General features: G+C 49.6%; 1 protein-coding gene and 1 long non-coding RNA gene across 3 annotated transcripts; one reads left to right on the plus strand and one right to left on the minus strand.

The window, feature by feature from the left end:
• Window positions 1-21,741: 21,741 nt before the first annotated feature.
• Window positions 21,742-25,044, minus strand: LOC118605221. Its single transcript, XR_004952011.1, has 2 exons — window positions 24,927-25,044; window positions 21,742-22,554 (listed from the first exon to the last, which is right to left on the minus strand). It is a non-coding gene; the product is annotated as an uncharacterized LOC118605221 (long non-coding RNA).
• Window positions 25,045-25,358: 314 nt separating this feature from the next.
• On the plus strand, window positions 25,359-49,599 carry TRIB2 (tribbles pseudokinase 2). 2 transcript variants are annotated; one of them, XM_036224507.1, is made up of 4 exons: window positions 25,359-25,489; window positions 26,130-26,385; window positions 31,262-31,554; window positions 47,130-49,599. In XM_036224507.1, exons 1-4 carry the CDS (start codon window positions 25,386-25,388, stop codon window positions 47,596-47,598), a joined length of 1,122 nt encoding a protein of 373 aa, XP_036080400.1. In that variant the 5' UTR covers window positions 25,359-25,385; the 3' UTR covers window positions 47,599-49,599. The 2 variants fall into 2 exon arrangements, with proteins under 2 accessions (XP_036080400.1, XP_016000273.1); XM_016144787.2 differs by having other exon boundaries at window positions 25,370-26,385.
• Window positions 49,600-70,885: the final 21,286 nt, after the last annotated feature.

Consider the following 70,885-nt stretch of genomic DNA (forward strand, 5'->3'; position numbering starts at 1 on the left):
ATGGCGTCAAGCCCAAGGTCACTGCCTCGCTCCGGGTACACCTCCGGGGCGAATCGCAACCACGTGTATGAAACCAGACCACTCTCGTGTCTGCTAGAAAAGCTAATGACCGAGAAACCCGCAGGCAGATAAGCCCCACCCTCCGCCGCAGCGTTAAGCTCTCAGGTGTCTGGCTTACTAACTTCGCCCTGATTTTATTTTCTTTTGCCCTGCTGTTATTTTTTGTTTCTCTCAATCTTTAAATTCTCATATCCTCAGGAGGGAAGGATGAAAATTAGCAAATAAATAAGATTATTACATTCACTAAAGCATTGACTACCTGTGACGTGGCACATCTGTGTTCTCTGAGAGGTCTCCGACATGAGAATTGATCTGGGAGTTCGCCCGCTCTCAAAATTCCTCAGATAATCGAACACTGAAATGTATCTTAGAATCACAGATGGGCAGCGGTGGAAGGTGATTCAGAGACCTCCTGATCTAACATGTGCATTTTAAAGATGGGAATACGAAAACTAGGAAAGGGTGTTTCACCCGAAAGTCAGGAGGGAAATGCATGTTAAAGACGACATCCTTTGTTCAACAACCGTGAGTTTATCGAGCACCTACTACATACCCAAAGGGGCAGTTTAGAAAGGGGTCGGGGAGATGGACTTTGCATGGAGACAGCCCCAAATGTAAATACCCGACCCACCGTGCCCTGCTAAGTTGCCACGGCCAGCTACGTGGTCACAGACGTAGATCCTTCTCCCGGAGACGTGGATCGCAGCGGCTCCTTTGGAGCACTGCCCCGATGGCAAAACGAGGCCTTACACATGAAGCCTTCGGTCCAGTATCTGGCTTAGGCCTAAGCTGAGCCAGCGTCGGCTGCACTGGTGCAATTTCTGGGCTCCCAGCATGGCCCCCCCGCCCCCCGCCCACCCCATGATGAAGCAGTAGAATGTGACATAATGGCCATGGAGAGGCTTGAATTACAAATCCAGGCGGCTGTCCGGACTCCTTCAGACCCTACACGGAGGTCCTGGATGAATTGCTGGCTGAAAAACTCTTTCCATACTATGTAGTAACAATTAACACAGGACAAATCTATTTAAAATAAGCAAACAAGCCAACAGAAGGCTCAGACATAAAACTCGGCTCAGAGCTGAAGAATCAACGACTCTGTTACAGAGACAAGCCACATGACATGCTGGGCCCAGTGGGGACCCACCAGTGCCAGGGCAAAAGGCCAATAGAGGTGGTTAAGATGGTCCTGTTTGCCCCAGGATGAGCTACATATATTTCAGACATGGCCACCAAACTACAGAAATGCTGCACAGGGAGCCTCGAATTTAATATTCCATTTTTTGCGCTCTACCTGCAGAAAATCTACCGCAAACAGCGCAGAAGTGACGACTTTGTTCAGTCATCGTGAACGGGAAGCTCTGGTTCTGCGGGGAGCACGTCCTGAGCCCTGGGCCTGAGGGGCCCCGCCTCTTGCTGGCTGGCAGGCTGGAAACTCAGCCCTACCTTCGTGCGGTCATCTCCAGGCAGAGTGTCTTCCTTCCCAGGAAACCTCACTTTTTGCTTGTTAAGATCTTCAGCTGGTCAGATGAGGTCCACCCGTTTTAGGGAGGGTCATCTCCTCTACTGAAAGTCACTTCGGAACTTAAGGTCAGTTTTGTAGATGTCCACCACATCTACAGAACACCTTCAGAGCAATGCCTGGACGAGGCTTTGATCAAACGACAGGCAACGTGGCACCAAAACCTAATTAAGCTGACACATGAAATTAGCCATTACACAGGGCTAGCGACAGTGGTGAAGTTTGGCCATCACTGTTAACTTATGTGGCATCGTTACCAAGTCACGTGGTCTTTCATTGGCTCAACCGTAAAAAGAAAAGTTTGGAGCGGACTCTAAGATCCTGGCACGATTCAAATTCTGTAGTTCATAAATTGTAGGTTCTAGGTTGTCCTGACTCGCTTCCCTTCCTACGGGAATGTGTCTGTTCACCAACAATCAATTTCCCTGGGGGTCTCGCTCAGGTTCCCATCCTCGAACCCACTCCCTCCTCTAAGCTCACTCGCAAGCTAGCATCCTTGATCTCAGAGGCTGGGAGTGGGGGGGCTTTGATGTTCATTATAATAAACATGCTACTCTCAACAGAAAGAAACTATGTCTGGGGAAGGTATCTATTTGGTTAGCCAGAAGGAGAAATAGTGTCTGCTTGTATGATACAAAGTAAAATACTAAACAGCTTTGCTAGGCATAAGCCGGAAGCAAACAGAGGGCCTCGGCATGCCTTAGTTCCAACCCCATGAGCCTTCAGAGTTACCTGGTGAACAAATTGGACAGACACGGCGTGATGGGGTGTAATGAGCACACGCAGATGCCGCTTGAATCCTGGGCATATGGCTGCTTTTTGCCAGACATTTTGTTTTCCTTAGCCTCAGATTTTTCCTAATATTTCAGACTCATGCTGTGATTTTTTAGCAGGATAAAATTACAGCAGCTCAAAATGATATCAATAATTATATTCTGCTCTGGCGAGAACGATTTTGTGTTCCAGGTTGCTAGCGGGGACTCCGGCAACAGTCAGGAAAGCGATTTCTTTGTGCCAAATGATGAGAGGGAGCGTTTGAGCAAAAGAGGAGGAGAGGCTGTGAGGTCGCCGAGACCCGAGGAGTTTTGTCTCTGTCATCCATCCAGTAGCCAAGGGTTAAGTCCTCAGAGCCTTGTTTTCCTTATTCGCAAATTATAAATAATAATACAGCCTCCTCATAGAGTTATGACGATCGAAGGAGAAATATGTTTTTACATATATCACACAAAGATGGTGCGTAAGAAATAGCCACAAAATGAAAGACGAAAGCTCTTAATTTGGGGCTTTCTGAAAACTCTGTAGGTGGGAAATTAGTTAGTGTCCAAGAATGTTAACTTTGGTCTTCCCGTTTCGAGGAGAAGGCTGCCTCTCCGCGCCGTGACCCCAGAATCGGCCGCATGGCTGCCTTTGGCCACACGATATTGGTGGATGTGGCGTAAGTTTGGTGAGCAGTCTGCAAAGTTGCTCTTGCCTTCTTCTGCTTCTGTCACTGCCTTGAGCAACACCTCCCAGTCCGCCCCGCTGTGTGCGATGCCCAGCAGAATTCAGCCGGCCCAAGAGCCACGAGAACGAACGCTCGCTGCGTTAGGCCTCCGGGTTTCGGGGCGGTCCGGGAAGCGGTAATTTTGCGACATTCACTCATCCCCTCTTCATGCAGGGCGACCCCATATCTCCATTCGCCCAGCACGGGCTGTTTATATCTGTTGTTTCAGTGTCGTATCTGTTTTACCTTTTCCTAGATTTCCCTTACGTTGTTTTTAAACAAAACATTATAATTATTAGTTGCACTGAAGTGAGCTAGCATGGGTGTGGCGGGCCTTCGTATGGCCCTTGAAGCCATGATCTGTCTAATGGGGTTGAAATGAGTAAACTCAAGAGAGACCCGTGTTAACAGATGGTTAGATCTGAAAGATGGCTAAAAACAACACTTCTTTCCTCTTGCTTCTTTCTAGACAGAATGTAACTAACACCTCTCTTTCAGCGAAAACATGCTGGGGACTTGCAAATAAAACAAAATGTGCCCAGGCGCTAGCAACGAGGGACGGCCAACTCTTCCCATTTTCGAGTGGCCGTGGGGGAAATTTGTGAAGCTGCTTCTGACGGTCGCCTGGCATGTCATCCAGTTGTGCTAGGGACCCTGTAGAGCTCGTGAGGTGCACAATGCTCCTCGGCCACCAGTCTGAGGTCACCAGTACGATACAGGTTAGATGTATAGGACATACATGCAGGAAATAGTCTGAGAATCCTGTCTTAGAATGCTTAAAAAGAAGAAGATGCCATTTATCATTTAATATAAACCCACACCTATTGTTAATGATTCTACTTGATAAGTTTTTTCTTTTGCTATTAATTATATCGGCATCAAAGAACTAAAAAAAATCCTCATTAATGAAAAATAAAGTATAATTTTCTGTTTTTCAAGAAAGTTATTTATGACATGTCAAAATGCTTGTCAAAACTTATCTTTCACTGTGGAGGCTGTTGCATATCGCTAACCACCTGGAAACTAGAAGACCAGCTGTACCTAAGAAGCAACAGTATCTATTTTAAAGTTATTTTAAGAAGACGGTGCTGGACAACCATGATTTAACACAGGAAGTGAGAGAAGATATGTTATTATAATCACTCTACAGAGCACGTCTTTGAATTTAGATCGCCTCTGTTCGAATTCAGTTGACTCATTTTTGACTCTGAGTTTTCTCATGCATACACCAAATGTGAAATTATGATCGTTAATGCGCTGGTTCTATTAGAAGAAGTTCACGAAGAGTTAACTGATTTTGGTTTTGTAGAAAAAGATACTTCAGATAGAAAGTCTGGTAGACTGATTCAGTAAATAATCTTTTTTTTTCTTTAATTCATGAAATCAAAATAAACCTATTTGAATGTTACCATGAATTCCATTTAAGAGTTCAACATTAAAGATCAAATTATTTGCATTTATAATACAGTAGAAACATAAAATTTAGAAACCTATACCACAGAACCGGGCTGGGGACTGGTCATGAGGTGAATATAACAATAGCAATTCAGACAAGCTGCTGTACTCGACCAATCAAAATAAAAGCTGTAATCCTCAAAATGTATAGACACACACACACACACACGCACTCACACACACACAAATAAGCACTCCAGGTAACTAAACTACAAAATTGTTGACAGAACTAATGTTGAATTTTTTTTTTATTTAATCAGTGTCTACATTATTTGTTCCCTTTCTTTAATCAGATTTTAAAAATGTTCAGTTCTTGGAAAACTACTCTCTAAATCAACCTAATGCCCTATAATGCCATTAAATATTTTATAAACAGGCCTCTAGATTTTGGTTATGTTCTGTTCAAAACTAGATAGAAATCTTTAAAGTCTTTAATAAAAAAGTATTCAACAAATGGAATACACTCCCCTCCCCCTCCCTCCAAAAATAAAAATAAACAGCAAATAACCCCTGCAGTTTTTGAAGCTCTTTAAGAGAGGCGATTATTAAGACAAGGCTGGCAATCAAGACGGTAACCTTTATCCTTACAAAAGCAAGAGGACGATAATGAAAGTGTAAATGACGTGCAGGTCCGAATTCCGAAATCGCTTCATGTGTTCGACAAAGTATTCTCAGACTCGTGAATAGAAATAACGTCTTTGAAGAGTTTCATGATGAAGCATGAGAGGAAGAAGGATGCTGTGCGTGGAGGCAGCGGTGGCACCTGGGACGAGATTTGGCATGAAATCTTCCCGTTGTCTGCATGAAGGACATGCTTGATAATGTCCTCCACCCGCAAAACTTATTCTAGGCCTGCCCAATACCCCAGCATCTGCGAGCGTTTTCACAATTAAAGATCCGGCCTAGAGGAATGAGTCAGTTGAAGGCGTCATATTTCAAATTTACTGATTTTTAATTGAAAGTTTGGGAAAGATTGGGACATTGTATTAAAATTAAAGATAGGGAGACTACTAAAAAAACTTCTGGAAATGTCGTGACATGATTTTGGAGACATAAATAGCTAAACTACTGTTTAAGGTGTAGAAATCGCACTAAGACTACTTACTCAGCTTAAAATGTATTTTGCTTCAGATAATCGGTATGAACAAGTTTTGACATTTCTTTTCATGTACATGGATATATGTTGTTTTCATGGGTATGCTATTTTTTGAAAAAGAATTCTATTTTTAAATAGAGTTTCGAATAGAATTATATTATAGGTCATCGACATTATATACAAAATTAATTTTTCAGACAATAAAAAAAATTTTTAATATCTAATTTCAGTTCTTTCAGTTTCAAAATATCTCCCGGATTGAACGATGAATCAGAAGGTCGCTCTCTTTTAATGTCTCTCCCCATGCAGTATCGCCATTTATTTTTTCATTCTAAGCAGTTAAAGAGCGCGTCAACATTCCCATTGAAATCGTGCAAATCTAAGCATTACAGAGAAGTGTCTGGTGTCCAGCTGAACCGGGCCCAATCACTCCGAATCATGCATGTTCCTGGTTAATGAAGGGAATTCTGTGGGCCCCTGAGAGTCTCTCTCATTTCTCTTTTTTTGGGGGCCTTTTTATCTCCTTTTCTCCACCCCTCCCACCCCCCTGCGATTTGCCGTTATCTGAGACTCTTCAGTCTAATTTGGGTCAATAAAGTTCCAGGTGAATATTTTTAATGGCAACGTGTGATAGCGCAGGCTTTCAGTATTTTTACTAGGCGTCACTGACATTCTTTTAAACGCCCTTAAAAATCACTATTCATCTTTTACTTAGGAGGATCTCTCTATTAAGTAGCAAAAAATGTCAAAGTTCTGGTTGCAAATAAGATGCTCTCTTATCGTCACAAACTAAAACAGTTTTAAAACCTTAGTTTAAGGCTACAGAGTTACTTTGTGCTAGCTGTCAGCAGCTAACCGGAAGCCTTAAAATGACATCACCTGTGACGACTCTGTGTCATCCTTGTTCCTAGCGTAGTCCACTGCTCAAGGGCAACGGCGATATGTTTCAGTGTCTCAGCCACCCCCATGCAGCTGCAGAGTGTCACAGCGAACTGGTCACAAAGAATTTTCGAGAATGTCGTAATTAGCGTCTGGCACAAAGAACGTGAGATCTCAGTGTTTCCTCATTGTTCAAAGGGAACCTGAGTCCTCACAGCAAATAAACACGTTGCAAAGTGTTTTCTATAAGTCGCGAGCCAGTAGAGTACAAGAATGGACTTCTCTACTGCGCACTCTGGTAATCGTTTCTATCTTTATTAGGGGTTTAACCATGAAGGCTTCGGGGTCAATATCCTTTAAAAATAACTCAGACTAGAACACTGAGACCGATTCAATGTGACAATGCACGAGTCGTCACGGATGGCTCTTTGGATCCCAAGATCTGTGTCCTAGTTATACAACACGCACGTTCCGAAGGGCGCAGATGTTCCCAAACATGCTGCAGCTGAGATGAAGGCAATCCGAAGATCGAAAATCCATCATTCGTACAATCCTCAGGGTGCGATCTTCTAAATATAACCTCAGCCCATGCGAACAATGCAATCGCTGTTCTCACATGGCTGTGACCCTTTTCTCTTTAGAGGACACGTCTACATACGTCATCTCACTGGATTTCCAAAGTGACCTGTAGGAGGGATAGCCCCGGTTACAACTTTCCTTATAGTTATACAGAAAAATAAAAAAAAAGAGCCCTTTTCCCCTTTTCAAGTTTTAAATTGCTTCTTTTGATCCTGAACACAGTCTAATGGGAAAGTCAGCATGAAAATTAGGTCCCTTCTCTACCCACGGCTGTGGGACCTGCAAGGAACATGAAATCATGCAAACTTGGTCAATCGAAAGGGGAATTTATTGTAAGGATCACCTTTCCGACTTTGTGAGGGCAAGTCACATCACGGGCCCTGAGCTGGAGGGTAAGTCTGTCCTCTCTCTTTGCCAGGGGTCACCTTGAATGTCTTACTTCTGCTTGTCACCATCCCTTGTTCAGCTCAGTTTAATTCCTCAGGACCTGCCATGACGGGCAGTCCATACTCTCAATACACAACTACGTAGTTGTAGGTCCACCAGCATTGTCTAAGTAGTTCAGTGGTCTCATCAAAACACTAAAAATAGAAATGACTCAACCCTTCCTATGAACTGGTTTCCTCTGGTTAGACTGTCATCCCTCTTCTCATCAGTGAGGGGTGTGGTGTGGAAAGTTCTAAAACAATGTTGGGAAATTAAAAATCTAATTACCCCCCGTGAATACTTTCTATGTGCCCGATGCTGGGCTAAATATTTTATATAATTTTTTAATGTTATCTAGTTAACAACCTTGTGGATAAGTATTATTATTATTATTATTATTATTATTATTATGTTGCAAATGAAGAAACTGATTCATTCACTTGGCAAATTTAGAAAGTCGTACAGCCATTTTATTTAGTTCTGAGCACTTGATTCCAAAACGATTTTTATTCACCGTGCCATACTACGTCGTATAATCTCCAAATACTATGATCTCAACCTTAAGAAATCATTTCGAGATGCTTATGACACTCGATATTTGAGACCAAAGTTTGTATGGATTCTTAAGTGTCTAAAATTAGTAAAAAACAAGGGGAATAAAAGAGACAAATGCGTGACACACACACTAATTAAAACAGTATGGAATTATTACAAGATGCAAGGTAATAACACCAAGATAAAGAAAACGATCCATTTTACATGAGCACCTAGTATATGAATTGTTGCAATTCAAATCCTCAGGGAAAGAATAAACTACTGACAAAATGAGACAAAGACATTAATTATCAGGATAGAGTCGCATTAAGCAATGCACACGATTTTAAATTTTAAATTCTGGATACATTAAAGGTATACTTATTTATTTAATACATATTTATGAAATGTCACGATTACCTAATACTATACAAGACAGCATTGACTCATATCCAAAATGGTTCTTATGTCAATTTTGTCATTTCAACAAAATCAACTCTACTTGAGTTCGGTTTTCTCATTTTTACTAAGCATTTTCTCTGGGTCATGTGCTTGCATTGCAAGTTGAAAATCACAGTCTCTGCCCTTGTTACTAGCTGGTATTTTTCATAGCACTCGGTTCAATTCTGGTCCAAAAAGAGATTTGAATACTCATCGATGGCCAATAACTTTGTAATACTCTAAGCATATATAAGAAGTAAAAGAAAAGAAGATAGAGGAGAAGAAGAAAAAAAGGAGACAAGGGAGGGAAGAGAAAAGGAAGGAAGGAAGGAAGGAAGGAAGGAAGGAAGGAAGGAAGGAAGGAAGGAAGGAAAGAAGGAAGGAAGGAAGGAAGGAAGGAAAGGAAAAAATGGGAAGAGAGGGAGAGAAGGAGAAAGGAAGAGAAGGAGGAGGTTACTGATTAGTTCCAACATTTAGGAAAAGTATATTCTAGTTGGAAAGACAGACAGACAAACCAATTGCAGTATAATATAATAGATGCCAAAAAATGATGTATGACTGCTAAGGATGCAGAGGGAAAGGGCATTGGGCTGAGTGTAGAGACCCCAGGGCAACTTTTTCAAGATCTTGATACTGGAGCAGGATTCTGAAGGCCGGTAGAAGTCAATCACAGGAGCAAAGAATGTGTTCGTATTAAATAAGTACATATTGGATTGATTGAGTAAGTAACGAACGGATTGAATGGATCAGTAAATGGATGGAGGAATCCAAAATGCTAAATGTGATTTCTTACCTCTGGACTTCTAACTACCCATTGGGAGAAAGAAAAAAATAAAAAAAGAAACACAGGAAGTTCAATTATTCTTCCAGAACAAATCCAAGGAGAACTTTTCCGTGAGAATCCTTTTGGCTGCATGTAACAGAACACATGGCTAAAACACGGCATAAGTAACAAGTGTTTGCAAACGGATCTCTAGGCTCGTGAATGCTCAGTGTAGGAGTCTGCTTATTTCACAGCGCAATTCATTCCACCAGTCCTCTGGGAAACTTCTCCCCAGCTCTCTCGTGGAAAGGACAAAGCAACTCTCCTGGCGTGTGTGTGTGTGTGTGTGTGTGTGTGTTTATTCTCACACTGCCCTACCACAACGTGTCCTTACTTCTGGCACCAGATATGTGGATCATCTACACATGGAGCAATTCCGTGACTCAATCCCGACATTGCCTACCTGGAGACAGTCAGATCCCACAGGTCAAGGGCTCGGTCCCACAAGACCGGCCCCATTTCAGACTATAATCCAAGTCCAGGTCGTTTTCTGTGCTTCTGCCTGAAGGCTATAAATTGGAGGTTCCCATGACCTCTCTTAAGGTTCAATTATTGGTTAGAATGACTCACAGAACTCAGGAAATCAGTTTATTTTCTAGATTATTGGGTTATTACAAAGGACATTAGAGTGTACTAATAAACAGCCAGTTGAAGGAGTACATAGAGGCTTACCGAAGGTCGCCTCATTAGCATAAGCTCAGGTGTAATTGAAAGGGATTTGTCATGAATGACAAAAGACACTGGTTTCACTTGTTGCTTTGGAGCTATTTCAGGAACTGAGGAGAAGATGAAATATTCTAATAAAAGATGCCCTTGTGGCTCTTATATGTAGGAAATTACAAGAGTTTTAGAAGCTGTGGAGAAAGACCAAATATATATTTCTTATTCTAAAATACAATATTACACCTTGGCTTGCCCTTTATGCCCTCAAGATGCTGTTAAAACCTCAAGCATCGCATCTCACACAATGACTTTGAAGCAAGATGGGGCTTCTTCCCATGAAGTTTCCTTTTGTACCAGAGAGAAAGGAAGATCTTTCCCAAAGTCAGCCCAAGTATACTTTCTTCAGTCCCATTGGTCAGAATTGCGTCACATGGCCTTGCTTAGTTGCAAGAAAGCCTGGGGGGAAAGCATTTCTGCCTCTATAGAGGAAACCGGATTTGACTATTACTGCAGGAAGGAGGGAGAATGGCTGCTGGCTCTGTAAACAACGGTGTCTGCACAGGAGCTCAGTGAACACTTAGGGAATTGCCAACACACACCTGCGATGACCCTCTCCATACGAGGACGGCGCATGTCAACATCGGTCCCTAAATGTGGGCAGCACGTGACAGTAATTTAGATATCTTCTGTAACTTTCATTATTTCTTATGCTTCTCTCACACAAAGGGTCATCCCCATCTTAAAAAAAAAAAAGTGACTTTCTTTTAAATACCACATGAATAGCAATGCAGAACATTTATCTTTCCTCTTCCTTGGTCTTACACTTTACATCAAGTCTAATAAAATCAAGGATTCCGCTAGAAAAATGGCACTGAGAAGAAGTAAGCATCTATCACATGCCGGGCTCTTGACTAGGGACTCGACACACAACGTCTCACCCCGTTTTCGCACTGACCCCATGAGGCTCCCTGGGCTAAGCATTTGTCTCAAGTCTGAGAGCGGAGAGGTGGTATGGCTGGCTGGCTGGGTGTCCGTCCTTGGCCTGGCCACCTCTCAGGAGCATCCCTCCGTTAGAACATCCCCATGTCAGGTGGGGAGCCCACAAGTTTCGAATACGCCAAACATTCTGCCTTTGTAAGCACCCTTGCTGGTAAAACCCAGCCCCGATGAGAGGCTGAAGCCGTCTCTCTTAAGCCCTCTCTTGCACATTAATTCATTACATCATTGGGCCTTCCACCTTAGGGCCTGTTTCCACAGTCCAGGAAATTTGCACAGATTGTGCAATGACAACCATAAATCACACTTTAAACAACTACGAGAACAAAGATACCAAGGGTTTGCCTGAGGTTTGCAGAATGTGTCATCCAAAAGATTACGTAATTTATTTTGAACCTACACTTTCATTATTCATTCAACAGATATTACCAGAGCATCCAGCATGCATCATGCCCTCTAGTCTTGTAGATGTTTATAAATGCTGATTCGGGATCGTCTTTTGATTCGACAAATAGTTCCTGATTCTCTACTATGCGTCAAACATTGTGACAGATTCCGATGGGTTAAAAACTTACCCAAACCTGGCCACTGCCCTCAGGAACTGTAACTATGTTCCGCCCTTTCCCCTAACACAGCAGCATAACGGCATGTATGAAGTCGCAGAATGCGTGCTGGTGTTTCGGCGTTTTTGCCTTCGCCCACCCCAGATGCATTCTCTACCCTTCTTCGCACTGCTCTGTGCCGCCTGACGCCTGTGCCCGTGACCCGCTTGCTCTGAGCTCCCGCGCCGATGGTGTCCCGTTGGGTTAAGCAGGGAGAGGTACCAGTGGGAGGCTGAAGGGGAGGAAGGTAAGATACAGTCTAGGTTACTTCTTCTCTGCTCCAGTCTGTGTCCGCGCTGTGTGTCTGGGAGAGGCTGCAGCCCCCCTGAACTGTGGCGCCCACGGGGCGGCCTCCTCAGGGTTTTGTCCTCACAGGCTCTCGGTGAGGCTGTTTTCTTTTTGTCTTTTTGGCTGTGGGAGTGGTAATGGCTTCCTGCTTTAACGGGTCTCTGGGTGCCTTATTCTCTCTTACTCGTTCTCCTAACCTGGCACACACATGTACGAGGAGTCCCTTTATTAAAATTTCTTTATTTGAACTATTTGGGGCAAATTCTGTTTCTTACTGGCACTCTGGCTAATCAGAATATCAAAGCCGATGAAACTTAAGAAAGCATCTGATCTATCGTTTTCATTTCACAGCGACGGAGACCGGGTCCCGAGAGGGCTCCACTCGTCTGAGGTAACTCGGCCTGTGGGCAGAATGAGCGCAAGCTCACCTGTCCCCGTCACTCCTGAGATGCGCACCCCAGACCCCCTCCCAGGGTGAGACCAGTTCCCTGTGGGGTCTGATCTCCCAAACTTTGGGCCGTGGCCCCTCGTGCAAGCTCTCATGCCAGCAAGCCAGGGACATGAATGAACTGAATCAACCCCACTGAGCTTCATTAATTTTAAAGCAATTTAAGATTTCTGAGTCATAGGTTTCAGTCATTTAGACTTTCCCAGCTGGTACTGTACTTGCCCACACACATTTTTCTTTAAAGATTGCATCTGTCTGGATGTGTGGCTCTGCCCACTCTCCATCAGCTTCTGAGAGAAACCAGCCCCGCGGAGCGAGACGCAAAGGGCTGTGTGCCTTTTCCGCTTGCCATGTGCATTTCAGTCTTTGCATGAAGGCTTAATGGAATTAGCAGTCTGCAGCTTGATCCAGACTCCATCCGCCAGAGACGTGCACAATTCCGCACTCTGCATCCAACACAATATTTTACCCAGCCTCCTAAGGAAACCGAGTTAGACCATATGGCGACTCCACGGACTGAATAATATTTGGCAGCTGGATGAACAAGGACTGAATCATATCTTAACCGGCTTGGCCAAATATTGTTTTATATAGCAACGGTATTAGTAATATATATGTTTTATTCTTCACACTACTGCTTCCTGCTACACCCACTGAAAATTAAGAGCTAGACCTCACTGGAAGTCGACTGCACAATAAAAGAGTTCTCGCTCATTAGCGATCTTCAATTCAATATTGCATTGTATGTACGATACATTCAGAGCGTCTGCTTTTTCTTTTTCCTCCAAAACAGCTGCTGGAGTTGAGCAATAGTCTCCCAGGGTAACACAGCAGGGAGTCCTGGGGCATTCGCCAGACGCTGAAAACAAAGGATGTGTCTCCACGGGGAGGACAGGGCTTGCACTCTCTGCCCCTGCCCCTGAGAGGTCCCACGGTCTCAGGATGTGGGGAAGGATATTAACGAACCCTGTGTGAGGCACCCTGAGGCTGGGCGATCGTAAGAAAGTCACTCTCCAATCTGAACCACACAGTTCAATTATTCGACAGGGATGACAACGAACAACCTTTAAAAACTGTAACGCAGTAGCACTTGAGTGCTCGTTCAGTCATTTATAACGAGCAGACGCTGTTTCAGCCTTATCTATGCCACCACGGGTAAGATGCAATCTGTACTTTCGATGAGCGAGCAAGTTGAAAATGGGAGCGTGCAGAGATCCTTTCGATAAAGTACGGCTCGGCTCAGGTAGAGCTATGCATGGTGGAGAGACTCTTCGCTCATCTCCGGAATTCCTAAGAGAGCTGGTGCTCCAGGTGAGTCTTGGCGAGAGTCATGGAGGTGAGGAGGGCATTGTAGATGGTCGAGAGAATGAGCATCACTGCTGGAGAATAGGATGCACTGCACAGAGCATCAGGAAATAAGGCCGCACTTAAGCCTATTTACAAATCTTAGTCATTACTATAGCTTCAGTGTCTTTAGAAAATTAAGAAAGAAATTTCTGGGAGAGTCCTCGCGGCTAGGGCGGCGGCAGCTCACCTCTTCCCGCTGTGGCCATCTCCACAGAAATGATTTGCCGTAACATGTGGAACTTATTAGAATTAGGAGTAAGAGGCCACCCCACTCTATGTGGATTCTCCGTAACATGCAAATCCCTAAAGAAAGGAACCCGCCATTTTCATCCTCGGAGAAGCATGTGTGTGTTGCCTTCCGTGTCCTATGGAAGTTTTTTGAGGCAGCTGGGCTACCAGCGTTTGCAAAATGAATGAGTAAACACACTCCTCATTTGAACACTGAGTGTCAGAGATGGAAGGGTCTTGAGTATCAGTGAATCTAGTGTACTGATTCTGCAGGTGAGACGATTGGGGTCTAGTGAGAGAGACTGGTTTGGTCACAGGTCCCTGGTAAACTAGCGACAGAGCAAGAGCAGGTAGGAGGTGCCCCGGACCACAGCCAAGGCTCTGCTAAGTACTGAACAAATTCTAAAAGCTCTAGAACAAATGCGATCATCGTTTTCTTAATGGATTTGTGTTCCTTCAGTAGGCTCATGTACCCGACACTGTGATGAGTGTAGAGCAGAGGACAGAGGAGGAGAAGATGGGGGTCTTTGCCCCACGGAGCTCCTCCTGACCCATTGAGAAAGTAGTGTTTGCCTCTTGCAATCATGACAGCTTAGTCACAAGGAACTGATGATCAAGCCATTGTCAGATGGCACCATGTGCATCAGGACAGGAGACAGCCCCTTAGTCAGATACGTCAGGAGAAGGAAGACTGGAGATCCGTTTACCCTGCGTTTGTTAAGCACCGTCTTACTAGAGACAGTTTTTTACTCCATTGGGTAGGCGTCTTAGAGAAACTTGTCTAGGAGACCGAGTAAGATGACTAGACCACATCGTTCCAGTTTTCTATGACTGAGTAAGACACTAACCCGATACTTAATGGTGATGAACAACCGCCACTTTATTACATCATACGTTTGTGGGGAAGGAGTTTGAACGGGCGGTGTAACTGGGGTCCGTCGGTGGTGTGCTCCTGGCCACCGGCCCGGTCTGAAGGGATCAAGACGGCTTCACCCTCACGCCTGGAGCCCTGTCAAGGTCCAGTTGGAAGGCTCGGCGGCACCAGGCCCCTTCCCTCGCCTATGAGGCCTTTGAGGCCTTTCCATGTGGTTTTTCCACCAGGGTAATTGACTGGACTTATTTTATCGCATGGCAGCTCAGGGCTCCAAGAGTCTAAGCCAGGAGCTTCCACTCCGCTCAAAGGCAAGGCCTGGAATTGCCAGTCTCTACTGGACCAAGCAGTCTCAGACCAGCCCATGGGCAAGGGGAGGGCAAGGAACCTCACGTCTTTCCAGGAAGAGTGTCCAGTCTTGTGGCCATTTTTTACCTGGCCAATTTATCTCTCTACTGTGTTGACTTCATGTGTGTAAGAAAATCTTGGTGACGTATGGCCCAAGTAAAAGTGTGATAGGAAAAAGGAAGAAACATCTCAGAGGAGAAAACAGGGCAGCGTATGAAAAGCTGCTGTCGTTATATTATGAATTCCTGTACGATCCGCTGTGTTCTACCCAGCAACGCGCATGGAGCTCGAAGCGTAGCGGGTGATCCATCAACAGAACTGAGCTAATTGACAGGCTGTTGTTAACTATATTTGTTGTTATGTGAGTGTTTCTCACACTAAACTGGCTAGGAAAGGTGCCAGGGGAATCTTATTGCAAAACTAGTAGTTTATTGGGTTGACAAAGAGAACATTCAATTAGGCGATTTTCAGAACACAATGGAATCATTTTAGTTGTGAAATGTGGACTTAAAAAATAATCATTTAGAAACATGTGGGAGGCACTTGAAGACTGAATGACAAAATGCAGCTCCTTCACTCAAGCGCAGACGGAGGGTCCTGGGTGGTCACGGGCGTGCGGACGCACGGGCAGATGTGGGTCCATCCCTGGTCTCTCTGCCCCACTCCGGAGTCTAGGCTCCTTCCACAACGCCAGGCTTCTGAGAGCATGTCACTCGTAGATTGATTTGTCCAGAAAACAATGATGACAAGCATTACGGGCACAAAGGGAAATAAAGCATGGGCTAAGTCTCGATGGCCTCCGTGTGTTCAGACTGGGACGCTCTCTGTCCATTCTTAGCTCTCGGAAATGTGTGAGTGTCTTCAGATAGATCAAGAAGGTAGGAGACAGGGAGGCTGAGATAACCCCTTGCCCGGCCATGGAGACATCGTGTCAGAGAGAAGAATCCTTGAAGAATATCAGAGGTGTATGAACTCTCTCAGTGTGGGTCAATAGCTTTTAGCTTCTGCCCCTTCCTGTTAAACACAATAATCACCAGAAGATTCTGACAATGCTGAGGCAGGCAACTTCCGAAATAGCTCCCGGGGACGCCGGCCCCTGGTGTCCATGCCCTCGAGTGGTCCTCTCCTCGAGTGTTCCTGATGGCCTGGCGGCTTGCTTCCGATGAGTAGAGAGTATGGCGAAGCAACGCGGAATGTCACTTCCAAGATTAGGCTGTAAAAGACTGTGACTTCCCTCTGGCTTGTCCTCTCTCGCTGGCTCTTCTCACGTTTGCTCTAATGACACAAGCTGCCATGTTGCGAGTGGCCTCAGGGAGTGGCCCAGGCGGCTAGGATCTGAGCGAGGCCTCCGGCCAACACCCAGAGAGAAAATGAGACCCGCAATCAACGACAGTCAAGGGCCTGAATCCTGCCAATAACGATATGAGTGCCCTTGGGAGCGGAAGCTTTGGGGGTAATGCGTTATGCAGCACTAGATAACTGATACAAGCATATTAAAAAAAGAAGAAAATGCAACTAGCTCAGCTCCTAGGCTAGTGCACTTTCTACTACGTGTGAGATTTTTGGCCAATAGAGATCTCTTTTTGGCCTGGGGAACATCTGGCCAGTTGAATGAAGTCCTAGCGTTTTATTCAGCTCGGCATTCCACCCGCCACGGTCTTACAACAGCCTTGTCTCTTATTCCTGTGGCCTCGGCTCCCACCTCAGGTCACCTGACTGCTGTTTCTCATCCCAGCAGGCCTGCGCCTTCCCCGCTCTCGGACCCGGCACAGGGCCTCCTCTCAGAAAAACCCTTCTACCTGCACCTGCCGATATTTTGCCCAGACTTCGAGGCCGGCGCGAATGCTTTCCTTTCTTCATTTCCTGGCTGGAAAGATTCTTTTTCTTCTCTAGAGCTTCCAAAGACATTTTAGATATATATTTCTCCCCAATTTTGTACCAAGGACTACTCTGAAGGATGAAATGGCAGACAAAAATCCCAGTCTTCATCTATGTTTTATACTTGTAGTTTCTACAGCTGACTTTTTATATAAATTTTATGTGCATCGATTCAGTTATATAAATTCTGAGGAGAGAGATAAGGTATCTCTAAAGTATGCCCTATGATGCTCGTTGCAACAAAACCCCAGAGAGCTGTACTATCTATTGTGGACTAAATTGTGTCCCCTGAATTCATGTGTTGAAGCCTACCACCCGATGTGACTGGATTTTGAGATGGGGCCTTTAAAAAGGTGTCTCAGGTTAAGTGAGGTCATCAGGGTGGCTGATCCAATAGGACTGGGGTCCATATAGAAGAGCAAGAGACACCAGGAGTGTGGACACCCTGGGAAAAGACCATACAGGGACACGGTGAGGAGGCAGCTGTCTGCAAGGCAGAGAGAGACCGGCGGAGAAAGCGAGCCTAGCGACGCCTCGATCTCCAGCCTCTAACAGTGTGAGGAAACGAATGTCCATCACGGGAGGCACCCGGTCCGTGGGATTTTGTCATAGCTCCTCAAGACGACGAATGCATATACTGTCTTTTAACGAGAACTCGACCGAGTAGATTCATCACGGTGTGAAAGTCAGAGGCAGGGGACTCAGGCCTCCGAGGCTGACTTCTCTCTTTACCCTGCACCAGTCAGCACAGCAGCTCACCCTGCGGAGACTCGGTTTTTCTTCCCTGTAAATGGGGTTCGTCATGCCTCTATTTCACTACAATCGGGGGAAAAAGATGAGGTCGTGTTTGCAAAGGGCTTGTCACAAACTAAATGGAGAAAAAAAAAATCACCCATTTCCTCCTTCCTCTTCTCCCATCTCTGGGGAAAGATAGGGTTAGCAGTGGGTCAGGACAAGCATTTGGGGCCTGAGGCAGAAGGAAAAATCAGAGACACTGAGCTACTCTTTATCTGAAATCTCCACATATTGTTCATGTTTGTTTGTTTTTACTTTTATTTTTTAAAATATCGCCTTAAAATATTATTTCTCTTGCTTACTAGGGTTTTCCGTGCCCCTTTAAATGTGGCGCCTGAGGCAAACGCTTCACTCTCTCTAACCCGTCTGGGCCCTGCCTACGAACCTCATCAAGAAAGCCCTCTTCAGCCTAAGCAGAAGGTCCATCAGGATTCTTTCTGAATACCCCTATCTCCGACATGACCATGTACCCCAGACTCTGGCAGGCTGTGTATGGAGCAGTGTGGTCACAGTGAGGGCTGACGCTTCTTATCTGGGGGCTTAGCGCTTCTTATAGGCATTAGGGTCAAATACTTTTTTTTTTTTTTTTCTCCCCGAGATGACCTAGGAAGAGGCCCCGGCAGAACGTGACATGAGCTAAGTAAAAGACTTTCATAATGCGTCCTTTTGCCAGTTTCACCTGTGCCTGCCAGAGGAATTTTGGTGAAGTTTGACAATAGGAATGTGTGAGACGACGTGGGTCTGAGCTGGTGAGGCTCTGCAAGCTCCCGATGGATCCTGGGTTTCGGCCGGGGCTTCCCAATGGTACCTCTGTCTTACACACCTGGGCCTCCGGGTGCCTGTCTCTGCCCCGCAGGCCGAGAGCAGATAGAAGGGGAGGGGCATGGGATTTTAGCATATCTTCAGCTTTATTGCCTAGCACAGGGTCAGGAGAAGGAGAGAGAAGAGAAGAGCCGTGGGTGGAGGAGGGAGGTGGGGAGAGCGGGGAGGAGACTTTGGGGCTGATAGTGCTCAGAGCAGTGGAGAAGCAGGGGTAGGGGTTGACCCTCGCGGCCCTGGCCCTCCGGGCACCACACTCAGCGCTCCACCTACCTGTCTCCGAATATTTTGCAGAAGCAGAAACCAAGGTTTAGACACAACCTGTACCTTGCTGAAGGTCACAGAGCTGCTGAACTTCAGAGCGAGCGCTCCACGGATGGTTTTCTCGACCTGCCCCATGATGGTTGGGTGACTTCTGTGTTTAACTCTTGTCTAGAAGCAGTTGCTCCAGTCCATAGAGAATCAACCCTGCAGTCACGGTCACCGAGCAATTCTGTACTTTAGAAAAATGGCTCACTTCCCTGTGGCAAAATCCCCTAAACAAGTCATATTTGTTAGCAGGCGCTTTTATGATGCAAATGAAGAGGAGGAAGCCTGAGCCTTGATTGACGATGCCTCATATTGTGAGCACGGGACATTATTTCCTCAAACCATGGTCCCTTAGTTTACACGCCCCGGGCCCGCCACCATCCCCCAAACCACACACGGCACGACCGGTTTTGTAAAGTGTCGAGTTAATTGCTAGAATTCTCCATCCATCCAAGAACAAGCCGCGACCTCTCTGAGCACAGGGATCCAATCTGAATGATATAAAATTTCATATTATCTCGAGTGATAGCAACCATGCTTAGATATATTTTTCTTTCCCTTAAACTGAAAAAAGAAACAACGATATTATGAAATCAATTGTTCGTTTACAATTTTGTATTTTATTAACCACAAGAGCATGTACGCACGTTCGAGAGTGAGTTGCATGCATATGGGTGAGACATATTCTTTATCCATCTACAGTCTACCGAGTAGCTTCCTCCACACACAGCTGAGTCTGCGCTACCTGTGCACGCTCAGCTCTAAGCCCATCTGGGGATCAGGGCTCACAAGTCAGAAGCTACTACTCTGTAGACATCGCCTTTGCGTTCACACGTGATTTTCTGGTTTGCAACTATGACTGTTGTAATCAAGCGAAATTCTACGCAAGGAGCCCAAATGCATGACCCTAAAATTGTTTTAAATTGAGAAGGACGTTTGGACACAGAAGGAATTAGAACCGAAAGGGGACAAAGGAGCGAGGACAAGGGGGAAGGAGAAGGGAGTGGCAGGAAGCAGAGCTGTTCTCACGAGGTGAACACAGATTTGCTGTCAGAAGCACTGGGTTTGTGCTCACGAGCCGGAGAAATTTAACTTCCTTGAGGCACAGTTTCTTCTACTGAGGGTCCTAATGAACCGGCCTTCATGGAGCTCCCGAGAGGATTAAATGGGACAAACGACATAAGGACGCTTTGTAAATCGGCAAGCCTGGTGCACACGTTAATTCTTATAAACCTTAATCTGAGCAATCAGGGCCGTCCAAGGCCACGCTCCTAATTGGCTGAATTGGGCCCAAATGGGATGAAAACTCAATGTGTCATTTTTCGGACGTTGGTCTACTGGTGACGAGCCCGTTTTTCCCCGTATTGAAAGTTGGAATTTAACAGCCGAAGAGGGGTGGTGGTGGTGGTGGTGTAAGTGATCGTTAGATTTAGCCTGCTCCCTTTCTGAGGAAGGGCATTATTATCTCCAGTCTACGAAAGACGGGAGAGTTAAGCACCATTCATGGCCCTCAAGTTTGGGAAACGGAGGGACACAGGAGCTGGGCCCATGTCTGGCTTCCCCCGGGAGATCTGTCTGTGCGCCAGGTGTGGAAACACGCCCCAGAGTTACCAGAACACCTTCCCAATGGAACCTGTTTTTTTATAGTAATCTAGCACTCTAGGTCACATGTACATTCGCGGCACTTCCTGGACTCACTGGTTCATGTTACCTGTGTTCCCTTTGATTTCTGTTAGCTGCTCAGCAGGATGTAACAGGCTGGTAGACAGTTTAAAACACCCAGAAAATTCCCATATGCTGGGGTTCCCACCCTCCTGCAGGGGCGACGACAAAAATTTCTCCTGTGTTCACTTCTCTCGTGAGCACGTGACAACTATTTTCTTGAGAACAAAACCGGGGCCTTGGAAAAAAACGGTTCCAACGGAGAAATTTCTTTGTATTTATACACTGGACTTTTCCCCTTGGACCATTTATCCAAAAAGAAAAGCACACCCCTTCCCTGACCATGGTAAAACAAACAAACAAATAAACAAAAACAGGTGCCTCTTAAAAGGCGCTATTAATAATCGCCTTGTACATAAACGACTGGTTTCTGAACACAAGTTGTTTTTTAAAAATTGAGAAAAGAAATCTCTAGCATGAGAGGACTTTAAGTGGGCGTGGAGGTGGGGGATGGGAATCCTCAGAGGAGTGGGGAGCAGCTGGTGGGTGTGGGACCGAGGAGTGGGAGGTGAAGTTGTTGGGAAGTCCTTGAACTCCAGCGGGATGTGTCTGGGCTCAAGGCTGCAGGCCCAGCCAAGAAGACTGCGCTTTGTACAACTGCAGGGGGTGCCATTCAATGGGAACAAAATGACCTGGAGTTGTGCAGCAGCGTGCAATGGCCTTCTCTGTGATTCATTCCGGAAGTTGGCCACAGGGTTTCCAGCCTAGGTATGGCTTACTGTAAGAGCTGATTAAGAAGGAGGATGAATGTCATCCCTTGGGGTTGATATCAGCCTTCAAGTGGTAGAGTAGCAGTCTTAGGAGTTGTTCTCAAAACAACAGTTATTTGATCAACAAATATAGTGCTTAGTTTAGGGTTTTACACGAAGCAGGTACCTACTGTTCTGTTTACTAGATTAATGAACTAATGAACAGTGAAGTGAATGAGGAGCGGCTAAATACACGTTGAGATAGAGAATGATCTGGAAAGCACGCACTGGCTCTGACTATCTGACAGAGTGGACTGGTTTAAAAATTCCCCTGTAATTATACAATTTTTGTTTTAATTGCCACATAATATTTTATCGTAGGTACATGTTTTAGTTAAGCATTCTTATAACTGTATGTTTAACAACTCCCACACATTTCATTAATACTGTTAGTATTTTATTATTATTGTTGCTGCATTTTGGGTTGCTTTCTGTGAATGTACTCTACTATCTATAATAATAATAATATTTATTTGTAATATGCAATACACTGTATTAGTTGCTGTATACACATCTTCCATAATTTTCATGTGTTAGGTAAAATTCAGATTATAATTCTATTTTATAATTGAGATATTCTAAATTCACTGAAGGCCATACAGCTAAAATGTGAATGAACGAAGATTCCCACTCAGATCGTCCTACTACATTTTTTTTCATCCTGAGAATTACTGTCAATATGGATAAAAATGTCTAAGGTACTTGGTATAAATGATCTCATTTACCCTGCACTGCAGTAGCTTCCGAAGGTCATAAATTTGGCCTTTGAGAATGGGCAGGTCAGCGGCCATTGTGTAATTTCATCAGATGCAATAAATACACTTCAATCATGTATAGCATCAGTTAGACATCGCTCTAAGTTTATAATTTTCTTGATCTCTCCCGACTACGGTGCTCCCTGCCTTTCCTTGGAAGCCCACTGGTATTTAACTGCAGGTGACCACCTGAGCCAGCTTTCTGAAGCCCCAGTGTGACCCTGGCCCTTCCCGATGGACCGTCGGCCTCGACCGTCCTCCTACCCTAAGGCCACGCTCTCTCGCTGGTCTGTCAACGCCTTCCGTTCAGGTCCCAGTGCACTCTGCCGGCCACATGCTTCTCCACTGCTCCCGAGCTGCCAGAACTGGAGCCATGGTGAGTTACTAGAAATTTCAGAACATCCCACTCCTTTGCTTTTGCACATTCTTTCTCTCGGCCTGAAATGCCAACAACAATCTCTTATTCATGTTATTTTATGACTCACAGAACTTTTTCAAGATCTATGAAGACAAATACATTTTTGAAATCACTGTCTCTCTATACCCAGGGTCCAGTGCATAGTAGGTTTCAATAAATATTTGCTCTGGATTAATTCAAGGTAAAAACCAGCAACCATACATTTTCTGGGAGAACTTCCTGAAGTCCAGAAAAAGTTGTTTCTTCCTCTCTGCTCCCTGGATGCCTTGAAATTCTAATTGCCACATTGTTACACAATGAGATTATGTATTTCATGTTTTTCTCTGGGTGTAGACTTTGAACTTCTGGGTGGCAGAGACCAAATCTTACTCATACTTGGGTCCTTAACACCCAGCACAGGGCCGGCTTATGGTAAGCCTTCATAGATTTCCTGGAATTGAAAATATAATTCTAAAGCAATCATGTGAGCTGAGCAAAGCCAGCGTTATACTTCTTATTTTACAGTTGAAGAAACGGGGGCCCAGGGAGGGGGAAAAAATGTCTTGGCTCAATTTTCATTTGAGTTCAGGGACTCAGATAGGGCTGGGACAAGGTCTCCCAGCCTGAGTTATAAAACACTGTTGGTGGCCCTCCTTTGCGACCTTTAGTAGGGGCTCCCCTAGGCCTGCTCCGGGGAAAGCGGGAGCACACAGTGTCTTTGTGGAACAAGACGGGATTAAGGGACGCTGCTCAACAGTCACAGCCATAGCCCCAGGAGCAGGTGACTGAGTCCTAGGCAGGTTTGGTGAGGAGCTGGATGATGGCCCCAGGAGGCATGGGGCCACTTCTTGACCTTTTCAGACTTGGTCCTATGGCACCCTACTGTGCAGCGTCCTCTCTGGCCAGCTCCCAAGAAACACCTTATCACTAGCGTCACTGAGTTGTGCATAATTATAAATGATAAACATGCAGGAGTGGACATAATTATGAACAGCTCTCCTTTTTAGTCGAAAGTGTCCTACTGTGGGCAATAAATATGGTTCCCTTTCCCTCACTACAAAATATGCATATGTGCATGGAAAAGCTCTAGGGCTCCAGAGTCTTCTAAACTCCCCTTTCCCAGCCCTTTGGCTGTTTTAATTTAATCTAATTTTTTTAGTTTGTCTCCAAACCAGATTGCTTCTGCTTTACCAGGATATGTAAGGCCTGGAGTTCCAAGCCTCTGCCTGGGTTCAGGCCCCCTTTCTTGGAGTGTTTAGGCCCCTTTTCTGATGTATTTCTGCCCAAACCAAAGGACTGGAACCCCAGAGGAAGTGAAGAATAATTGGGGAGGGCGGTGGCTTAAAACTGCAACCCTACCTGACGGTGAATGTTGAACGCATTTGCGGTCCACGTGTGTGGGGGCGGGGGCGGGGGCGGGGGTGCGCTAAGAGAGCAGAACCCTCGCAGCCCAGCGCTCTGGCGGGGAGCCAGGAGCCCTTGCGTGAGGTGTGGGTGCGGGACTGGGTTTCACTCGGCCACCGAGGCCCTCTGGGCCACGCCCAGAGAGGGAAGAATTAGTAATTCAATTTGGTTTGAGTCTAAAGGTGCTTTGTGCTGGTCTGCTGAAAATACTCCAAGCCCTGGAGGTGGGGTGGGGTGGCAGGAGGAGGGTGTCACCAACAGAAAGCAAGCGATTTATCAGTGTGGAAGAGGGTGCTGGAAAAAGATAATGAAAGTAATTTTTGAACCCCGGTATACAGTGCCACCGATACAAGCACAGTCCTCGCCCACAGAGAAGAGCTCCGTGCTCAGTGCAACATCCGAGCCGCATGATGGTCACAGGGTACCTTGGCTTTCCGGGGAAAAGCGCCGGGAAGATGAACTAGGTATGAAGAAGTACCCTGGAGCTGCTAGGGGGAGTCCACTGGGGGACTAGGGCGCCGCCCCGACCCCGGCGGAAGGATACTGCGCTTCGTGCACCGCGCCCGGGCAGAAGCCGGGGCAGCGCGGCCGCCTCCCGCGCCCGCGGCCCGGAGCTGCAATGGCAGCGGCAGCCGCCCGCGCCGCGGCCGGGCGCGGGGAGCAGCCCGGGGACTGGCAGCCGCGAGGCTGATTGATGGGCGCCCGGCTCAATGAGGGGGGCCCGGGCGGGGGCGGGGCCGGCTCCGCGCTGAGCCAGTCGCGGGTGCCGCCGGGGGGCGGAGGCTCCGTGGAGATGTGTCGGTGACATTGAATGGGGAGACCGAGCGCGAGCGGGGCGCGCGCGCGCGCGCACACACGCGCACACCCGGCCCCGCTAGCTCCGAGATCCCCGGCCACGTAAGTAACTATTAATACCGCCTCGCCGGGAGATGCGGGCGTGCTGAGCTCGGGGATTGGCCTCGGGCACCGTCGGCCGTCCCCTTCAATTTTAAATACACATTCCTCTTACCTCGGAGAGGGGCAAAGAAGCACATCAAAGAAGAGGAAGAAAAGCCGTCAATTTTCTCCAGAATCAACCCGGCCAAGCAAGCAATCGGGGTTAGGGTAAGGGGAGACGGAGTGGTTGCAAATTCTTCCGAGGCAGGATCCAGCTGTCCAGCGGGAAAGGACCGCGGCGGGTCAGGAGGGCCGGGGGCGCATCCCCTTGCAGCGCCCCGAGGACCCCCGGAAGCTCGGGCCGCGGAATCCGGAGACCACCGACCTGCCCTGGCCGCTGCCCGCACTTCTGCCTTCATTCGCAGGACGACGACCTGAGCGCGGGCGAGCGGCCACAGCATGAGCCCGTGCTGACCTCCGCCCCGCCGGCCGAGCCCTGGGCTTTGTGGCGGTACCTGCTCCCGGCCCGCGCCGCAACTCCGCGCCCGGCTTTTGCAATCTTTTGTTGGCAGCGCTGACTGCTCCAAGTTAAATGCTCCCTTGCTATTTTTTTTTTTTTTTTTGGTCTGTTTGTTTAATTTTGGGAAGAGCTCTTGCGATCTTGGAAAAGCCTCAGACGCCATCTACAGTTAAATCGTAGGTAACTACCCTCTCCGACAACCCCCCCTCCCTTCCACGCCCCCCACCCTTTCCACCAAAAAGGGGGTGCAGCGCCGATTCCGTCTGCCGAGCGGCGCGAGCCGGTAGACGCGCGCTCGTCTCCTTTCTCTTGCGGGCGGGTTTCGGAACGCGCGGGGACCGAGCCGCAGCCGTGCGCTCGGCGAGGACGCGCCAGCTGGAGCAGGGCTCCGCCGCCCGGTCTGCGAGTCGGAAGCCTGCGCGGGGACCGCTCCGGGGGACCCGGCGCCGCGGCTCCCACCTGAGCCACCCGGCCCCTCCGCTGGACCCGCGCCGCAAACACAGGGAGCGAGACAGAAACTAAAAGTGCGCGGATTCTGCACATCGCCGACCGCTCCGGGGTAACAAAAGGACCGAGGCTGCCGCCGAGCGAGCACCCGCGGGAGCCGGGCTCGGAGCAGACCAGGTGCCCGGCGGCGCCCGCTCGGGGGATTCTAGCTCGTTCTCCACGTAGCCCCCTCCCCGTCCCCTCCCCGCACGTCCCCCTTTAAAATCTGTGGCACGGAGGCGCCTGCAGCCGCGCTCGCCAGCGACTCATCGCCCCGGAGGGTTCTTTCTGGTCGGTCGTGTGCGATCCCACACTCATGAACATACACAGGTCTACCCCCATCACAATAGCGAGATATGGGAGATCGCGGAACAAAACCCAGGATTTCGAAGAGTTGTCGTCTCTAAGGTCCGCCGAGCCCAGCCAGAGTTTCAGCCCGAACCTCGGCTCCCCGAGCCCGCCCGAGACTCCGAACTTGTCGCATTGCGTTTCTTGCATCGGGAAATACTTATTGTTGGAACCTCTGGAGGGAGACCACGTTTTCCGCGCGGTGCATCTGCACAGTGGAGAGGAGCTGGTGTGCAAGGTAACGAGCCCGGGCTTTGGGTCGGCTTTTTTTTTTTTTTTTTGTCTTTTGTAAAGATCCTCTGGCCCTTTGGACGGGGCCGGCGCGGGTGGGAGGTCGCCAAGCCCTGGAGTCTGGGGGAGGGAGGTGCGCGGGATAATCATCCGTGGCCTCGTCAAATGGGTTTATTTATTTATTTGTTCGTGTGCGACTAGTTGGGAAGTTTTTTAGAGCGCTGCAGACAATGGGGCGGGCTGCGGCGGGGGCGTTTTGGGGAGAGCCCGGGGCGGGGTGGGGGGGGGAGGCGGCGGGGCCGTGGACACGCGTGCGCCCAGGGGCTCGTGAAGCTCCTCCGCGCGACGCCGGGTCCCGCTGCCCCCCGTGGGGGGGGGGTCGTCTCTCCGGGTGTCTGGCCCCCTCCCTTTCCCCCGTGGAGCAGGGAATCCCTCGCTAATTTGAAGGCACTGATGACTTGGTTCCTTTCGCAGCCATTGTTCTTAGTAGCGTGCAGGTGTTAGACCTTTGTTCCGAAGGTGCCCTTTAAAAGGGACACACAAAGGTGTCCCCTCTGGCTGAGCTCAGGGCCCAGCGCGGGGAAGGAGTTTACAAAGAGCCTTCTTCTGCCTGGAGCCTTGAAAGGAGAGTTGGGGGTGGAAATCAGAGCGGCCCGGACACCTTCGGGTGTAGGAAATAGTGACTCCTTTGGATCTGTCTCTCCTGTCTCGGTTTCTTCTCATCCTCAGACTTGCGCGCTTGAAACCCCCTCTCCGCTTCTAAGCCCCCTTCTCCCCGCCCCAACACACACCTTTGAGGGTACGATCTGGAGCCCCAGGGACTACGCAGTGCTAATACAGAGATGGACGCTGCAATTTCCTTTCTGTCTTTGACCCTGAGCAGTGACCGGTTTGTGTCTGTGTGAGTGTCTCTGTGTCTTTGTATGCACCCGCGGGGCACCAGAGGCGGGATGACCAGGGGCAAAAAAAAACAAAAAAAAAAAGAGAAGGAGACAGTGGAGCCAACCGCTACCCAGGAATTGGACATAGATCAAGAATTTATTGTCACTTCATTTTGGTTTGACTCGCTGTTGTTTTCCCCTAAGGGGAGGGGTACACGGGGTCCTGAGGAGTGGGGGCCCCTGCTGTCTTTGAACTGGGCACTCTGCACGGCTTTGCTACAAATCATGCCTGACCCTTGTGCTATTAACCACAGGCGGCTTTGTGGACCTTACTTCATAGCGCGCTGGAGTATTTCGTTGTAGAACGTAGGTTTTGTGGAGGTCTGCGGTGGGTTTTGCAATTGTTCAGTTCAGACCTTGCGGGTGGGGAAATACGAGACTTAAATATTGCTCTCCGCTTGTGCTGAGCATTTGGCATTTTGCATCTTCTCCACATTATTGACACCCACCCAGAACGATTGTGCCCAGTTAAGCAACACGTTCAGTGGGCTATTCAGGGCTGGATTGACTTCTCAGAAGACCTACAACATTGCACAATGAGGGAGTCATCCTTTGAAATGAATGAATCCCACAGAGCAGCCACTCTCCTGTGAAATATGCACAATCACTCAGAGAGTGTTTTGTCTCCTTTTGCTCAACTTCGGTACAGCATTTTAATATTTTCCAAAGGCTGGAGAGATGCTTGTAGTAAAGGGACTCAGCGGCCAAATTCTGCAAACATCTTGCTATTATCTCTTTGTTTAAAGGCAGTGGTGACTCTGGCCCCTGCTCTTTTTTTTCTGCGTTCGGATTCTTCAAGACATATTTCACTAAGGGCTGACCTGACAGTGTCATTTGCAGACTTGCTCCCTGGCCTGAAACTGTACTTAATCTGCTGGTTTAGTTATTGCAGAGATTGAATCAGCCCTTCGCCAATTACTGTGTGGCTGAAAGTGGATTTAAGTGCAGTATCATTGTTCTGCTTGACAGAGGTCATCCCTGTAAGACACGGCAGCTTCTGTTTCCCTGCCTTTTTAGCAGAGGTGATGTGGGTGACTTCTTATGCAAGCATAGTTGTATATATCCTGAGAAGCTCCCGGTGGTTTTATAAGGCCGCTTCTGTGAACTACCCTCAGATGTGCTGTGGCCTCTTCACTTGCTGCAAGGCTCAGTGAAATCTACGCATTGGTCCATTTCCTTTTGATGTCTTAGGATACAGAGTTCTTGTCTCCTAGATCTGTGTTGACCAGAGAAAAAAAAGCCTTTGCAAAAACAGATCAAAGGTAAAGAAGCCCGTTGTTACAGAGGACCAAATAGAGAATTCTCTAGGACACTATTTGGGAGAAGAGAGATTCCAGGGTCATTTAACCAAAATAATCAAGGCTGTTTATTGTCTCCATGTGCCTAGTGTAAGCTGGGCAAAGGAAGGAAGGGTGCTTTAGGGGTTCTTAGCTTATTGTTTTCATGGCAATGCTGGTGGCTACTGTGCAGATTGACGTAATTACTATCTTGGCAGAATGGATGCTTTTTTTTTTTTTTTTTTTTGGCAGATGCTATTAAAGATGGCCCAATCTTACTGCTTTATCTGAACTGTCACATTATATAAGTAAGGCTCCAAATTAAAGATTTAAAAGAAGCTGGCAGCCAGGCTTATGGCTTGATTTTGCACTTGAAGGTGATGGTTTAAATACCAATCCAAGCCCATAAATGCTTGTTATAGCTACTAATAAAAGTTTGGTTCCTACCCATTTGGGAAAACATAAGTACTTGCTTTATTTTTCATACTCTGTCCACCATCTTGGAATTCAGTCTCTATTTTTTTATAAAGGGTATGGCTACGTTTTGAAGCTGCCACGAATATATTTGATGTTTTTGTTTTGAATTCTCTGCCCATCCAGTTTTTCAGCAGTGGGGCAGGATGCTAAAGATGCTGCACAAACAAAAATTTAAAAAAAATCACTTTATATTTTTTTTCAAAATGCACTTGAAGCAGGAAGTGTATCGTAAATAACCATAACTCCGTGAGCAGCGGCCACAGAGCCTGCAGCCCGGCGCTCAACGCCGCAGCATCCCCCGTTAACGTTAACGTAGAGTGTTTACATTAGCCTCTGCAAAGCGTTTATTACTCTCTGTGAAATTTTTGAGGCTTTCCTGGGTTTCTGCTGCCGGCAGCCTGGGTGTTAAAGTTGACTCAAGCTTTGCAGAGTCTTAATTGAACGGACCTCTGAGGTCACTGCTCGGAGGTCATCATTGGACGGTATCAGGGTGTGATTTGTGGTCTCTGGAGATGCTGAACTACTCATTCTTAAATTCTAGGTTGTAGTGGCGGCAGCTGTGGCGCTTTCCTGAGATGCCTCATTATGGTTCATTCACAACGTTGCTTTGCTTCCTCTCCCAGGGTTTAGCACCAGCATTCCCGAGGTTCTTGCTAACCTTGTTTGATTCACAGATTTTATTTTTTTGCAACTAAGAGCCACTTAACTCATGGATTCTCAAATGGTAGCCTGTGTTCCTGGCTGGGTTTTAGAAGGCCCGTGAATCCCCTTAAAACAAATCTACTATCGTGCACGCATTTGAGGACGGGCATTGTCAGCTTAGAAGGGACAGAGCTTTTATCAGATTCTGTTGTGGGGTCTGGACCCAAAAGAGGTCAACAGGGTTCTAAATCAACGTCTTCCGTTTACGAGGAGGAGGGAGGCCCAGTGACCCTGAGTGCTTTATCCACCTCATCCAGATTAGCGACAGTTGAGCCAGGATTAGAGCCTCAAATTTGGTGATTTCTAGGCCAGCATTTTCCCCACCACACTGCAAAATGATGATCAAGAAATATCCTCACGAAAGAGAGATTTAAGAAGCTAAATGATGCTGCCCTGAATACATTAAGTGTATTGTCGCATTCCTGGCCTCCAGTGCTTTCCAGCAAAACGCCCCCACGCCTGCCCTCCTCACTCATTCAGGCGCAGAAGGGATTGTGGAATCCACCATCCCAGGCAGATAGTAAAACCACATTCCAAACCCAGGGATTTGCAGTCCTGATTTGGCCGTGGAGTTCTGCAAATGAATGACAAAAGCTTTTACTTTGAGCCTCAAAAATCCTCTTGCAGGCTGATTCTTCTTAGGTCTGTTTCAGAAAGGTGTGGAAGGTGGTTTTTCTTTTTAAATCACCCCCACAATGAGGAGGCATTTCACGGACTCATTTTGATTCATAGAAAATCATTACATAACTGCTTCATTGAGCTAGCTGTCTGCGGAGGGGGTAGAGAGAGAGAAGCGTGTCTGCTTTCTTAATAACCAGGACCGCATCCTATTCCCAGGTCTGCCACTGGGGGTTCGATGTAACTTGTTCTCAGCCTCAATTTCCACATCTGTAAAATGAAGTTATTGAATTAGATGACCGTTAGACAAAGCCTAGAGATTTTTAATCGATTAATTGCTAGTATGTCCTATCATGCTATACCACACAGTTGTATGGCACAAATTATGTTGTCTCAACTGAGTATAGCTGTATAGCGTTGGTGTATATTTTTGTTGGGTTTTTTTTGTTTTGTTTTTTTTTTTTTTGTTAAGGTAAATACGGTGTTGTCTCTCTAGCTTGGGGTGGCAGATTTTGCCTTAATTCTTCTATAAACAGGCGATTTGGGATACAGAGAAAAATAATAAAGCTTACCATTCGTGTACCATGTTGCATCTTACAAAGCACTTTTACCTTCTTTTTCTGAAATCATCCTTCCAGCACTGTGAGAACATAGCATTTGCCCATTTTATACATGAGGACTAGGAGGCTCAGAGAGGTCGAGTGACTAATTCAAGGCCACACAGCTGGTAGGACTCGGGGCCAGGGCGGTCGGGGTTCCAGTTCAGCACGCCCTGGGTGGTCTCAAAGGCCCGTCCCTGAGGGAGGCGGCCGCGTTCGTGATTCGGTTGTATGAAAGGCGTCCCTGACCCTCGTTAACCCTGCCCTAGGTGTTCGACATCGGCTGCTATCAGGAGTCCCTGGCCCCGTGCTTCTGCCTGTCCGCTCACAGCAACATCAACCAAATCACCGAAATCATCCTGGGGGAGACCAAAGCCTACGTGTTCTTCGAGCGAAGCTATGGGGACATGCACTCCTTTGTCCGAACCTGCAAGAAGCTGAGGGAGGAGGAGGCAGCCAGACTGTTCTACCAGATCGCCTCGGCGGTGGCTCACTGCCATGACGGGGGGCTGGTGCTGCGTGACCTCAAGCTGCGGAAGTTCATCTTTAAGGACGAAGAGAGGTGAGTCGCGTTCCTGTCCGGCCCTGTGTGCTGCAGCGGGCTGCTCAGAGGGGCTTGCCGGAGAGCTGGGGAGGGTGACTTTTCTGCTGCCTCTTGTCCAGGTGAGGGAGGCAGAGGGGAAGGACAAAGGGAGGTGAGTACTGCGGTTTGTGGAGCGTCCTGGGAAAACAGATCACCGCTACTGTGGTGGTATCGGATGCTCCAAGGGCAGGTGCACGACAGTCTGCGACCCAGTCATTATTTCTGGTTTGGTGTCGTGAACTCCAAAGGGGGCCCCAAGCCTGGGTGGCATTTTCACCCTGAATAAGGCAGGATTTCGAAAGCCTTACCTTCAGAACACTTGCTGGCTGTCCTTTATAATTCATTCGTTCCCTCGTTTCATAGATATTTCCTAGATACATATTATGTGTTACTCATAATTCTCAGTACTATGAATGGCAAGGTGCGTTTGCCAGTCAACTGACCTATAAAGAAAGTGTTACAGACCCTAAATAAAGGTATGTCGTGGGCAGATGGGCAGTGGGGGCCGGGCTGTCAGTTCTAACTAGGATCCAGAGGGTCAAGCACGTTTTCGTAAGAGATGATTTTGGAGCCAAGACCCGAAAGATGAATGTGTTACAGGTGATGTGGGAAGGACCAGTGCTCCAGGTGAGGAAGCTGGCGGGGCAAACACATGGCAGTGGGAAGGTCTTGGCCGTTGCAGGAGACAGCTGGAGGAGATGCAGGAGACAGCTGGAGGAGATGCGGGGCTTTGGCTTCTATCTACGGTGCTTCTATTAACTCATTAGGTCCCGTTTAGCAGGTCCCACCGGGGCCCTGCGCTCTCCTCCGGCCGACTTGGATTGTAAAGACTCTTCCGAATTACTTCCTTCTTTCTAAGGATATGCTTTTTTAGAGGGGGTGGCGGCAACTGGTTTATATTCATTGCTGACCCTCCCAAGGATTGTGATAGAGGCTCTGTGGCCCCTGCTGTCACGGAACTCACATGACTATCTCGGGCACCCTCGTCTTCTGTTAGGAAAGTGGTTAGCGAAATGGACAGTCCCTCGTCACGAGGCCGTCACCGACCATCTGCATACAGGGCCAGTTCCCATCACGCACTCGCTGGGCACACGTTTCTGCAATACCTTTTGTGTATCTGGCATGCACCTTGCAATCGGACCTTGCCTTGCAGTCAGTTTCCACCCATCCCAGTGGCCTGGGATGTTTTTTAGGCTCGTGCTTGTTTTCCATCTTCTGGCTCGAGAGGCGAAGGCCTGGGACGTATTTTGGGATTGACAAAGGTAAGGTGCCTGTGGTTACTTAACCCACATGGAATAATTTCATGGGCATTTCTTTATAATCCAGCTGTGCGTGCCAAGTGCAGACAGCCGCTGGGTTTCTGAGACCCACAGAGGTTGGTCATCGTTCCATATTTTTACCCACGAAAGGGTTATCGTAAGCTTCTGTCGCAGCTAACGTCCTGGGCTTTGATAGTGGATGGCTTCTAGTTTTATTAACAAACTAAAAAAGAGGGAGCTGGTCCAAGATCCAGGTGAGGAGTCTGCTCCTCTGCCCTCCTCTTCGGCTCAGATGCTTCCGCCCTTGGAGGCTGGAGGTTCAGGCTCTTCTGCTATATTGCCCTTGATACCCTCTGCGACCTTTGATTGGTCCTTTGTTACCCTCTGTGACCTTTGATTGGTCCTTTCCCCGTGGCCTCAAGCTCCTCGTCTTTTTATTGTCTGGCTCTGTTATATTGGCTCTTAGGTCTTTCTGAATTTTGACATTTCAGGTATGTGTTCCTTTGAATCGTCTTATTTAGAAGATAAATCAATAAGTGTGTGTGTGTGTGTGTGTGTGTGTGTGTGTGTATCTGACCCCACACCAGATTACTGACAAAGGTACCTTTTTCACCCTGCTGTACCCCACCTTTCTCAGAGATCTAATCATTATGACTACCTATGTAAATGGAAGAGGCAATTTGGTGACGTCTGTAAGGTCTTACGACAAGGTTATCATTTAACTTACTTCTCTCTACACATTGGAGAAGTGAGTATTCTCACGTCTGTTTTATTGATGAGGGCCCCGAAGGGCAGCATAATGAAGTCGTGAAGTCGGGCAGGAAGGAGCAGAAATGATGGACGTGTTCTCTGTTAAGTCAGCTCTCAAATTCATTTGCCTGATGGAGGCAGAAAGGAAAAAGCTCACCCCCTCTTCCACCAGGATCCGAGTTCTAAAGCATCGGCTTTGGTCCTGGATCGGTGAGGCGGAGGCCCATGGGTCACAGAGGCACTGCTTGGTGAGGGTCCCTGCTCCAGCCGCCTCATTTTGCCTCCAGGGAGCAGAGCCCCGGAGGTGAGGGTCCTTGCTCCAGTGCCCGCAGCCAGCTGGACGCGGATCCGGGGCTGGGTTATACCTCACACCTGCCGTCCTGGGGCTTCCCCCAGGTCTGGCTTGCTCCATGACAACGTGTGTATGAGGAGCATGTTGTGGCAAATCAAAACCCTTGATGCCCTAGGGCCTGGGGAGAAACACCGAGATGTAAGAAGCTTCTCATGCGAGGACCGTGGGTCACTCGTGTTCCGTTATGATTGACTCGTGCAAAAAAAAAAAAAAAATAATAACATTTTCTAGAAAGGACTAGAAGCATCCCACGGGCATGCGAAAGCAGAACAAAACGCTGGGCCAAACGTGTCGAAAGCTAAAAATCCTTTTTAATTTTAAGGAGCGTTTTCCTTTTGAAAAAGAAAACGTTGCGTGACTGGTAGGAAGCTGGTCGCCGCCTGATCCTGGCGTGTGTCGGAGCTCCTGGGTCCCCGCAGCCCTGTTCCCTGAGGGACCACCGGAGAGGACGCCATCCGCCCCATCCGGCGGCCAAGGCGACGGCCACACAGGGGGTCCCAGACCTTGCCCAAGGTTACGCGGCCGGCGCAGTGACGCGGCCAGCCGAGGAGCCCTGTCATGTCACTGCAGAGCCCACCCCGCGTCCAGCCCCCGCTGGACTCGCTGTCCCGAACGCGGCAGGTGTGAGTCTGAGCGGCTCTGAGGAGGTCGCTTCCGGGCTTCAAGGACGTCAGTGTTCTCATCGGTGGCTGGTGGGAACTTCTTTCATCCAACCGTCAGCTTCATGCCCAAGGGGGCTAGTGCTGAGTCGCCTTTTCTCTTCTTGTTTTGGTTGTTAACCCCTCGGTTTCGGAATGTGAGACTCCTGTTTTCCCCCTGGGCATGTTTCTTCTGCGTGTTTCTGCAGCCACCGAGTATCACAGCAGTCTCGCGGTGTTGGCTTCGTGGTGGCCTGGGGGAAACAGGTGTCAGGGGCCCTGGGACCTCCTTGCATCGTGGATGCTGGCGGCCCCCACCTTCCATCCTAATGAATAGGGCCTGATCAATAGGCATTTCAGTAGGACTAAAGCGTCTTCCTCCACACCACTGAAAGTGTGGGGGACAGTGGGCTGAATTCGAGAGTGGGGTGACGGTGTCTGCCTCTGTCTCCTGAGCCCTCGCGCATTGGTCCTGCCTGGCGGGGCGGCGGGGAGCGAGGGAGGGACTGGGAGCCGCTGTTGTCTTAAGCTCCGAATCTCCTTCGTGGCACACGGCTCTTCTCCCCAGGATCTGCTTCTTGTTCCTCGACGATCCTGAAAGTGACTGAAGGGGAAAATATTACCTAGCGAGACCGGCTGAGCCCCACCTGGCTCAGCACGAGACCTGCGTGTGGGCTGACTCCTCGTGCGTAGACAGGTTTTAAATTCTGTAACCGAATCCACAGCCCTCCGTGACAACGTCCTTAGCGGAACGAACGGTCGGCACCGTGGGTCCGTTTTCCCACGCGTGGCTCTGCATACGTTGTACACGGTGACACCCGGCATTATGTCACCCCGATGCGCTGTGTAGAGTGAGCAGCACCTCACACTCTCCTGCTGCGGTTTCTTCCGTTTCATTTCGATTTAGGGTCTAGATTCAAATTCTGGCCCTGCCGCTTGGTGGCCGCCTGGTCTCGGATAAGTCATTTGATGCTTCTGAGGCACAGTTTCCTCAAAGCCGAGGTGATAGTTGCGTCCCCGCAGGCTGTGGAAGTTAAATGAGCTGATCCTGTGACTCACGGAGCCAGGGCGGGCACGCGCCGACGGCAGCTGGTTCTAGAGTCATCGGCGAGACGGCCTCATTGAGGCGAGCGCCCCCAGGCCTCCGCGGGTTCGTGGAGGACGTGCTCCATCTCTTTGGAACATTTGTGGGAAGGGCAGAGCCCAGGCGATGTAATGGTTCAGAGTGAAGCCACATCCTCTTCTCTCTCCTTGGTTTAATTATAATCGCTGAGTTAAGGCTGGGAAGGCAACCGATGATAGTTCCTGTGGCGTGGGTCCCGCAGCCCGGAGAGGGGTAAAGGGTCCCACGGCACCCGGCCTGGACCAGCCAGCGTCTCCCGCCCCGTGCGGAGGCTGCTTTTGTGCCTCGGGGTGTCTCTGAGCAGAGCCTCTTCCTTTTGTTTGCATTATGGGGAAGTTGAACCCCTATCCTGATTGAATGTGCCCTGGGTACACCTTTCACACCCACGATACCTGCGGTAAAGTATGAGTGAGTTGGGGGGCCCAGAATCTGATAGAAGCTGGTGGCCAAGTCCCAAAGGGTGTGCCCCTGCCCTCCGGCCCGCTGTGGTGGTGGTGACCTGCGCGGCCAGCTGCTGTTTGAGGCTCCCTGGTTCCATCCGGGCCTCCGAGGGGAGGCCCGCACCTGGGGGAAGGCCAGTTACTCCCGAATGCAGTCGGAGGCACTGTCTGGATGCCGATCTCTGCTCTTGCACTTGTCAGTAAACTTAACCTTGACAGGTTAGTGAGCCTTGTCTGCTCAGGTTGCCTCTTCTGTAAAGTGTCGAGATAATAGGACTGTCCTCGTGGAATTCAGTGAATCGGTGCACGTGAACCCCACGCTGGGCCCGTGCTCAGCAAGCGGTAGCTCCCGCCGTCCTTAGCGCCCCCCGCCCCCCCGCACTTGTGTCTGGACCCCTGGGGGACACTGGGCTAGCTTGCTGACACCGGATGTGAAGAGTCCTTTGAGCCCGTTCACGCGCAGGCTGCAGTCAGGGCTGCCTACCGCAAGCTCCCATGGCGGTCAGGCTCGACCAGCATGATTTTTCCCTCGGGATGAGGCACCTTGCCCCCCCTGCCTCCCCGCCCCCAGTCGAGGTTCCGCGTTGACAGGTCACTGCACAGAAACTCCCCGTGTGCGCTGAGCAGCATGCCTCTGTACGTGTTTCTCCTTTGGCTAGACCTTTATCTCTTGACGTCACAGATTTCATTTCCTCCGCTTCGTGGACGTTGCTGGGGTGGGGAGGGGCCGCTTCAGCAGGAGGGAGCCGGGACCCTTCATAGGAGCCCAGTGACCCTGGGGCTTTCGGCAACCAAAAGCCCTGTGCCCAGTGGTCCCCGGTGCCGCACCTCCCGGTGAGGTGCAGGCCTTCCTCTCCCTCATGACGGGGTCTCTTTCTCAGGCGTTAGAGATGTTGGCTCTTCATTTAAATCTCCGTGTCGTTGGAGCCTCAGTGTCTGGCAGAGGACAGAGGGCGGGTGTCGGAGCCCTGGAGACCCGACTCCGCATCCTTTTGTTAACATGTGTCTCCATCGTTCTAAGCTGCAGATTCATTCCTACAGGAGCACACCTTACCTTTCTTCTTCGAAGGAGACAGAGGTCCTGGAACTGCCCTGTTTGTATGGACTATTTGGATGTACTTCGGGCAGCTCCCGCCCTTGGGGAAGGCTCGCCATCACCCTGCTCTTCCCGGGGTAGTGAGCGGTCGCCTCGCACAGACCCACACCCCCCAGTCCCCGTGCACCTCCCTCTGTGCTCACTGCCCATGCGCGCTCACCTCCTGCCGCGCTGGGGGCTCCTTGGGCACAGGGACTGACTCGTGTTCGCTGCTCCTGGACTGTGACGGGCATCGAATCAATCAATGAAAATCTCCTCTATTGAGTCCGAGCAGCTCAGGTCGGATTCCACTGCCAGTGAGAGAAGCAGGGAGAAGTGCAGATCGATAACGGGTGGGTCGTTTCCCGGAGCCGGAGCCCTGAAGGGTGAAGCCTGAGGACATCTGCCCCGGAGACGCCTTGTCAGAGAGAGCCGCTTCCAACGTCCCACAGTCAAATGGGATATTAGCTCATCGTTTCCGTTTTGATTTAATTATTCATGCAAAAGTGACATTTATTTAAGATGCCGTTATCAGCGACCACGGTGGGCTGTAATTTCATTCGCGAAGGCTTTTTCTAATCGCAGTTAGAGGGGAGCGCTTCCTCGGGGTTCTGTGCTCAGACAGAGGCTGAAGAGCAGGTGTCCTTTAGCAGGATTTCCAGCCGGGCCGTGTACTGTCGGTACTCAATGAATTAGCCGATAAGCTGGACCGGGTCTCAGGCACACAGAGCTGGGGCACAGCGGCAGGGCTTCCGGTTCCTCTCTTTAGCTGTTTGATCTGGGCCTGCCTTGCGTGTCATGGGTCGGAGGTGATGGACTTAAAAAGTCTTCATCACGGTACCTGGCAAACCACATGCAGGGTCTTGAAAATGTAGCTGTCACGACTGCTCTTGGTCATTGCCTGGTGGCGCTGGGCCTCAAGACTCAACAACCTGCAGGTTCATTGATTCCTTCAACAGGTATTTATGTGCCAGGCACTCCTCTAGGTGCCGAAAGGCTACAGTGACAAACGAGGCAGAAACCCTGCCCCCGTGGGAAGTACATTTCCGTGAAACGATATCTAGGATCCACCCTGTGCCAGGCCCTGTTCTAACTGTGACACTTAAATTGACTAATTTAATCCTAATTAACTACTATATTTACATTAATTTGAAACCATTAAATAAGGTAGTGTCGTCATCATTATACAGAAGAGGAAATTGAGGCTCAGGGTCCCACAGCCAATCAGTGGCAGACCGGGGGTGTGAACCCAGGACGCCTAACCCTGACCCTTAACCCTCAGTACCACGCTGACTCCAGGAAACAGGCACCAGGTAAAATGCCACCCCTGTGCCAAGCCCATAGAGATCATTTCCTCCTGCAACTAGGCAGCAAGTGTACAGTAAGTACCAGGAGGATCTTGCCCGACTTTCTCTGCCAGCCACGACGCAAAGGCCCACAGTCGCCGCCGACTCATCACGGCCAGTCACGGCCGCCACAGACGGGGCCACCAACCCCGGGGGCGGTACCGTTGTGTCCTGTTGCTCCAGTTCATGGAGTGGGTCTTGTTTCCTCCACAGGACTGTGAGACGGGGTCCATTTCTCTTCCTGTCCCGCATGCCTAGCCCATTGGACTAAGCATTGTTCAGTACTTAGTGAGTGTGTGACAATGACTAAATGGGCGTGGGGTTACCCCATGTGCTCTGGAGACTTAAATGACAAGAAAAATTCCCCGGCCATATTGATGATAGAAGGCAGGGGATGGAAACGCTTTTAAATGCTCTTTACCGGGCACGCTTGGGGGCATCTCTGCACCGTGATGAATAGAGCCCCGCCTGTTTGCAATGCCCTTGGGCACTGCAGTTCTCAGGGAGAATCATGCCTAGGCGCCCTGAACTCTGGACACCCGGGGGCATCTTAGACATCGCAGTCACACCGTCCTGCAAACATGGGCAAGCGCTCGTTAGGCACTGCTCATGGTGCTGGCTACTGGGCTTGCCAGAACCAATGTGGGGGGCCCCCGGCCTAACGGAAGACGCTGTGTGGTGGTTATTTTTAATACCACGTTGCAGAGGAAGGGTGTGCATTAGAGAGCTATTTGGGAGCAGGAAGAGAATGTTCCAGCAGTGGAGAGGGGTGTGGAGAACGATTATGTTAGGGAGGAGATGGGATCCTGCACACGGGTTGGTCTGAGTGAGGTAGAAGGGAAGAGGAACGTTCCAGAAAGTAGGAGAAAAGGCCAAGAGGCCCCAGCCAGCTGTGTGCGGAGAGGACCGTGCTGTGGGAGGGTACCGCGTGTGGACAGACGAGTCTGAGAAGCAGATGTCGAGGGCCTTGGATACATGCCTATGACCTTGAACTTGACCTGAGGTCCGGGAGGAGACACCGAAGGGTTTTCCTGGGCAGGGCAGAGATGGGGTCGCGTTGAGCTGTGAACGGACTCAGGGTGGGCCTCCACATCAGGCTGCCGTGGTTGAACCGGCCCCGAGGCAGTGGGGTCGGGGGTGGCGAGTAGGAGGGGAATTTAAACCCAATGCCTTTATCTCTACAGATAAATCTGGAGGGACGTTCCTCCCCCCAAGTCCTGTGACATGTCGGTGGCATGACCAGGAGCAGAATGCAGGTGTTCTGACTCTCTGAGCTTGGTCAGGATGTGCCTGGGCCGTCTCGGGGGAGCCTAGGTTAGGGCTGTCTGCCAAGTGCAGCATCCCTGTCTGGTCCAGTGCGTGGACCGACCGCTCGCTCGCAGGGCTCCCTGGGGTGGCGGGGTTGGAGGGACTAGCCTGAGCTCTGCTCTCACCTGCCACCCATAGCGTGTGGTTCTGGACCTCGAATCAGCCTAAGCAGAAGCTTTTCCGAGAGGCCTAATCAATTGATGATCGCCTTGGTGCTGGGGGACCCCTCAGGAGGCGAGTTGAGCAAGAGGAGACGGGCGTATCGATGAGTGCAGAGCTGCTTTGTCTTTCTCGGAATTCCCTGTCTGTTCCTATGGAGACGGCAGGTTGCATCATGTGTGGGTCTCCCTGCAGCGGGAAGGCGTTGGAGGTGGGGGTGGGGCGGGCCCCCGTTCTCCCGCTGGGCATGGTGAGTCGGCGACTGTGGGCCTTGGCGTCGGGGCTGGCAGCCCGTGCCGTGGGAACACCTCAGTGCTTGAGTGGGATCGAGTTTCTCACCCCAACCGTACATTTTCGTAGCAGGTGACTTCATTTTTTTCTGAGCTGTAATTTTCTTGTCCGTCAACGCGCTGCAGGAACCCCCACCTCCGAGACCGTGTGTTAGGTGCCGAGAGGATGACCCCCCTGTGGAAGCAGCCCGCCCCTCCCCCGTCCCGTCCACCCTCCGCTCTCCCTGCTCCTTTGCGAGCAGCTGGGCCCAGGAGCTGGGTCAGCTCGCTGAATCTGCAGTGAGGTGACTGTCGGAAAGAAATCTATGCACGTAGGAAGCAGAATGAAAGGATCGCTGGTTTGTTTGGCGGAGTTTAGCAGCCCGCGGAGTCCCGGTGGTGGCTGCCAGTTCAGCACGGTGCTGGGGTGGTCCTCCCCGGTCCTGCCCTCGCCCCCACCCCCCAACACACACTGAAGGAGCCCCCGATGGGACTCCTGCTCGCTTGGCACTACTGGACTGGCAGCCCAGGTCGCATTGCAGTAGTGGGCAGGGCAAGGCCAGGCCTGGCTGCCCCTGGCCTTTCTCACTTGACCCTTGGCCGGCTCGGACCCGCCCCAGAGAGTGGCCTTCGGTGACTTCTCCAGCTTCACTGACCACCCTATCCGGGCCCGCTTCGTCTGGCTGAACTCCCAGCCTGGCCCACCCTGGCCCCACCGTCCTGATCTCTTCCTGCCAAGAGCCCAGGTGGCGTTTAAAGGTTTAGAAACAAAGCATGATGTGCTTGTGTAGGCCGTTTTTGATATTTTGGATGGGGCGCTAAATGGGGAGGGTGAGTACTTGGGTTTGAGTCTCAGCTCTGCCCCTCACTGGCTGGATGGCCCCGGACAAGTCACACCTGCGTTCTACCTCAGTTTCTGCATCGAGTCAAAGGGCAGGTCCAGCTTCCTCTCTTCACCTGGTGAGCTACAGCAGTTAGGTCATCTGTGTGATCGAGTGCTGAAAAAACCTGCAGCCGTATTTGTCTCCAATGCCCAGGGTCTTCCCTTAAAGGTTTCTCTGCCTTTGACACTAAATTAACCTATGAGGTCGGTGCCAGGTGCCAACATTAGAATCCCCCTGTGTGAATTCAGAGGTTGGTTTTTCTCGGTTACCCTGTGTAGGACCTAGGACGTTTAATTCTGTTCTCATTTTACAGAGGGAAACCGAGGCTGAGAGAGCCCATGGTCACACTGCATGTTCGACTTAGCAGCCCATTGGGCGCCGTTCAGGCCCCTGCGGAGAGTGGGCGGGGCGGCGGGGCTTCTAAGGCCATCTTTGCCCGCTGCGCTGCGTGGGGGCAGGGGGCAGAACTACCCCGCGGCTTCTGGCTTCCTCGCCTGGCTCGGGGTCGGATGACACACGGCCTGGCACTGGGCTGCGCGGGCAGCGCGTACGCGGGCCGCCCCGTGCAAGCCTTGTTCATTCAGAGGTTGAAAGCGAAGCAAGCTGTTCCCTGCCCGTGCCAGGGACAGGCTGAGAGATGCAGGGCGGGGACGGGGCGTCTCGGCCAGATCGGCCTTGCCCTGGGCTCGTGGCTCTTTTCTCCGAGAAACTGCAGCCGATGACCACTGTCATTTACAGCTTTTTGGTTGCAAAAATCTCTCACACACACCCTCCTCATGCCCCGTTATGTTCGGGGATCTCTAGTCTCACTGCCTCCCCGAAGCCCATCCTCATGGCCTTAGTCAGGGCTGAAAATAGTGAGCGGGAGTGAGCTGGGCACATGGAAGGGGGAAGAACATTCCAGAAGGGGAAAAACGAGCGCAAAGCGCGGAGGAAGGAACTGGGTACTAGATTCCCAAGCGTTTGGATCTGCTGGAGGCTTGTCTGTCTGTCTTCCCCTCCTGGGCCCGGTCGAAGGTGGGGCCTCATCCTAATAAGGACCATCAGAGTCGCCACCATTTGTTCCTGATTTTCCTGTGCGAGCCTTGTTCATTTAATCCTCACCAAAGGATTGGGGTTACTTATCACGTCTGTACCCCAGTTCCTAGTTTAAATGCCTGCGCGATTAGTGGGGCACGTGAATTACTAGAATCACCGACGCGCCCATTGATTTTTATGAAAATCGATTTCTTTGCCTGGACATTGATGATCCAGACTCTTGAGGGGACGGCAGAAGTTAAAGGCGAGTTCATTCATTTCCTCCTGTTCGCACACGTGCAGGCGCCCGGCCGGACCCTCCCCACACGCACTTTTGAGAGGAGAGGGCAGTGTGCCCCGTTCCCAGAGCGGGAGCCAAGCCCCGGAGACCTTCCTTGCGAAGTGGGTCCATGGGGACTGGAGCGGGAGCTGCAGCCGGGCCTCGGGTCCCTGACGTGTGTGCACCCTGCGAGGGCCTCGTTTAAAGACGCAGCCCAGGCCTCTGGCCTCGACCCTTGCCTAGGAGTGATGTAAACAAGTTCAGGATGTTCCCAGAAGCCGGCAGGGTCACGAGAATGCCTGCGATGCTGTTTCCTCCGCATGCTCGTCCAGACTTCCCTCCCCTCTGCCCTGGGTGGGAAGGAGCAGCCTCCTGCCCCGGAGGCTGCGCCCCTGCCCTGGGTGCATGCGCGCTTTGGGCTCTGATGGAGCCTCGTTGACTCCGTCGCCCACGGTGGTGCGATTTCCTCCAGGTGCTGCGTGTTGGGGGGTGGGGACAGGCCTGAGGGCCAGGTGCTCAGAGCCCAGAGAGACGAGCGCCCTGCCCCCAGCTGGCCTTGCTAGCCCAGCCGATGAGCTCACACGCCCTCCCTGAGCTCTAGGCCCGGGGTCCGCGGGAAGGAATGACTATTCCAACTTTGGAAGTTGATTTTATGAACTTTAAAGAGAAAATATATGTAGCCGCCTAGCACACGTTCAGGTCCACAGATGACGCTGATATCTGGTGCTTGGTAATTTTCAAAGGCAGAACTTGAACGTAGGTCGCTCCAGCTTCAAGACCGAACTGGCCTGGTCCCTGGGTGGCTGCCCTTGTCCGGCGCAGACTGCACTGGATGTGACAGGCAGGTGGGGACACTGGAAGTGGGGCCTCTGCAGGGAGGAGGACGATGTGGCAGGTGGGGAGCCGAGGGACAGCTGCGCCACAGCATGTGGGGCGCCTTTATTTCACTCTCAAATTCTTTAGCTATTTGCATAGCAGCTGAGTCCTGCCTTGAGGTGGGGGAGGAGAGAGGAAGTTCAGGGCGGGGTTAATTGATAAGAGAGAGGGCCTTTAACCATTTTCTAGGGCCCTTTTGTTATGATCTGGAGGATTCCACTGCTGCCTGGGGGTGGGGGAGTGGGGGGGCAGGGTGAAGGAGAATCATATCCTAAGGTCGTGACCTGGAAGAGGATCAGATGGAAAAGGGCTTCAGATTTGGCTTAGCATAAAGAGCTTGAAGTGCCGTCCCCCTAAAGGGCTGAATCACACCTTCCTGTGGCCCAAGCTGCGAAGGTGCGTGAGGCGTAGTAACTCACCGAGCCTGTCCTCCATGCATCTCACGTGATCTCCGCTCAGTCCTGGCCAGGTACACAGAGTAGGGGCCCCTGTTACTTCAAAGGCAAGCACACCGAAGCTCCAAGGGGTTAACAGGGTGACTGTCCCTTTCACTCTTGGATTGAGTGTCTGTTGTGGGCCAGGTAGTAGTTTAGGTGCTGAACATATAGCAGTAAACACAGGTGATGTTCTCTGTATACAAAGTGACTTCGGCCACCAGCCCACGAGCTCCTGGAGGTGAGGAATGAGGCGGTCACCCAGAGATGACCACGGGAAGGCTCCATGGAGTCAACACGCATGACTGTGGAAGGAAAAATGTGTCGTGTTCCGGGGGGTGAGGCAGATGGGGCGCCGGGCGGCTGCAGGCGCTACTTTATATCGGATGGTCGGCATGGCCTCTAGTAAAGTTCATCAGAGCAGAGACCTGAAAAAAGTGAGCAGGAGTGAGTTAGGCTTGTGTCTGGAGAAAGAGCGCCCGGTGGGGAGCCGGGGCGGATGTATGCAAAGCCCCAGGAGGGACCTAGCTCAGCCGGTGTGTGTGAGGAACAGCAAAGAGGCTGGAATGGAGAGAGCGAGTGTGTGTGGCTGAGGGCGTGGTTGAGAGAGGCCCGGGGGGGGGGGGTCACCCCGCAGCCTGGGGAAGACGGTGCCCCCACCACACGCACTTGGCTGAGCGGACACCACTGGAGGATTTGGGCAGAGCAACCGAGCCCCGAGCCCAGTCCTCTAATTCTAATCTGGTGCTTGTTCCGCCGGACTGTCCCTCGTCACACAGATGGGGGGACTTATCGTTACTGCTTCCGCTGCCGTAATTATTCCCATAGCGACTCTGCTTCCACCACAGCGAATTTGGGGGTGAGGAGTCCGCCTTACTCCTGAGGCTCGACAGGAGGTTTAGGGGTGAGAGTGGGCGCAGAAAGGGGTCATGGTTCACGCTTTCCTCCCCCCGTCCCCTAGATTCCACCGACTCACCTCCAGACTCGCCTCCAGTCTCGAGGCGTCCAGTGAGGTCGGCGTGGGTCGGCGACACCTTCCAGCTGAGATGAGAAAAAGGGAGGAGATTTGCGTTTAATCAGCTCGGTTCCAGAGTAGCACATCGAGGCCCCTCCTGTGTTTGTAGATCACCAGCTACAAGGGGAAGAGAGGAGCGTGCGCCATAGACGATCGTGGCCGCGGGCGGGCGAGTAGGGAAGGTGCGTGACCGTGTGCCACCGAACCCCAGAAGGTTGAGCCCGGCAGAGACTCCCACAGCGTCTTGTCCAGACGGGTCCACGACATGGGGACATACCTTAACGCTCATGAACTGTACGCTTAAAAATGGTTTAAGCGGCAAATTTTATCTTGTGTATATTTTACCATAGTAAAAAATTTAAATTAAAAAAAAAAAAGAAAGAAAAGACCGCCTCGCCCAACACTCCTTCTTAAGCCTGAGACGCAGAGAAGGTGAGCGACTCATCCGCAGCCACACAGCAGGTGAGGCGTGTGGCCGCGGTCCGCGCGCTTAGCTCCCAACCTCGAGCTTTTTCCGTTGGCCGCCACCGTTTCTTGCTCATTGGCGGAAATGAGTAGAGGGACGCGGTCCCGCCTTGGCCTTTGGGACGCCTGTCATCCAAACACAAGGTCGAGGACTCGGCCGAGGAACTCATCAGACCTTCTCTGTCGCGAGCTCCTGGCAGATCCCCCGTGAATAGTCGGAGCCTCGTCTCCCTTCTCTGGCTCTGAGGAGCTGTGGCGATCGCTCTGAAAAGCTAAGGCCTGCAGAGTAGGAGGGACGAAGAGAAATGGCAGTGGGTGGACCCGAGTCACAAGGTCCGATTTAGGACCGAAGCCTTGTGCGTGCGTGCGTGCGTGCGTGTGTGTGTGTGTGTGTTTTAAGCACTTTCTGATTCTCCACTCATTTTAGCCTCATGACACCTGGGGCAACAGGGGTGGCTGCTAGGAAGTGCACTTTTGAGATGAAGGAGCCAGCGGACATGGATGATGTGACCTCGTAGGACCTCGTTGGTGCTGTGTGAGAGGTTCTGACCCCTCACTCCAGCCCCGCCTCACCTTCCTGGCAAGCCTTAATCAGGGTGACAGAGTGGGATTAACCGAGTTTATGGGGCCTGAGAACTGCTGGAAGTCTGCGGTGGCAAGTGTCAGGCCAGGAGAACAGGAGAAGGGTTCCAGGTTTAAGTACCGAAAGGATTCATTCCTAACTTTCCGCTTAAGGAACAGCACGGCAGAGAAACGAGAATACTCAGGGCTTTGGGCCAAGCAGAGCGTGCTGGGGTGTCGGGCTAGGGACCGTCCTCTGTCCCTTACCCAACTTTACATCCTGGTCCTCAGCTCCATTTACTGGACACTAGGTATAGTTAATGAACGATAAGAATTCAACTCGTTTCCAAAAGTGTTTACTGAGCACTTACTTTATTTTATTCCCGGTCGTAATACCAAGCCCTGCTGTGTAAAGATGAGTGTGTGGGGTTCCAGGGACTCAGAGGTCACTGAGGCGTTTCTCCGCCTGCGTTTTCCACAGCACACCCAGGAGAGTCCCGACGTCTTCGTCAGCCAGCACTGTGGTCCTTAAATGACAGGGAGAAGGCTGGGGACAGGGTGATGAGTTTGAGAAGGGTCTCGAGCTCATGTTCTCATGCACACACACCTCTGCGCATGCACGCGCGTGCACACACACACACACACACGCACACGCTTGACTTAGGAAGATGAAGTCAAGTCTTCTCTGTTTCCCAGTTGAATGAAAGGCTTTGGGAAAATTACTCAAACTCTGTGCCTTGACGTTCTTGTCTGCAGAACGGGATAGTAGCGTCTCCCACATCTAACCAAAGCACTATCGTGAGGCCCAGATGCAGTCGAGTGACGCGAAAGGCCCTTTGCAGCCTTACATCACATCAGCCAGATGTTTGCCAGAAGTGGACAGAGCTTCTTTGAACTTCCCAGTTGGTTGGATCCGAGTTCAAATCCTGTGAATTCCCATCACTACTCAGATGTGACTTTGAGGCCATTACTTAATCCCTTGTTCCCTCGGCGCTAAGACGGGGTGATAAATAACGTTGTTTATGGTTTGCGTGCTTGCGGAAGGTTTGCGTCCCCCAGTGGACATTCAGCTTCATGCAAAGGTCTTGGCGATCTCGATCACTCCCTTGTTCCCAGCCCTGGACTAGTGTCTGGCACCTAGGAGGTACTTGGTAAGTCACATTTGGCTGGTTGAATGAATGAATGAATGAACGAATGAATGAAGCGCCACCGAGACCATCCTAGCGGGAGCTGTGACGTAACGACGGCAGCCCTGTGTTTCAGAGCACCCCCGGGAGCTCACGTTTTTCTCCCTGTCTCGTAGGACCCGAGTCAAGCTGGAGAGCCTGGAGGACGCGTACATTCTGCGGGGGGGCGATGACTCTCTCTCCGACAAGCACGGCTGCCCAGCTTACGTGAGCCCAGAGATCCTGAACACCAGCGGCAGCTACTCGGGCAAAGCGGCCGACGTGTGGAGCCTGGGGGTGATGCTGTACACCATGCTGGTCGGGCGGTACCCTTTCCATGACATTGAGCCCAGTTCCCTCTTCAGCAAGATCCGGCGCGGCCAGTTCAACATTCCAGAGACTCTGTCTCCCAAGGCCAAGTGCCTCATCCGAAGCATCCTGAGGCGGGAGCCCTCGGAGCGGCTGACCTCGCAGGAAATTCTGGGCCATCCTTGGTTTTCTACAGATTTTAGCGTCTCGAATTCAGGATATGGTGCTAAGGAAGTGTCTGATCAGCTGGTGCCGGATGTCAACATGGAAGAGAACTTGGACCCTTTCTTTAACTGAGCTCACACCCCGCAGAGACTGAGCAGGTGCCAGGAGCGAGCGAGGGCCGGGGAAACGAGTTCGTCCAGGGAACACGCGCCACCTGGCTTGGGAGCAGGAAAGACTCTGACACTCACAAGTTTCTTGGTTCGAAGAAGGAAAACCTTCAAGGAGCTGACTGACCATGTAGCATGGGGGGCAGGAGATGTGGGGTGGGCGTCGGGCTCTGGGGCCGGGTCAGCTGGGCGGGAGCCCCCTGGAGCTTCTCTTCCCTGATGGGTGGAGCCCCAGAGGCCACCCCTGTCGATTGGGCCACTTCCGCCTACCCCACTTTTCATTTTGTTCAAAAACGGTTGTAGATCCTGACAGAATCGAAACACTCTTGCCTCAAACACACATCTCGGCATCGCACTGTTAGCATATTTAACTTCTTGTCACGATTCAGGGAAGGTACAATTGGCCAAGGGTTTTTTTTTTATTTCCTTTCAGTTTTTGTTTTTGTTTTTAAACAAGCCAACCACCTATCTGATAATTATTGGGGTTCACTTAAAAAAAAAATTCGGTGCACACAGACTGACATGAAACCTGGGTGCTAAACTAAAAGAAAATAAAAAGTCCAGTTTGTGTCTCTTAATTGCTCTCTTCAACTCATTTCTTCTAAACAAACTATTTAATATCCTAGTCAGGAAATGACATGTTAATGCTTTGCTCCCTGAAGGGGGAAAAAAAAAAATCTGTCCTTTAATAAGCTATTCTGTTTTGTGTCAATTGGTTTGTGGCAGGAAGCTATTAGAAGTCAAACTTCCAGATGCATTACTGCTATCATAGTTTAAAGAAAGAAAAAAAAAAGAAGAAGAAGAATGGAAAAGGGAAATTCGACTTCTTAATTTTTTTCTTTTGAATGGCGAGGGTTGCATTCCGGACTTTCCTCTTTGTGGAGATGATAACGATGGTGTGAGTGAGCACGACGCTTTTGGAGTCTGAAGCTTTTGTAACCCTCCGCTCCGCACTTAAACATTTTGGTTTTTTTTGGAGACTAGCGAAGCAAAGGAGGTTGTCCCACGTGTATAAAATACCGGGCAGCTGTGTAGTTTTCTTTACGGAGAATGATCCCTTTGGCTTGGGAGGCCCTCTGGTTTGGACGAGAACCCTCAGTAGAGACAAACAGGAAAGAAAACAAGCTGAAAGCTAAGATGATATAAATAAAATCAGCGCTATCCCAATACGCACCTTTGTATCTTCAAGAACTCTTCTATTTATTAAGGAAAAATGTCACATTGTGATGTATTAAGCCAGTACTTCAATTACGGGTTGACTTGGGGTGACATGTTACATGCTGTCGTTAATGTTGATATATATTTTTTTTCTTGTTTGAGTATTTCTGTCTCCGAAATAACCTTTTTCTTTGGCTTTTCTAGATAGCTTTATTTGATTTCGAGTGGCCAATGTTTTTTTTTTTTTCCTTTTTCTTTTATTAATGGCTTTTTCTATTGCTGTATGATACAGAACTCTTTTGGCATAAATATTTGTGTTTCCAGTACCTCTGTTGTTTGGATTTTACTGCCTGTACACGTTTTGTGAAATGGTCATGTTTTTGGGTAGGTAACACGTGGACTCTAGTATGTAAATGTTACTTGAATCTGTGCTTCATTATAGTATGTGGCATGTATGTGCAGACCTTGGATGCTTTACCCCTGCTCAGCAGGGGCCTGGCCTTTACCTTCCCACGAGGGCGGCCTAACCGTTTATGTCAGGAGACAAGGCGGCCATGGATTTGACCTTGATTCTATTTTGCTATTGGAAGATATAAAGGAGAGAGTTTTTTTACATTCTGAAGATGGTGCTGTGTCGAGAAGGACCTGTTTTTCTTCCCTCTTCCCTATTTTTTAAGTACCCTGTAGGAGGAAAGACTGGTGGCGTGCATGGCGGGAGTCTATGGCCTCTGGTGCTTTGTCCTGTATTTGGTTTAATGTTTTTGTCCTAATCTCTTCAATCAATAAAATTGTGCGTATTTAACTAAAATTCTGGGGTCCGGCAAGTGATGATGTTCTTCCGTCTGTGGTTTGTGGCCACAGCACACCAGCCAGGCCTTCGCTCTTTGAGGATGAACCATGACTACTGTTTATACAAAGCAAAAGTTACCTTCTCTCTTGACTGGGCCTATGCCGGCCGATTTATGTAATGTGATATCTCACTGAGTTAGCTGTCACCCACCTTCAGAGGTACAAACTACGTTCCTGTTACAGATTAGGAAAGAAGTCCGTAAAGATGCATGACTTACCTGAAGTTAAACCACCTGTAAGTGATAGAGTTAGGGATGGACCCTGAGTCTGTCGACTACAGAAGCCCGTTACTCTGTCTGTGAAGTGGGAGCCCAGGGGTTCTCGGGGCCAGTGTAAGAGAAGCCCTGGTGCAGCCGGGTTTACCTGGGACCCAGTAATCTAGGCTTCCACACGATTCCCCAGGAGAAGTGAGATCTACTTCAGACCCAACTGAAAATCTCCAAGGAGATATACCCAAGTCTCAGAAACGACAGTCTGATCAGTAGCCCTTCCCTGTCAGACCCACAGTGTCGGAGCTGGGTGGGTCCTATCAACAATCCCACCCATTGTGCATCTCATTGAAGAGACGTAACTACAGCCCAGAGGGGAATTCGATCCCGAAACTTTAAGTCCCTCCTTTGGCAATTCGGTGCAGGCTGGGGAAACAGACATGGCCACAGACAAAGGCAGCGAGCAGACTGGAGTGGCGGGTGGGCACGCTGATTCGTGCAAGCCCGTGGGGTGGGCACCCACCTCAGTCTGTCAGGAGGTGTCCTGGCAGAGGTGATGGAAGAATCGGAGTCCACAAAGAAATGGCTTTGGGAAGGAGGGGAGAGAAACAGCAGCCTCACTCTCGGCGGAGGGAACGGTGTGTGAGAAACACCTTGAGTTTTGCCCAGTGAACACGGTTGATGCCAAGCTGTGAAGAGAGCGCATTGAAGTCCTTGCACAGTTGGGCTTGTGGCGTATGAGGACGTGGCCGAAGGGGAGGGTTTTTAGCCGACTGGACCAGACTTCTAAATCCACAAAATGCTCCTCATCCAGTCATGTCCCCTCTGCATCGCCGGCCTCACCCGACCTGGTGCCTGACACATGGGAGGTTTTCAGCAAACAACTGTTAATCGATGTGCAATTTGTGCCAGAGGACTCTGTACGCTGTTAACTTGGGTGTCTAAGAGGCGCATCATTAGAAAACAGCCTTCGCAAGGACTAAAGCACACCAGTGGCTTTGGCTAGGGCACGGACAGGCTGGTCCAATGTCTGCTCTGTCACTGCCTGTGATCAAGCGGAAATGCACCTGCTGCCTAATGAATGCCGATTTGAATTGCGTTCTGTCAAAGCCTGGTGTGTTCGGTTGCTGGGAGGACAGAGTTGTTGGCACGCATCTTCCAGCCTCTGCATAACGGGCTTCCACCTGGGTGGGGACCCAGAATCGGCAAGCTCCTTCCCCTTTAATGTCCCGAGGCTCAGCCAGCAGAAATCTCTTATTTTCTAATCCCTGTGGGGACAGGTGCTTCGCTCTTTGCTGATTAGTCTGGATCTGGGGCGGGGCAAGGTGCCTGGGCCAGGTGGAGTGAGGCAGGGCCTGGGGAGGTAGCTGGCCCTAGCTCTGGGCCCCTCCCCACATATCGGCTGTGATGTCCTGTGGCCGGGAAAATCGCTGAAGTTTCCTAAGGACCAAGGTCGTTAAAAGGATTAACCGAGTTGGTGTGTTAAGGGCAGAATCCTGAACTTGCGAGAACCGACAACCCTCTGAGACCCCTCCCCTGCCACAACCAAAGAAGCTCCTTTTTCAGCTTTACATGTGTCGTTCTAATGTAGATTTATAGGGAGGAAGATAAAGGGTGATCAAGGCCAACTCCTGATAGAGTTGATGAAGCGGCCCAGGTAGAGTGGGGGACCGAGGCATGCAGGAGCCGTGTGAGCGGGTGGCCCTGTGCACACTTTGGGGCTCATGTTATTCATCCCGCTCCTCACAATAGTCTTAGGTTCTTCCCACGGTGGCCTTCGTCCCCGACCCAGTCCACTCTCTGTGGTAACTAGCTTGATGACTAATCTTTAATGGATATCAGATGATGATCTGCAGTTATTTATGAACTATATATCAGCATATAAAAGGTCTAAACCAAAGTTTTCTTATTCATTGTGCCTGTTAGGTCCCCTCATTTATATCAGTAGGACAATTGTCTCGGATCACAACAGAAGACAAAGGCCTGGGTACTCGGTGTTGGAGACCGGGTCCTTCCCTGAGCCCATGGATGACTCTTGTCAGGTCTGCGTCATTTCCATAGACTTGAATCTCCAGGGTATGTATAGGCCGTCACTGTAGGAAACCAAACTTTGAAAGAAAGACCTGGTCTAAGAGATGAAGGGAAGGAGGACATAGGAACAAACATCTACTTAATCCACCAATTAAATAGCCTATCAGATCAGGTAGCAAGTTTTACAAGTGAATTAAGTAAGCCTTCAGTTGATTACATTAATTGAAGGCTGCCATATAGCTAATGTCAACTCCTCTGTTTGAACCCTGGCTTCACAACCCCCAGAGTCATCCCACATTATGTCGAGGCTGCCTCTCAACACAGGGGCCTGAATATTCAAACCTGGGAGCTGCGACCAGGGCCCCTCCCCACTCTCCGACCCATTCCGAGAATGTTCTCTGCAGCAGCAGAAGCAAAGGATCAGAGGCGAGCCGTCGAGGAAGCCATCACAGTACATTCTCAAATGGTCACGTGGCTGGGTTGCACAGTTACGCAATATGAGTTATCGAGTTGGCATTCGAAAGAGGTCCCTGTGGTCTTGTGCATCTTCCCTTATATGAGGAGAGCCAGATCGTAACAAGGGAGGAGGGCCACTTCTTCAGACTTTGAGGCATCGGGATCTGGGAAGCCAAAATCTTTGGGTAAATCCACCCAGAGGCATGAGGAACCCGGCTTTTCTCAGCCAGGACCTTGACTTTTGCAAATGGACCTGCCTTAGAGACACATTCAATTGTCTTGGAGGCTCTATTCTAAGTTTAAAATCCGGAGTGAGCCTTAGTGTTTTGTGTTCTCACGCTGAGCTAGAGAAGCCCTCTGGGCTTCACAGTCTGCTTTTCGTCATCTCCCTGTACTGGGGTGCAATCCCATTGTTCTCATGCATTGCTGAAGGTCCATCGCTCCAGCAGACATTTTCCTAAAGTTGCCACTGCAAAGTTTAGCAATCGGGCCGCTGCTTTATCCTAGAGATGCTCCGTACTCCACACACCGCCCAGCACGCAGTCCACCAGGCAGCTGGGTGGTGAGCGATCCAGCCCCCACACCCCATCTAGCCGCCTGTGTTCCTGGACAACTCCGCTTCCAGTATCGCTGTGTCAGTTGGGTCTTCGCGAAGCAGAATGTAAGTTGAAATCACAAGTGCAGGAGATCTACTGGGGAGAAAGCCCCGTGCAAAGAAGCTGGAGGAAGCAGGGGTGGGCAGCCTGCGCTCGGCAGTTACTGCCGTCAGAGGCTAGGCTCCTGTACCACCGTCTCGCTTTGCCATTGGCAGGGCCACCTGGGAAGAGCAAGCCTTGGCTCCTGAGCTCAGATGGACTTCGAGTTCACGGCTGCAGGTGGCCCACCAGCCCCCTTGAAGGAATTCTCTCCTAAGGGGGTCCTGAGTGGCATCTTCCTGGGTCTCCTGCCTCGATCCACACCATTTATGGGGGAGACCAGGCAGATGACGTTTAGGGAAATGTCAATTCCACTCCAAGGATTTGGTTTCTTCCCGATTTAAACTTGTCGTGATCACTCGTGTGAGGCTGGTGTGAGGTCGGGCTCGCACTCTGAAGGAGCTTGCGAGCTTGTTGGAGAAACATAAATTTAAGGCATGACCTTTTCAGAGCTGATGGGATTCCCAGTTCTCTGATGCTTCCTTATTAAAAAGAAATATGCTCAGACTTCAAAGGGAGCACACCTCCCTGGAATGCGGGGCCCATAGGAAGGAGGAACAATGGGGTGACATCCTTTGGCTGGCTTTTCCTTTCCTGGGGAGGAAGTGGAGATCTATGGGCGTGGCAGGACCCAGAAGCCCTGGATCCTCCCTCCACCCCAGCCGTGGAGTCACAGGCCTGGAGCCCAAGAGGAAGCTGGGAAGGTGGCCTGGGGGGACTTGCTGTGGAGGAGCCTGGGAGGGGGCTGGGAGGAAGGGGCACGCCCCCCTCATGAGTGTGGCTGATTTGTGTTGCCTGCTCCAGGCCCTGCCGTTCCCACAGTGCCCCGGGAAGCCGGACAGGGAGGAGGAGAGATCCGCTCTGTGAGGCCACCTCTCGGACTGTGATCAGCATCTTTTCCTGAGAACACAGAGCCAGGACCAGGGCCCGGGTCCTCGGCATCTACCGTAATGCTCACCTAACTGAAGCAGACCCAGGTCATGGGAAGGGATTTTAAAATATAAGCTTCTTATTAATTATAAACACAAGCACGTACCTTACATCTTCTGCGTGCCCTGAAGTTACGAGTTCTGCTTTCAACACCCTGGTCAGAAAGCTGAGCTCGTACTGCCTCTGGGCTGTGGTCTCCTCGAGGGCGGGGTCAAGTCTAACTTGTGTCCCTGGTCCCAGTGGCTCGCACAGGTCCCGGCACATTCACCCTCTGTGTGTTGAATGTATAAAGACAGAGCAGAGACATCCCCAGGGTCAAATCAGAGACATGTGCCCAACACGGCTTTTCAGAGCACAGGATTCTGATACGAATCTCACGGCTCACGTGATTATGCCAAGGTGGCATTGGCGCGGGGTGGGTAAAAGTCGGGGGTCCAGCCAAGAACAGCTGGTGAGCTGGAGAACGTTCCTTTCCAAAAACCGCCCGCCATTCTTCTTCTTCATTACGTGGGAAGCTTTGTCGTTTTTAACATATCGACTCTGGCGTCAGCGAGGTGGTGTACCAAGCTGTAAATACTAAGAACATCTATGACCTGTTAGGGTGTCTCAACTCTTCATACCGCTCAAGGGACCGAAACCTGGGCTATGTGGGCTTCTCAGGCAGGAGCCATGTTCTATTTATTCTCGAACCCTCGCACAGGGTCGGGAAAGTGACCGGCCATCACCAAATATGTGCAGAAAGAATGAACGCTGGGTTTCATGGATTGCGCTTCTTTGCGAAGCCGATGCGGCTGAATGCTTTCTTGTGCCAGACATGTTATTCCGGAGAGAAATGTAGACTTTGTTTCCATGTGAGGAAGATTCTCTTAGGTGATCTTTACAGTGTTCACCAGTGTCAGCATGAAACTTGCTGAGACTGTGGCGTGATGGCCGGGGATACTGTGCCCAGTGTGAACCTGCGGCCGCTGCTGGTGGAGGAAGCTGCATGACCACTGTTGGGACAACCCCGGACGAGCTCAGCCACCTCTGTGCCCGCCCACTGAGCCGCATTTTCCTATGTTTTCCCTAAGAGTTTATCTTCAGCTCATTTTCATAAGGAGGAGACTTTTATTAAACATTATTTTCTGCAATTCATATTCTTTTAGGATGTGTCACTGTCATTTTCTAAGTATAAACTTGCTGTATGTTATTAAATGTGCTATTTCAAGCCCCATATATATGAGATTCTGGCACTGGCCTGTGGGGATCACTTCTGTGAGCCTTAGCCCAGCGGGTCGTCAGAGCAGACCCCTGGACTCCGTGAGCTGCGGTACCACTGAGTCCCGCAGAGACTTCACGGGCCCTTGGCCATTAAAAGGCAGTGTGATGAACGAGAAATGAGAAAATCACAGCCCAAATTTCAAATGCCGCTACTCTTTCAATTTGTGGATTTGGCCAAATCACTTAGACTCTCTGAGCCCAGGTGTGATTTACAACTGGTTTGCTGGTCTCTAAAATGCTCTGGCGTGAGAGCGAGGCTGGTGGGAATGGCAGCCACCGTGGGCAGGGGGTGGGGGCCGGGCTGGCGCGCGACCTCGGCTTGCCCTCTAGTCTGAGCTGCCGAGTGGCAGATTGATTGCCCCAACGGTTTCAAAGGCGTCAGCCTTCCCACTGGCTTACAAATGCCTTTTCCCGGAGCAAGGGCCTGTTCATAAAAGACACCGTTTGCAGTTTTAACCCATAAAGACTATTGACTCAGTTTCCCTGCTGCCTATTGACCTCCCATAACACAGATGTATCAACGATTCACTTCCATGGGACTCTGGGGTGGTGGTGAGTTCTGAGTGAGCCAAATTGTTAATTATATTGGAATCACAGAAAAGTCATCCTGCAGAGATCTTATACATATTGGTAAATTTAAGTAGGTCACTCTACTTCTTTCTTCATAAAAATATTATATACAACTTCAAGAACAGAAAGCAAAGGACAAAGGGTGAATGAGGAAAAGGTAAATCTAGGGTGATAATTTTTAGCATTGAACATTAATTGAGTTCTGACCTCCCTCTATCTTTATTTCCTCCATCCTTCTTTCCCTTCCTCTCTCCCTCTCTTCCTTCCATTGTATATTTATTCAGTTAGACATTAAATCAGCAAATATTCCCGATAACATTTTCTGCATCGTGCATCATTCAGGAAATACGGTCCCAAGAGACACGTCATTTCTGCCCATGAGAAACTCAGAGTGTGATGGAGGATGCTGGCGAGACCATCACGGCGTCCTGTGAGACGAGCCGTGTTGTGCCGAAGCCTCCGGACTTACGGGGCCGCGTGATTCAGCCTCGAAGGAGGTGAAGAAGGACCCGCCGGAAAATGACATGGCCAGATCGAGCCTTGAAGAATGAGTTAAAAATCCGTGAAGCGAAATGGTAGATGAGTATTTTTAGATAGCATAATCAGAAGGCCCATCAGTCTAAGACCATGGCATGTTCCCAGCCGCCGCTGCCCAAAGCCAAACACAATTGGTTATGAGATGCAGCATGTCTGAATAAAGACTTTAGTGAATAAGCAAAAACACACTTTTCCTGTCATCAAACTCTGAAAAAAATTTTTCCTCTGGTGTTGTAAGTAGCGTACGGCTCGGTAAGCCATGTGCTCAGGACTGGTTTTGTTATAGACGCAGATACAGATTGTGCTTGATTACATCATGCAGGGCCTCCAAGGTCCCATTGAAGTGGGAGGCACGACTTGCCAGAGAAGATGCCAGCTTGTGAAGGGAGATAGCTCCAGGGCATTGGGGACACCTATAAACTCTCTGGAAGGGTGCCTCTGAATTCGAGTGTTGATTGATTTCATAGCATTAAAATGTCTGCCAATAGGGATTACAAATGGTTCTTGGTACTGGGTTTGCTGAGGGCTGGGCCTCAGCCTCTAGGTTTGAGAAATTCACGTTGTAGAACAATGTGGATGGACAGCCCGGATTGTGCCAAATCAAGGCAGAACGTTTAGAGCAAGTTCCAGCCCATGCCATCAGCTCAGGGTGGCAGGTGGAACTTTGTTCACTGGGGCCGTTTTCCCTCTGGATCCCAAACCTAAAGCAATGATTGCTTTCACCAAGACTCACAGTGTACGTTGCCAGTATTACATCAGTGGGAGAAAAGAGTTTCGTCCTGTTTTCCAAAAAGCTTATGTTCTCACATTTACTAAGAAACAAAACGAAACAAACACAAAAACACATAGCTTCATATAGACATAATAGGGGTTGAAAACCTAGGAACAGAGTGGGATGGCCTTGGTTTGAACTTTGCTCCTGCCTCTTCCAAATGATATTGTCTAAGTCACTTAACTTTTCTGTGTTTCAGTTTCCTCATTTGTAAATTGGGGATGATATCACCTACCTCATACATCTATTGTGCTATTTATATGGGACAGGAGATTTGAGATGCAGTAATGTCTTCCTAATACTATTAGATGGCCAGTGTCAGACTCTCTCTCTCTCTCTCTCTCTCTCTCTCTCTCTCTCTCTCTCTCTCTTAATTTGCTTCTTATGATCCTGAGAACCTCTGAGACACATATTTTCTTGGAGGAAAGAAGCAAGAACCATAATTACCTACGGGTAGCAGATAAACCCATGGCCTCTCCGAGAGGGGAAGGAAGGGAGTCTGCACATCTGAAGTACCCAGCAGGCCTGCGTGCCGTGCTGCTCAAAGGCTCTCCTGGGCCGGTGGGGACCAGAGCCAGCACTGGGGGTGACCTCAGGTGTCCTCATGCATAGCCGTTAAATCGCTCAGGAGAGATCCTATGGAAACAAGGATACAAACGCCAGGAGGTGTTGCAATATTGTTTTAGAGGATTCATCTGCTTAATATTATAGTTCCCCTCACTTAACCCTCAGAGGTTTTGGACTCTGTCTGGCGTGAAAATTCTTCTCTGTTTAGAAAGAGTTCCGCTCATTGCTCATTACTTTAGCAGACTGCACGTTGGGAGGACTTGCCTATCCTGCTGAGTGAGTCATCAAGAGCCTACTCTATACTAAGCCATGGCAGAGTCTCGGGGCTTCTCCAGCTCAGCTCTCTCGTTTTACCAGTGGGGAAACTGAGGCCCAAAGAAGAGAGAGACGTGTGTAAAATCATGCCACGGCAGATCTCAGATCCGGGAAACCAGGTGTCCTGATTTCAAGTCTTGGGTGTCACTGGCTAAATGCAACAGACATCCCCAGAGTTTGGGGGGAACTAGGCGGAAAGGAAACCAAGCTAAATATGATACATATTATGTTCTGATTCTACCTCTCTGCGGCTATGGAAGAAACGCATATTTTGGAAGGGGCATATGGCACTTAGTTAAGCAGGCACAAATAGATAATAACTCCATCATTAATTCCACGTACAAATTATCTGTGCACTCGCTGCCTAGCCAATGCGCTAGGTGCCGAGATATACAAAAGAACATGACAGTCATGGTCTCTGCCCTCACTGGGTTCATCATCTAGGGAGCTCTAGAATCTGTACTACTCGGGTGGTTTTTAAATTGGTTACTTGAGCCCTAGGGTCTCAGCTGTGAGCTGCAAATGAGATCAAGCGGGGCTCCAAAGGTCTCCCCCACACCCCATGCCAGCTCTAGAGGTGCCATTTTATCTCTTTCTATACGGAAGATTTTATTTGAAGACAAGATTCTTTTGATGACCCACTCAATTGATTCATGCTGCCTCCTCCTGTTACTCATAAAAAGCTTCATGTCTAAGTGTGAAAACTCAATTCAAATGAACTGGACAACAGAAACAATAGAATTTATTGGAAACTTTTGGATATATTAAGTTTTAGGCTCAGCCAGGCCAAGAAGCTCAAACTCTGACAGGACTATGTCCCTGTTTGCTATGTCCCTGTTTGTCTTCAAAGAGATCCAGAGCTTAGAATTTAAATTAAGAACGTCAGGATTTGATCTCTCCCTTTCTCTCTCCACTCTGCTGATCCTTGTTTGGCTTCCTTGGTCATAATCTGCCTCCACACAGAAGGTGATATAACTATTGGCAGCCCCAGATTTATAACTTCCAGCACAAAGAAACGTTTTCTCTCCCTATATGCATATAGCCATCCCAGGGAAGAACATGATTGGTTCTGTTTGGGTCCCTCGCTCATCTCTGAACAAATCATTGGAGCCAGGAGCAGAGGGATAATTCTTCTGATCAACCAGTGCTCAGGTGCCAAGCCCTGGCCACTGTGATTGACAGTCCCACCAGCATCAAAGAGAACAGCAGGATAGTTTTATAGAAAGAAAAGATGATAATGTGCAGGCGGGAAGACCAAAGCTACGTCATCATGTTCTTTCTCTTTAAATTGATGTGTTTCATGATAACCTATAACCTTATTCTACTTACTTTCTCAACATTGACTAATTGCAACGATGGTTCCAGGCAGATCACAATAAAGCATAGGAAACAATAAAAATCAAATCTCAAATCAAAAGGCAAAATGGAGCAATCATCCCATTATCTCTAGAAGCCCTTGCGAGGAGATGGCATAAATATTGAGAACAATATTTCAGCCTTGAGTTTCTAGGGCTCCAGTCAAAGAAGGGGAGAGTAGGTACCTGATTCTCATATTAGAATCGAGTCGCCGACAGCACACTTTCGTCTAACACTGACATCTGATTTTAGTTTGTCAGAGGCACTTCTGTCTAGGAGGTATTTGTGTAGTGTTTTTTCTTTTTTTATTAAAAATAAATAAGTGGCAGGTAATTCTTTCACCCAATTTCTGCAACCTCAGATGGTTCTTCTCTAAGTCTTTTGTGAAAAATAAATAGAGCCAGCATGTTTAATATCGATGTTATTCAAAGGAGACCCTCGTGCTACTGACAGAGCTGGAGAGTGATGAGGAAAGATGGCTGTGCTGACGACCAACCCAGGTGGTTCAGAGGCACAGGAAGAACCAGCTGCGGCCATCTTTTCTTCAAAGGAAACCGTTTCGTTTCTGTCTCAACAAGAGTATGGGAACCACACACACTCATTGTAAATAATATTTTTGTTTTCGTTTTTGTTTCTTCTGTCTCTGCCCTTATTTGCTACATGGCCCTGTCAAAATACCTTTTTATTTGGACTTTGTTTTCAAAATCAGTAAAATACAAGTCCTGGGTTATGTGATTACTAAGATTTCTTCTGGCTCTAAATGTCCATATCTAGGTCACATTTTTAATAATACAGATTCTAGAAAAGTATGCCTACCTATTCGATTATTAAGTGACAATATTGTTTTCCACATGGAGCTTCTGGAAATTGGTCTTGCAAATTGACTATAAACTCTCATATTTCCAAAGTACTCTTGTTTTTCTGTTGTTTTTTTAAACAAAACTGACATTTTGTTGAGAAAGATTTTGAATATCTCTCCCTCTTAAAATTTGCTCTTTATAAGTAGCCTTTTTCCTCAAGATACAAAAAAAAAAAAAATGAAATATTCAAAATTTCCTCAAAAGATCTTTTTTCTCTATAGCTTCTTCTTATGACATGCACTTGAACCTGTCAGCCACCAAAGAGACTTGTTCCTTGCCACCACACTTCGTAAGGGGGCTCCCCAAACCCTTGCCTCCAGAAAAGGACTAGAGATCCCTGCATACGAACCAGACTTAACCTTGGAAACTTGATTCTTCTATCCACATCCAGGTGAACATACTGAAAATGAGGAAGAAAGACTTCATTTAAAAAGCCTGAGATTTCGTCTCCCAGTTCTACCAATAAACTATGTACATAGGAATTACTAATACTGATTTGTCACTTTACAGTTTACAATACCCTTCCATACGTATTATTTCACGCGGTTTTAACAAATGGCCCTGCACATCGACAATATTCCTCGTGTTTCCTAGATGAGGCAGCAGAGGCCCAGGTGGTTTAACTGGAGCTGCCAAGATGGCTGGGGGGCGGGGGGGAGGCGGGAACTGGCCTGGGTCCAGCTCTCGCCATCTCGCTGCAGGAGCGTGGGATGGCGATTTCGGTCCCTGGGCCTCGGTCTCCTCGCCAGTTAACCAGGAACCATCACCTCAGCCTACCTGATTCACAGGAGCGAGTGTGTTTCGAGAAAACACAAATGCCATTCATTTCCTACTGACTAAAATCCAAGTCTATTTCAATAGCCCAGAAGCATGGTCAAATATCAAAGCCCTGAATTTAGCAACTCCCAACGTCAAAACAAGCCGAGCGCCACACAAGCTCTGCCTTCTCCTCGGAACAAGGTGGCATTAAGCGGCAAGCCCCAAGCTGACCCAGAACTCTGCCCAGCAGGACCCGAGAGGGGAGGAACGAACTTGACGTTGGCAATTTTGGTGTGGTTTGAGACTCCATTTGCACAAAAAAAAAAAAAAAAAAGAAGTTACTTACGATGGATGAGAAACATTTTTGTGGATACAAAAACTGGAGACGAAATAGGAAAGAAAAAATCATAGATTTGAAAATCTTACAAAAATAACAAATGAATAATTTACAGTTTTCCCTTCATTTATTGAAAAACATTGGAACATGTTCTTACTCAATGCAACTCTTGAGTTCTCCTCCTGCAGCTATTACTCACTTAGTCATCTTCTTCTTCTTCTTCTTCTTCTTTTTTTTAAAGGCATTTATTTGGAGTTTGTTGCTTCTGGCTTCTCATAAGCCGCCATCTGAGCACCACCTGCGCGCACCCGCCACGCACGCCTTCTGCCTTCAGACGCAGTGCGGCTTCGCCTCCGCTGTCTCTCCATTCCACCTCCTCCCCATCCACCCCCACCCCCCAATTCTGTCTCTCAAGACCACCCTCTGCAGCCTCTAGTCCCCTGCGGAAGCTCCTGGGAGTCCCCAGCCTTGGATTATCACTGATTCACCTTCACTCTTGCCCTTCGAAAATCCTCGGGTCTTATTCTTCTGCTCCAGAACAACCTTCCCTGTGTTGATCTCTACGTTACTGGCTTCGGCAGATAAAAACACAGATCCTCAGTTAAACTCGAATTTGACCATGGGCCTATGTCCCGTGTATACTTGTGCTGTTACACTCGCGAGAGAAGCAGGGTAGCGATCACGTTTTCCACTCTGCCGAGTGCAAAACCGAGACCCACGAAGGCAAAGGAAATTGTCCACGATCCCACAGCCAGGAGGGGACACGGCCGGAATTTGAACCAGGGTTGGCTGACCTCAAAGCCCAGGCTTTTTCCATGGCTATGTGCTGCTTCTGTTAAATACAACGGTGTGTCTCCTCTACTTGACAGTTTTCAAAACACTTTCAGGTGCGTGATCTTAATTCATCTTCGCAGGAACCCTTCACGAAAGGTCACGATTCATTTGTTTGAAGACACTTCTTTTTTTCTTTTTTAACACTTTAACATCTCTGATCTCGGGATTTTTTTTATTGTCATTAGTGTGTCGGTCTATAATAATGGCATCTTACGTTCCATTAAACGCAACATTATTACGCATTTTCCACAACTGAGGAAACAGGCTCAGGGACGTCTGGTCTCTAGAATGAGGTGGCAGACACTGTAATTAAACCTGTCTTTCTGACCTGATACCACCCTCACATTGAAGGGAAAGCCCACAGCCTTTCTCCCCAGGACCCATGATGGAGCCAGGGCGGCTTCAGTGAACTCTTCCAGATATCAGACTTCGGCAAGAGGGTGGAATCATGTACCTTCCAAAGTGTCTATATCAGCCTAGAATGTGAAAACCAGGCAGGGGAAAGGAAGGACCTGGCAAGAGACGGCTTCCTCTGCTTTGTCTGATTCTTCCAGGAGAAAGACACAGAGAAAACCATGGTGAGCTGCAATGTTAGACATTGAGAGGATCAAAGAAAGACACGGGAGACAGAGCTCGCCTCGGTCCAGGCGTCCTGGGTCCAGGCCTGCCAGCTGGCGCGCGCTCCCGACCGCACGCAAGCTGCTCACTGTGAGCCTGGGTCCTGGCCCAGAGGCTCACCGACGCCGGCAGCAGGGCTGCCACCACCTCCCCCGGGAGCCTCGGCCTCCGGGCTAGACCATGCCGAAGGTCATCCTTCTCGATGCTGGGTCCACGTCTCCCAGCTCGTACTCACAGAACCTCATGCCAGGTGCCGAATTCTTGGGCTCAAGACAGCTAACACCAGGAGGGAAACTTCATTAGAAAAGAGAAACACATTTTGCAGGAAAAAAGAAGGAGGAGGAGGGGAGGAGGAGAAGGGAAATGATGCGTTGATTGCAAGCAGACAGATCTGAGATGGAATCGATTTACACTTTCAGAGCTTAAGGGGCGAGATGCATCTGCCGGAAAGATGATCATTTTGGAAGGGATGATTCGAAGGCTCCAGAACTGAAGGCATTCAACATGGTCTTTCCTTTATAGAAAAAGGGCCTAAAACTGGAAGTTTTACAGACACAATATACCACGTGGCGACTAGGTAACAATACTGTATTGTATGCTTGAGCGTTGCTTAGAGAGCAGGTCTTAAAAGTTCTCACCACACACACACACACACACACACACACACACACACACACAGCGGTAACTATGTGGTCATCATCTCCCAACATATACGGATATCAAGTCATCTCACCGTACACCTTCAATTCACCCAATATTACATGTCAATTGTATCCCGATAAAGCTGGGTGGGGGTGGAGCTTGTTCCACGTTGGAAACCTACCTGCAGACGGCCTTCCGGCCTTCTGTGTTGATGACGATCAGATGCGTCGCCCTCCCCTAGGTTCTCAGGAATGAATCACAACCCTTAAGCCTCACCTTAAGTCCACCAGTTGACATTCCTGTTCTCATCGTAGAAACACAGAAGCAGAGGCTCCGGGACCTCAGCGGCCCTGCTGAAGCTGACGAGACTCTTCGTGGTGGAGCCGGCAGCTGAGCCCATAGCTCGTGACGCAGAGGGCTAGGCTCTGTTTCCTTCTCGCGCCCACAGCTGCTGGCACGTCAGGAATTAAGAACAGAGATCGGGTTTGGTTGGTGAACTTGGGAGAAAGCTGGGGACGATTAGGGAAAGTGGAATGAGAGTAATAGGCACTCGAAGGGGCTTGAGAAGCATCCCTGTGTCCTGCAGACGCAGACCGGAAGGGGCCCTTAGAGCCTAAGATGGAAAGGAAAGAGGAACTGGCATCGGGAGAGCCATCTCAGTAACGGCCGGAATCTTAAGGGAAGACGATAAAGGCTGAACCGAGGGAGGAGGTTCTGGAATAAAAGGCCTTTGTAATGAATTTGAAGGTCGTGAAGAGGGTTATTACCTCCTTCCTCCAAGAATATTGACGCAGAACAGGTGGGGTTTTGGGTTGGTTTGTTGTGTTGTTGTTGTTGTTGTTTAAATAGCATCATACTTCCTCCAATGTAGCCAACATTGCATAAAATGAAAAGTAAATGATCTTTGGAACCATGCACAATTGGGCCGAGTCCTGGCTACATGGCTTATTGACTTTTGACTGGAGACAAGTCACCCCGGCTTCCTGAGCGTCCGTTTCTTCATCTGTGAGCTAGAGGTGACGTCGTCTCAGAAGGGTTCCAGGGGGTCGTTCCCGTGAAGCCGATCAGCTCCCTCTCTCCTCGGGCTCCTGGCATCCGGCACCTGTTCCGCTCCAGCCTGACACACCAGAGTGAAGTTCCTTTTCCCCGTCTGTCCCCCTTTTTCTCTCTTGGCTCCTCAGTGATTTCACATCATCGCATCTCTCATGTCAGCGTCTGGCAAAGGAGAGATGCTCAGCCTCCCCAAGGGAATGTTGGGACGGAAGGATGCAGAAATGATGTGGAAGAAAGGACTTCGTTTAGCAAACTCCGGAAGTCTAGAATGTGGCCCCCATTTACTCGGAGACCTTCTTGCTCCTTCTAGCCTCCCAAGCCCTTGTCACAATCCCTGCCTCTACCTCTCGGGCAGGTGAAGTCCAAAGGGAAGGAAGAGCTTTAGCATACATGAGAAAGTTATCTTTTTTTTGGGGGGGGGGAGGTAGTAATAAGTTTATAATTAAATGTTGGTATTTTACAGTCACAAATGCCCTTCCACGTTCATTGCCATCTCTGTGGTAAGATGGGAGGACAGCACGTTTCCATTGGACAGATCAGGACACTGAGTCTCAGAGAGGCAAAAATAAATGTCCGAGGTCATGCAGTCCCTAGTGACAAAATCGGAACCGAAGCCCAGCTGTCCGACTCCCTCTCTCTATGGCTCCTTGTGCTGCATCTCTCAAAGATAATGCAAAGCTCATGAGGCTAAAAATAATGACAGGAGACCAGTTCCCCCAACGTGTCGGAGGCGAGCGGGCTCTTCCAGAGTCTCGGATGGGGGGCCACACAGCCTACACTTCCTGCTCACTCATCAGACAGGCCTCCCAGGCCTCGGAGGAGTGTGCGGGGCTGTCAGGGGAGCTGAATCATTGCAAGCCCGGCTGCTGGAGCGGAAGAGAGTGGCGTGGGTGGTCGCATCCCAGACAGAAGACGCTCCGCCAGATGGAGACGTGCCCGTAAACTTGGATGGGGTTCTGGTTGCTGCCGGATCCCCGGTGCTGCTCTCTTGTGATTGAAAAGATGGCTGGGGAGGTAGCAGCCAGGAGCTGCCTACCACTCATGGAGTCCCTGGACCTCTCACGTGGCGACATGTCCCAGGGTGACCAGGATCCATGCCACCCAGGGGGAGAGGCCGGGCACCGAGAAGTACAGACACAACCCAGTTCTCGGTAAGGAAATTTGGGTAGTTGCAACAGCCTGGCAAAGTTGCTATTTATACAACACCCATCTGGTGAGCATTCTGGGTGCTTTCCCTCCAGACACACAATTCGAATCCAGCAAGTTCTCATGCTGAAGCTAAGGACTCACTCTGCCATGGCTGAACCGCTCGCCAAGGTCCTGTGCAAAATAATGCCACTTAAACGGAGGTCTATTTGAAACGAGCCTCCCTTTCTCCTCGATAATGATCATCATAATAATCAGGACAACTACAATTATTCCGCGCTACCCATTTCCAATCTTTCTATTAACCTTGCTAGGTAGGCGTCGTCGTATTCATTACACACGTGAGGAAATGGAGATTCACCAAGGTTGAGTAACTCGCACGAGGTCGCACAGCCGTGAATGGTGGACCTGGGCACTGACTCCTATGCCGGGGTCACAGCTGGTTGGTGACCGGGCGGGGTTGGACTCCGGTCTCTCGGGCCTCAAAGTCCAGCTACACGCCGTGTCATTCCCCGCACCCCTCCCCACTTGCCGTCTCCTTCCTGCACTTCTCCTCAAGTCCCCAGAGGAGAAGAACCCTCAAAGTCATCTTCGGAGGGAGGCGAGAAGACGTCGCTCTCGTCGGCCCAGCACTGAGCTTTCCCATGGCATCGATCCTCTGGAATTTGTAGGCAAATGTTCCGCTTTTGTCCTTGGCAAATCCAACCGCACATTTCATTGTGACAAAGCCCGATGGAGGCGCTGAGAACCGGGAACCCCAACTCCTGCCACCTCCGCTTTCCTTGGCTCCTTCGATACCTGTCCTGTTCTTTCTCATGAGCACACCCGGGCGATGCCAACAGCAGGGCGAGAAGCCCATCCGGCCCCTCGGGGCTCCTGCTACCCTGCAGGGAGGCCTCCGGGAGCCAGGGCACCATCTGAAGGCCACCCAGGAGGCCATTTGTTTAGGTTTGTCCCCAGCCCTGCCTAGGTTGGAAAAAAAAGAAGGCCAGAGAAAGGACCTCAGAATCCCTTCGAATCCATTTATGCATATGAATAAAAAAAGAAAAATTATAAATCTAACTTCAGGTGGATAATCTTAGGAAAGTAAGCACTACATGCTTACACATTGCTTTAATCCGAGAAGGAGGGGAAGAAGGGAGGGGAGGGAGGAAGGGAGGAAATGAACAGAGGAAAGCGGCGGGTACTGGGCGCCCCGTGTGGCGGGCGGGGGGCACGTGCTCCGAGACGGGCTGAGAGCCGGGCCTCGCGTTTTGCTCCGATTCACCGCTGAATGACGTGCGACTTTTGGCAAGTCATGTCCCTCTCTGCGTTTTGGTTCCAAGACGTGTTGGGGCAGCTGACCTCTGAACTCCCGCCCCGGTCTCCGCCTCTGGAGATGAGCTCGTTACAGAGCAGTGCTTCCTCCCGTGCCCTCGGGGGGCGAGTGGAGCAGCATCCGACACCTCGTCACGTCCCACGCGGCCGGCGGCGCCCTGGGACCGGGGACCGGCGTCTGCTCTGGAGCGCGGCGCGGGCGCCGACAAGGCCACGCCTCTTGTCTTTTCATCCGGCGCGGTGCTCCTTCTTTCTATCCGGGACAAGGACCCGGCCGCCAGGCTGGGAAGGCCACCATAGCACTCGTAGATCGGAGCCAGGAGTAAGGACGTGGGGAGACTGAGCAGGCGAGAGGACATCGGGGAGGAGGAGGAAGGAGGAGAGAGGTCGTGAGGCGGCCGGAGAGGGTCGCTGCCCAGACGCGGCCCTGTGACGCGTCTGCAGAAGCCAAGCCTCTCAGCAAACCAGTCCGCTTCATTTAGGAGGTGGCTACGTGCAGCGCGCTGAGGCTTGGCTCACACGCGCTCTTTGACCCACGATGGGGTTCTCTCCGGATAAACCTTCGTAAGGTCAAAGTATCGGACACCGAGAATGCAGTCGGCACATCTAACCTACCGAGTGTCGCAGCTTAGCCTCAGGTCCCTCGGATGTGCTCAGAACACTCGCAGGGGCCGAGGGCTGGGCAAACGCTCTGGCGCCTCTGCCCAGCATCGTGAAAGAGAGCCTGACTGCACATCACCAGCCTGGAACAGATTCTACTCCAAAATCTGAAGCACGGTTTCTCCTGAATGCGCACCACGTTCATGCCGCCGCAAAACCGAAAATTTTAAATTGCACCGTCACGAATCAGGGGTTATCTGTACTGTCAAGGGATTTGGGTCTTCCTCCTGGCTCTGTGTCTAACTGACACTTGTCCCTTTATAAAAAGGGGGTGTGCAAGGCCCTTTCGATTGCACGATAGAATCTTGCTCGAGTACCGTGGCACTCTACAGAACACCTAGGGCCATTTACGTGGGGGCAGCTCACTTTGCCGTGATGACTTTCATGTCTCTCGGCTTTCTGTAAAGACCCAGGTAATTTGTAACAGACGTCGCCCACCTTAGGGCTGGCGGCTTCCAGCAGAGTCTCCGCTCTTCCAGAGTGACCTGGGGCTGGACCCAGCTGTCCTGCTCTCTCACGCTTTCACTCTTCTCTGCCACATCTGAGTCCTCTTGACCGCTATTTGGAGGATGTCTGTGGAGTATGTTGCCAAGGAGATTCCCGAATCAACTGGGAATTGAACTGGGTGTTCTCTGAGACATTCTCTAGTTCTGTGATAAGAGAGACCGACATCTTTTCCAGAATCAGGAGAGAGAGAGAGAAAGAGAGAGAGAGAGAGAGAGAGGGAGAGAGAGAGAGAGAGAGAGATGGCTTCTAGGAAAGCAAGATCTTTAGAATATTGACAAAGATATACATGACTAGGCCTTATTTTATTTCATTCTTTTGTAAAACTAGGTACTGGGTTGTGAAGGACACTCGCTGGGGAGGAAGGAAGCAAGGAAACAAGCAAAAAAGATAGAAAAGGAGAAAGGAAGGAAGGAAGAGAAGAAGGGAGGGAGGAAGAGAGGGAAAGAGAGAAAAGAAAGGAAGTAAAAAGTTGAAGGAAGAAGGAAATAAAAGAAAGGAAGAAGGAATGAAAGGAAGCGAGAGAGAACAGCTTGTCTTGAAGAATACGGGCAGCTGTAAATAACAGATGCAGCGAGAAGGAAGTGGGGAGAGGAAAGAGGAAAGGCAGACGAAGAAGAAGGGAGAAGAGAAGAGGGAGAGGAAACCGAGAGGCCGACATGCTCCGTGAGGACGTGGCCCCGGGCTGGTCCCGCCCCCGCCCCACGCACAGGCATCCGCCCCGAGACGGCTTCCTCTGAGAAAGGACTTCTGGAGGCAGGAGCCGATCAGGCTGCCCCGGCCGGTGCTCAGAGCAGAGTCGCCGCTCTTTCTGAAGGATGCTGGGAGGGCAGTAATTAGCACTGCCCCCTGGCCAGTGCTGTACGCGGAGAGGCAGGCCGTTGGAGGACGCGGTCGGGCTGATGGCTCGCTGACCTCTTGTGCTGCCCAAGGCCTCGTCTGTACATTTGAACTTCTCAGAAAAGCTGGAGAGAACGTGGAAGGAGGATGCTGGAGGTGGGCACTCCAGGCGCGGACTTCCGATCGGCGTCAGGAGGCCGAGCAAAGTGATGCGATTGTAACGTGGACACGGCTTCGAGAAGGAAGGTAGCAGAGCCCTTTCCAAAGCCCCTTCAGAATCGTCTCTCTCGATTTTGTTAAAAATCGTTTAACCAACCTCTTTAAAATAAATCAATCCTGAGCTTTGGCCTCTTACAACCCTGGACTTCAACCCTACTTCATTCTTTCATCTTAAGCAAATAATTTAACCTTTTAGAGCCTCGGTCTTTTTACTGTTCAATGGAGGGCGGTACCTGCGAAGCTCATGAGAATTGAAGACATGATGCCTGGCACTCAGCAGACGTTCGGCGTCAGCCGGTTCTCAAATCCTTCATACATCCGACTCTGTGTCTCTCTTCATCTTTCCATTCGACTTGGTCCACCAAAGCATGTGAATTACTAGAAAACAATTGTTTATTTGAAAAAGCATATTTTATGTGGCAAATATATTCAAGAGGAAGTAGCAGTAGCCGGTGACCCGGGAGGCCTTGCCGCGTTCATTCGTTCGCTAAGAGGTCGACGGTATCTCAGTGTCGTATTTTCTACAATCCCCCTGGTTACTTGGCTGCAGTGTTACGTGCATTTTTTTCACCTGCAGATTCGCGTGAGGCTCGCTCTGGTACCTCGGCCATTGTCCCCGACAGCCTTCCCGCCATGCTTTTTCCTATCAATCAAGTGTCACTCCGATGATTTGTTTCCTTAATGCGTGGTTTTTACTCTTTCTGTGCAATTTTGGTTTCCTCTCCTCAAAGTTTGAAAATTATTTTTGTGTTCCCGCATTTCCTGTCTTTTCTTACCAGTTTTTCTCAGCAGACTCAGCTGTTCCTACCATCTGGTCAGAGTCTCGAGAGTTAGAAGAGTTCGACTTGGTGATAAGAAGCCTCGTCTTCGCTCGCTTCAGGTGCGCAGGCCGGAATCGAGATTCAGGGCACACAGCTGGCACGCTTCATCCTGCTGCGTGACGCCACTGTTCACGCAGGAGAGTTGATCGGAGGTGTGGCACACAGCCGCACACAGGGCTGTGGCTCACACACACACGCACGCACGCACGTGCAGAGAACACACAACATCAGACTTCTAATTCTACCTCTGTCACCATTTGCGGGGTGACCTTAGCATGATCACCTGCTTCTCTTAAGCATATCAAGTTATCCCGATTTTATAGATGAGCATACTGAGGCACAGAGTTGTTATTTTGGGCTTGACATCACGTTTCCATTATATAGAGCAGCAAGTATTCACATTTAGTCTTCTTGGTCTCTAAACCAAGAGCTTAAAGTTTAGGTTTAAAAAGAAGACTATTTATGTATCTGTGTCTTTAACTTGGTGCCTACACTATGCTGGCTGCTCCTCCAGGTGTGCGCACCTGGCCACCGTAAAAGACAAGTCTGGCGAATCTATTCCCTCCACGGTCTCCACTTTTAGGTACTCATGTCACTTGCCATACATTCTATTCAATCAAATTTATCTAGGGGCAACTCTGTGCCAGACATAAGTTAGACGCTTGAAATAAGAATATGAAAATGATAAAATTCTCTCACCTCATGAATTTACACGATAGTATGAGTTGAAGAGAGGCGGAATATAAACGAACCATTAAATAAGATAATTTCAGATAAGATAAAATGCAGACGTGTATGAAGCTCAGGAAGTGAATAATCTGATTTTTGTTTTTGTTTTTGGAGATATTACTCCGGCTTCTGGGTAGAGAATGATTTGCAAGGATGAGGGAGAAACAGAAGGACTGTTGCTGGTCATCACAACAGAATAGGCGAGAGA

The sequence above is a fragment of the Rousettus aegyptiacus genome, unplaced genomic scaffold (genome assembly GCF_014176215.1).
Source record: "Rousettus aegyptiacus isolate mRouAeg1 unplaced genomic scaffold, mRouAeg1.p scaffold_m13_p_7, whole genome shotgun sequence".
Classification (NCBI taxonomy): Eukaryota; Metazoa; Chordata; class Mammalia; order Chiroptera; family Pteropodidae; genus Rousettus; species Rousettus aegyptiacus.

Excerpts from the sequence above, each read along its gene's own strand:
- TRIB2 (XM_036224507.1), top strand. The coding sequence starts at position 25,386 with ATGCTCCCTTGCTATTTTTTTTTTTTTTTTTGGTCTGTTTGTTTAATT. Across the intron at positions 25,490-26,129 it reads ACGCCATCTACAGTTAAATC|GTCTACCCCCATCACAATAG; the intron begins GTAGGTAACTAC and ends GAACATACACAG. Across the intron at positions 31,555-47,129 it reads ATCTTTAAGGACGAAGAGAG|GACCCGAGTCAAGCTGGAGA; the intron begins GTGAGTCGCGTT and ends CCTGTCTCGTAG.